Source organism: Salvelinus namaycush, chromosome 10, assembly GCF_016432855.1.
Source record: "Salvelinus namaycush isolate Seneca chromosome 10, SaNama_1.0, whole genome shotgun sequence".
NCBI lineage: Eukaryota > Metazoa > Chordata > Actinopteri > Salmoniformes > Salmonidae > Salvelinus > Salvelinus namaycush.
Window position 1 is genome coordinate 10,930,284 of NC_052316.1, and position 61,507 is coordinate 10,991,790.

General features: G+C 42.4%; 5 protein-coding genes and 1 non-coding gene across 6 annotated transcripts in view; 3 read left to right on the plus strand and 3 right to left on the minus strand.

Moving 5' to 3' along the window:
• The window catches only part of LOC120055160 (excitatory amino acid transporter 5-like), a 19,457-nt gene extending 15,107 nt beyond the window's left edge, over window positions 1–4,350 (minus strand). The window contains exons 1-3 of the mRNA XM_039003082.1: window positions 4,093–4,350; window positions 1,674–1,753; window positions 563–778 (exon numbers count right to left, since the gene is read on the minus strand). Of these exons, the coding sequence (XP_038859010.1) occupies window positions 563–778; window positions 1,674–1,753; window positions 4,093–4,350 (554 nt within the window). The remainder of the gene's footprint in view (window positions 1–562; window positions 779–1,673; window positions 1,754–4,092) is intronic.
• Window positions 4,351–10,035: 5,685 nt separating this feature from the next.
• Window positions 10,036–13,930, minus strand: LOC120054669 (zinc transporter ZIP3-like). The gene is made up of 2 exons (XM_039002196.1): window positions 12,586–13,930; window positions 10,036–12,374 (listed from the first exon to the last, which is right to left on the minus strand). The coding sequence occupies exons 1-2, from the start codon at window positions 12,793–12,795 to the stop codon at window positions 11,631–11,633; spliced, it is 954 nt and encodes a 317-aa protein (XP_038858124.1). The 5' UTR covers window positions 12,796–13,930; the 3' UTR covers window positions 10,036–11,630.
• Window positions 13,931–14,239: 309 nt separating this feature from the next.
• On the minus strand, window positions 14,240–18,929 carry LOC120054668 (small glutamine-rich tetratricopeptide repeat-containing protein alpha-like). The gene is made up of 12 exons (XM_039002195.1): window positions 18,797–18,929; window positions 18,036–18,184; window positions 17,807–17,910; window positions 17,635–17,725; window positions 17,400–17,499; window positions 17,120–17,224; window positions 16,874–17,009; window positions 16,709–16,771; window positions 15,761–15,798; window positions 15,424–15,609; window positions 15,071–15,193; window positions 14,240–14,948 (listed from the first exon to the last, which is right to left on the minus strand). Exons 2-11 carry the CDS (start codon window positions 18,133–18,135, stop codon window positions 15,082–15,084), a joined length of 1,035 nt encoding a protein of 344 aa, XP_038858123.1. The 5' UTR covers window positions 18,136–18,184; window positions 18,797–18,929; the 3' UTR covers window positions 14,240–14,948; window positions 15,071–15,081.
• Window positions 18,517–41,338, plus strand: LOC120054667 (thimet oligopeptidase-like). Its single transcript, XM_039002194.1, has 14 exons — window positions 18,517–19,038; window positions 25,688–25,894; window positions 26,570–26,718; window positions 27,055–27,162; window positions 29,753–29,855; window positions 30,443–30,600; window positions 30,882–31,017; window positions 34,956–35,098; window positions 38,802–39,028; window positions 39,301–39,502; window positions 39,923–40,109; window positions 40,288–40,416; window positions 40,571–40,707; window positions 40,955–41,338. The coding sequence occupies exons 1-14, from the start codon at window positions 19,026–19,028 to the stop codon at window positions 41,114–41,116; spliced, it is 2,061 nt and encodes a 686-aa protein (XP_038858122.1). The 5' UTR covers window positions 18,517–19,025; the 3' UTR covers window positions 41,117–41,338.
• On the plus strand, window positions 30,135–30,270 carry LOC120055219. Its single transcript, XR_005477673.1, has one exon. It is a non-coding gene; the product is annotated as a small nucleolar RNA SNORA16B/SNORA16A family (small nucleolar RNA).
• A 3,102-nt stretch (window positions 41,339–44,440) lies between the features above and the next one.
• Window positions 44,441–59,336, plus strand: nwd1 (NACHT and WD repeat domain containing 1). Its single transcript, XM_039003083.1, has 16 exons — window positions 44,441–44,549; window positions 49,035–49,331; window positions 49,587–50,931; window positions 51,388–51,591; window positions 51,837–51,996; window positions 52,876–52,993; window positions 53,165–53,329; window positions 53,663–53,860; window positions 54,051–54,173; window positions 54,313–54,518; window positions 56,818–56,916; window positions 57,434–57,647; window positions 57,979–58,355; window positions 58,478–58,654; window positions 58,759–58,864; window positions 59,029–59,336. Exons 1-16 carry the CDS (start codon window positions 44,441–44,443, stop codon window positions 59,334–59,336), a joined length of 4,206 nt encoding a protein of 1,401 aa, XP_038859011.1.
• Window positions 59,337–61,507: the final 2,171 nt, after the last annotated feature.

The window sequence follows — 61,507 nt, forward strand, 5'->3', positions numbered from 1 at the left end:
TCCATTTGCACAACAGCATGTGAAATTTATTGTCAATCAGTGTTGCTTCCTAAGTGGACAGTTTGATTTCACAGAAGTGTGATTGACTTGGAGTTACATTGTGTTGTTTAAGTGTTCCCTTTATTTTTTTGAGCAGTGTATATAGGTGTGTGCCTTTCCAAATTATGTCCATTCAATTGAATTTACCCCAGGTGTACTCCCATCAAGTTGTAGAAACATCTCAAGGATGATCAATGGAAACAGGATGCAACTGAGCTCAATTTCGAGTCTCATAGCAAAAGTTCTGAATACTTTTCTATTTTTATAAATTAGCAAAAATGTCTTAAAACCTGTTTTCGCTTTGTCATTATGGGGTATGGTGTGTAGATTGATGAGAATTGTATTCTTATTTAATCAATTTTAGAATAAGGCTGTAACGTAACAAAATGTGTAAAAATGGAAGGAGTCTAAATACTTTCCAAATGCACTGTATCAGGACCATTCCACGAATGAGTCCCTTTGATATTTTAAGTAGAAATCACGCTTCAGTTTTGCTTCTGGTTTATCTTTATTGGTCACTCACCTAATGAGATCTAGCAAGGCATCAGCAGAAGTCATGACGGGCCCTCCTCCTAGCCTGTTGCTGTCCATCTCAGTGCCCACCCCGGGCTTGATGATGATCACCAGCAGGATACCCACCACCACCGCAATGAAGGTGGTCCACAGGTAGTAGGTCACAGTGAGAACACCCACACGACAACAGGCTTTGGACTCCATAGACGACAGGCCTGACATTAAACTGTAGAGAGAGAGAAAAAGAGAGAGGATTGGTTAGGATGAAATAATGAAAACATGCAATAAAAATGGCCCAATAATTGCTCAGGTGCCTAAATTGGTACTCAAATATGGTTCCATTCTAGTGAGTGATTAAAGGAAACTAAGGAGAATGTGGACCTAAGTGAGATCTAATGAACATTTCTATTGAAGTGGCAGAAGGACACCTTTTCAAGTGTTTGTCGTAAGCACTACTTCCTATACTACCTAACCAAACATAGCAGGTATAAAATAAATGCCTGAAACTAGATCCCTTACATACTGGTATTGACAAGAAGAAAAAAAACTGCGGGGGGAGGTTCTCTTCTGCACTGTTCAACCAATCCAGTAAATGTGGAGGGGGAGTTAAGATGGAGCGTCGCCTTGGGTGTCGCCTTGTTTCCATTTCCCCTGAAAACCGGAATATCTGGTTTTTGGGGAATTGGCAGAGGCTATATACTATCTGACAGTTGTAATATAACTGGAACCTGTCATATTATGTCGACCATATGGAATCTACTGAAATCTGGTTTCTAAAGTCTTGTTTTGTTGTACTGTTTTAAGCCCCATTCAACTTGAATGAAGAGTGATATCATTACCTGTCTATAGGGGGTAGCTACTATCATTGGGTGTGGTGTGATAACAACATAAAAAGTCATCCTGCAGTCAGCATTCTCTCCAATTCATTTAACACCTAGTCCAGTTATGCACTTTTCTCAAAAGTCACTTTTGAGGCTGTTTTTTTTGTTGTGGTTTGTGAAGTATATTCAATCAACAATAGAGGAATTCACAGTGAAGATCAAATTATAATTTTATTACTCTATTGCTGGTTGAATATGGAACCACATTACTGGAAAGAAGTTGACATTAAAGATGTTTACCTGGATGTGATGAGGGGGAGGATCAGCATTTTGAGCACTCTCATGAGAAGTTCTCCAGGGAATGAAAAATAAATCTTAGCCTGGAGGGGAAATCAGAAGAAACATTAATCTTAATTAAGTAGGGATGAAGCACTCACTCCAAAGCAGTGGCAGCTGGTGACTTAACACATTTGAGGAGGATGATTGTTGAAAAAAAGGGCACCTTCAAACATATTCCAAAACTTTGTCTCTTTCCACAGGAGACCCTTTACAATAGTTGGACAGATATTTTTGTTTCAAGTATTAATTTCTTCTAGAAAAAAGTGCCCATCAGCACACACTTGGGTGAATGTCAAAAGCCTTTTGCTTGATTCCTCATGTCCTCTCTCCTAGATTCCTTCTCAAACCACCAAAAGGAGGTCAGGAGAACATGATAGAAGATCAAAGGTTCCTTCTTCTCCAATGCTCCTTCTCCTTCAATGTTTTGAGAAGGGAAATTGAGGAAAAGGCTTTTCAGATTCACCCCTTGTGAAAAGGTGAAAGGTTGTTATTGGTTTTCAAAATAGTAAAGAAATAGCTGTGATTAATATTGGTTGATTCAATCTGGTTCATAGGTCTGGACTATTACCTTTTGCATTACAAGATATCACAACACTGCTTTACATCAGTCATTGGTGTTGATAAAAATTATAAATCAACGTGGTTTAAAATGTTTGGATGTCACTGATGGGTCTCAGAGCCATCTATGACTTTAAGTGACTCAGATATACTGAACAAAAATATAAACGCAACATGCAACAATTTCAAAGTTTTTTCCTGAGTTGCAGTTCACATAAGGAAATCAGTCAATATAAATAAATTGATTAATCTATGCATTTCACATGACAGGGCAGGGGCACAGCCATGCGTGAGCCTGGTTGGGGGGGGGGGGTGCATAGGCCCACCCACTTAACAGCCAGGCTCAGCCAATCAGAATCGGTTTTCCCCCACAAAAGAGCTTTATTACAGATAGAAATACTCCCCCCCCCTCTGACGATCCCGCAGGTGAAGAAGCTGGATGTGGAGGTCCTGAGCTGGCGTGGTTACACGTGGTCTTCGGTTTTAAGGCCGGTTGGACATACTGCCAAATTCTTTAAAATGGCGTTCTCTGGCAACAGCTCTGGTGGACATTCTTGCAGTCAGCATGCCAATTGCACGCTCCCTCAAAACTTGAGACGTCTGTGGCATTGTGTTGTGTGACAGAACTGCACATTTTAGTGGCCTTTTATCACCCCCAGCACAAGGTGCATCTGTGTAATGATCATGCGGTTTAATCAGCTTCTTGATATACCACACCTGTCAGGTGGATGGATTATCTTGACAAGGGATAAGATGCTCACTAACAGGGATGTACAGTAAACACATTTGTCCACAAAATGTGAGAGAAATAAGCTTTTTGTGCATATGGAACATTTCTGGGATACTTTATTCAGCACATGGGACCAGTACTTTACATGTTGTGTTTATATTTTTGTTGAGTGTAGCTCTTGGTAGTAACACGCACAGTAATTTCCTCAGGTTAAACCTCCACTCACTTACAATCATCAGCTTTGGGTCATGCGTCACCTCACACACCTGTGATTATCGAGTATACTTTAGGCCATGTTTGCTTTGGCAAGCCAAGTCTCAGTCTGAGATCAAATAATCCCCTCTTCTCCTGACAGGACTGAGCTTGGATTGACCTCAACTATCTACTGTTCTGAACATCGCATTCCTTTTGTCTTCATGTAAAAGTGGACAGGAAGGGCGTGATAATGTGGGCATACGATACCTATCCTTCTTTACCTTATGAGCACCATAGATGGCCTATAACTCTCTAGGTGTCTACTGTTGCTCTCCAACAATATGCTGCATTTATTTTTCTGAAGCCAGTAATTGGTTCACCATCAATGGTCTAGATTAGAATTTATTCTGCCACAAAATGCGTTGAAACTGCTACATTTGCATCAGCGGAGAACTTTCCTCTCAGGAACTGAAACACATTGCTGAGTAGAGGTCATTAACTCCTTCCCTAACAACCTCTTTTTCAATCAAGGGGATGAATGCATGCTACCAGGGCTGCTCTTCTAGCTGTGCACTGGCTCTCTGTTGCTATAACAATTAACGCACACCACTTTTCAGGTTCCAGTCCCATCATTTGCTGATGGTGTCGTGCACTAGAAGCTTCTCTCAATGGTCCATTACGTCTGCCGGTTGATGTTCTCCAATGCAAACAGGAGCTCTATCGTGCGTTTAAGTGGAACACTTTCACGGATCCACCTCATCCGAAAAGAGTGAGAGATGGTCAAACACAGAAATGTATGCAAAGCCATGGGAGACATATGGACCTGGCAGGCTGGCACTTCAAATAATCAAGCAGCATTTGCACATGCATCCGACGTTGTGATAAAGAACCACGTACCTGGGTAGAGAGATGGCTCCCTCTCAACATGAACCCCAGGAGACAGCCGGCCAACACGGCAAAAACCGAGAGCGTCAGCAAGCCGTTGAGCTTCAGGTACCCCCTCAGCCACTGTTTCAAGTCAACGACGAAAGTCCCATGTAAAAATGTCTTGACACGATCGTACATGGGTTTCCCCCCAGAGTCTCCTCTTGGGGAATACGAACTATTGTTGTACCGTGTTTCCTTGCCATCTGTGGGCAGTAGTAGCTCCTCCATAGTGCCAAGTCCTTCACTGGGAAGACAGTCAACTTCTTCTGGAGGGGGCAATTAATTTAGCTTACATGGGGATTAAGCCATCGTGGCATGTGCAGAGTGAATGCCAGCCAGTCAAAGCCCACAGTTAGGGAGAATGTGGGACTAAGAGGCTTACAAGCGTGTAATAACATCTAACAAGTATTTGTTATTAGGTAGCAGGCTGCCATGCTTTTGAACTTCATTGTTTATATCTTGTCATCTCAATCAATCATCACATTTATTTATAAAGCCCCTTTTACATCAGCAGTTGTCACAAAGTGCTATTACAGTAACACAGCCTGGACCTCAAAGAGCAAGCAGAGGTGGAAGCAGAAGCACAGTGGAAAAACTAGGCTAAGAACCGAGGATTCATACTCTTCTAGCTGTTCTGGGTAGTCTTCCGGGTCAACTGCTACAACCTTGCTTTTCGCAAAACCTTTAACTTTCTTGGACGAGTTATAGGCTACTGAGGGAAAAGATTTGACATCCCATGAATCATGGATTTCATGTAGTAATAGTGTAAAAGGATTCAAGGATGACATGAAGCCTGTCCCAACTTATCCAGAACATTACCTGGTGGAAAGCAGCATAGAGCTGAGATTGGTCCATGGTTCTCACAACCCTTTCACCACCATCTGGCCTCTTTATTTTGCTGTTTGAACAGTCTCTCTAATGAACCTGCTATTCTTAGAATGCAGAAGGCTCCCATGTCGCGCTAACTTCACAGCTTAATGAGATTTCCCATTGTTTGCAAATGGCTCCTGATTGTCGTCATGGCTAGATTTACTTCAATACAATGTCCTCTATTGTCATTGGTCAAATGTAATACTACTAGCCACCTAGCAATTTTAGGAAGTTGGCTTTAGCTAGCCCAGATAGGTTCCCAACCTCATAACTAACTACCAAGTGTTATGGGATTTTTATGAATAAATGACTAAAATATGTATAAATTTGATTAGAATTATAACTAAACAGAATACTACTTTGTTACTGTATGAATGAATCTTATTATAATCATAATGCTGAATGTAATGTGTTCCTTGTTAGAAAGAATGGGTTTATCTTCAGACAGGCTTGAATGATGTGTCTACCCAGGGAGGGGAAAGACCTTGGGTTGGTGGCAGATTATTTAACAGGTGGCAGACAGTGATGAGAAAGCTAACTGTACTGCCATTGTATCCGAGAGGAGGATGGACATTAAAACCTATGACATCATCTTTATTATATAACCTGATGTAAATTGTAATATGATCAGTACTCTCGAGAATAAACGCTATTGATTGATTGATTTTGAGACTGGTCTCTGTCCATTTAATGCTGATAAGTATCTTACAAATTCTTATGTACCTTCGCCTCTCCCGAGCCCGTTGGGGAGTTGCAGCGATGAGACAAGATTGAAAATTGGGGAGAAAAGGGGGTAAAATACAACAAAAAAGTATGAACAGAAGCATTAGTCAGGAGGATACAGACAGCTCAAGAGCTTAGATATGCAGAAAAATACATTGGCTTAATGGCTCTAGATTGCAGGAAAAAGCTGTTTCCGGGGTTAGGATGCTAAAATGCAAAATCCTACAATTTACAGCCATCTTCACATACTTTGTGCCCCCTCAGATATTTGGGGTGCATGACGCCCCTGCTACAGGTTCCAGTCCTGCCAGCTTCACCCCAAATTTGCTCCAATTCGAAGTTGTCATTGTAGTAGCCTCTTATCACATACACTGCCAAACTGAACAATTCTGTACCAGGGCCATATTTTATCCAAATTGTCATTAAAATCAAATGTATCAACTGAGATGAAATGGATCCCAATGGAACTGGCCCCATCTCGAACTTTTAAGGATCAGTAGAATAATATTTTTTTAAGGTCAATCTCATAAGGTTTGATTGTAATTTTGTTCTAGTTAACAAAACAAATGCATGGCTGCAATCCAGTCAAATCCTATTAGAAGCTGGATGCATTTGAGTATTGAGCACAATTGTCAGAGGTGAGGGAGAGAAAGGAACGGAAATTACTGTGAGGAACATATATTTGGTGGGTCAATAGGGGAGAAGGTCAACCAACAGGTAAGTGATGGAAAATGCAACTGAAAACAGGTTTGAGAGGCCTGGAAGGTGGCTGTGCCCCTGAATGTTGTCTGTGGATTTACAGTTACAGTCGCTAGTGAACGTCTACACAGCCCTAGCAGTCTTCACATTCTGCTGCCTTAAATTTTAAATCTGTAACGATGTTCGTCTGAAGAAGAAGGAGTAGACCAAAGCGCAGCGTGGTACGTGTTCATGATGTTTATTATCACCTGAACACTGAAACAAAAACAAAAGTGGAACAAAACACAACAGTTCATTCAGGTACTCACACAAAACAACTACCCACAACACACAGGTGGGAAAAGGGTACCTAAGTATGGTTCTCAATCAGAGACAATGATAGACAGCTGCCTCTGATTGAGAACCACACCTGGCCAGACACATAGAAATAGACAACATAGAACAAAAACATAGAATGCCCACCCCAACTCACACCCTGACCAACCAAAATAGAGACATAAAAAGGATCTCTAAGGTCAGGGCGTGACAAAATCTAAAAAGAGATTACATTCAATTTTTTCCCCTTACCGATCTACACAACCGGCTTAGCTCCTTTTATGTTTATTTTGAACCTGACAAACTCCTCAGTCCCTTCCGGTGACAAGCATTCCAATAACATGATGTTGCCATCACAATACTTGAAAAAACAGAGGATCAACAACATTGCATAAACTCCACATTACTGGCCTGTATGACAAAGTGAAAAGAAGGAAGCCTGTTTTATGAAATCCACTCCAAATCAACCATTCTGTTTGCAACAAGGCTGCTAAGTAATACTGCAAGACAACACAGCAAAGAAATTTACTTTTTTGCCTAAATTAAAAACTATAGGTTTGGGTCAAATCCAATACAGAGTGAAACCCTCTGTATTTTAAGTATTGCGGTGGCATCATCATGTTGTGGGTATGCTTGTCACCGGCAAGGACTGGGGAGTTTGTCAAGATCAAAATAAATATGAAAGGAGCAAAGCCAAAAACAATGGATATAATAATGTTGCCCTAAGAGTTTTTTCAAAACGATTCACAACTGAAATGCCTTCCAAAGGTGTTTCCACCAAGTAATAACTCTGGGGCATGAAGACATACTCAATCAAGACAGCTTCATTTTTTTGTGTATGAAAATGTTCTATAATTTTCTTTCACTTTAAAAATATGGAGTAGGTTGTGTCGATTAGGGAAAAAATGTCATCCTTTTTAGGTTTAATTTTAAGTCAGAAAATGTGTAGACTACACAAGGCACTGTGTCTTTATTATCTACAAACGCGACATAATAATTAACGTATTATAACATTCTATTAACATATAACATCCTAATGTTAATACATTTCATATTCTGTTGGCATTGCCCTATACTGACAGAATCAAGCAATATTAAGTTTAAAAAGGGATGCTTTATCCAATTTAGCTATACATTTACCTAATCTCATGGACACCTAGAATGTAGTCTACATGGGCTCTATCTTCAGCTGAGTGCAACTAAGTGACAGTATTTATTGTCAAATGCAAGCATTTTGGCATACTTTGGTCCAGCACAGGACAGCAGTAATATTTCCTGTTGCCGATCTATACAGCCACATTTGCATTAAGTTATGAGGAGTGGAGAAAACAATATCTCATGGATAGAATGTATGGACCTGGAGAATCAGTGACTGGTGATGATTTGCAGTATTAATATGGTGAGGTGAATTTGTCATTTGGTTGAATTCCCCCGTAAAGGTCAACAAACAGCATCATGAACTTTACCCTGTACCAGGACATTTTAGCAAAAAAATAACAGGTTGCTGAAAATTGGCCGCAAGGTTATATTCCAGCAAGACAATAACCCCAAGCACACATCAAAACCCACAAAGAAATGGTTAATTGGCCATCTCAGTCTCCGGACTTGAAATCTATTGAAAATGGGCGGCAGGTAGCCTAGCGGTTAAGAGTGTTGGGCCAGTAACTGAAAGGTTGCTGGTTCGAATCCCCAAGCAGAATAAGGGGAAAAGCTGCCAATGTGCACTTGAGCAAGGCACTTAGTTAGCCGTAATTGCTCCTGTAAGTCGCTCTGGATAAAAGAGTCTGCTAAATGACAAATGTAAATACTGTGGTTTGAATTGAAGAGAGCAGTCCATAAGCACAGACTAAGGACCTGGAAGGATTCTGTATGGAGGAATCGTCTAAGATCCCTCCCAATGTGTTCTCCAACCCATAAAACATTTTTGAAAAATGCTCAGTGCGGTTATTCTCGCAAGGTGAGGTATTGAAAACAGGGGTGTCAATAATTCTGAAAACAGGGGTGTCAATAATTCTGACCCCTGCCTTTGAGAAATCTCTTTCTCTGATCAATTGTATTAGTGTAAGACAATCTAATTTCCCCATTTTTTTGAGCTTACAATACAGCTCAGTATTTGAATAATGTATTTTATAGTCATTTTTGCTCATCGTTATCAAGGGTGTCAATAATTTCAGACCCCACTGTATCTGTTACAGTATTAGATTTGAATCACTGTTTACTGTTCCCATGGTTTACTTAGGAACCATTTACCTAGGGGAATACTCAGAACCTTCGGTAAGACCCAAGATTAACTTTTGACATGCTGAACAGGGCGTTGTCTCAAACCCAGACCGTGGACCCTGTAGACATATTTAACGGAGGGCTCAAACTATCTTTGTAAATTATCCTACTGTAGAACTGCCAATTCTAGTTATCACAGAGCTGTTCTTGCCTAGTTCTGTAATATGTCATGTTTCATGTGGCCCCCAAGGAAAAGTAGCTGCTGCTTTCGCAACAGCTAATGGGAAACCTAATAAAATACCAAATACACAGGCTACGTCCTGACCTCTCCTTACTTGGGAGAGAGTTAGGTTGCACTACAGGTTAGACGCAATGGTTTGCCAGTTGCTAGTTCACCAACTGGAATGGAGGAAATCACATCTAAATATACATTGAGTTCACAAAACAGTAAGAACACGTGCTCTTTCCATTACATAGACTGACCATATGAATCCAGGTCAAATCTTATGATCCATTATTTATGTCACTTGTTAAATCGACTCCAATCAATGTAGATGAAAGGGAGGAGACAGGTTAACGAAGGATTTTAAAACCAAGAGACATGGTTTGTATATGTGTGCCATTCAAAGGGCGAATGGGCAAAATAAAATATTTAAGTGCCTTTGAACGGGGTATGGTAGTAGGTGCCAGGCACACTGGTTTGTGTCAAGAACTGCACCGCTGCTGGGTTTTTCACACTCAACAGTTTCTTGTGTGTATAGAGAATGGTGCACCACCGTAGGACATCAAGCAAACTTGACACAACTGTGGAACACAATGACCAGCATCCCTATGGAAAGCTTTCAACACCTTGTAGATTCTATGCCCTGACGAATTGAGGCTCTGAAGGCAAAGGGGGGAGGGGGAGGTGTTCTTTATGTTTTGTACACTAAGTGTATATGGGCATTTCCTTTCGAAAACAGAGCTAAAATTCAGAAATCACACCTAAGCCATCCAAGGTCAAAATAGTTTGTGGTACTGTTCATCTGATTGCAACATGTTTCTAAAACATGAACCAAATATGATAAAGGCAAAGATGTCTGGCCATCGTGTGAGTAAGGTTTTCTTTAATGCTCAATTCAATCAAATTAAAATGGAAAACCTCACCGCCAAAACATGTAATATACAGTATATATAAAAATAGTTTAAGAGAAACATTTGTCACAACATTGCAAACAGTTTTCATATAAATAAAGTATTTAACCATCACCTACCCCATGTTGTAATAGAAATCATAACTTATTTGCATTTCACTGTTCATTATATAAAGGAAAGCTGGTTGCCACTGAATATAAAACATCATTGCATTAAAACTATTTTCGCAATAATGAAAGTTTCCTTTTGTTTTAAGACCCTAAAAGCACAAATTGATATGGACACATTCAATATATAACTGCCCTACTATACATTTGAACAACTGATCTTATGTAGATTTTAGGGAGCACAATAAGGGTTGAACATTACAAATGTACCTTTTACAGTAGGCTTCCTCCAGTAAGTGTCTTCTGCAAAAAAACATGTTACGTACTACACATTCACATTAGGAGAAAAACATTTTTCACAAATAAAAAACATATTTAGGTGAAAATGGAATTCCTCTAAGCTGTGTAAAATGATCTGTCAAAGCTAACTGTGGCAAAGACGAATAAATAACAAAAATAGACAGACTCCACTGCTGATATCATTTCTATACCCCATAATTCATAAAGAGAGACATGGGTCTCAATATGACTCCATGTTAACATAAACCTAAAAACAAAAAAAAATAGCATCTTGATAAGGAAACCATGGATATAATCTCAATGTGACAAATATCAGGACCATACACCAGGCTACACAAAAGGTTTCCAGTGAATTGACTCTTATTTGATTAAGGAGTTAGGGTAATAATTGTTAAAACGCTAAAGTATCCAACTAAAATTACACAATTAGGAAGGTATTCTGACTTGAATTCAACGAACGATTTAACGCAAAAGTCTTGCACACATTTTCTCTCAACTCCGTATTGGGCTATTCATTCTAGGAAACACTTACCCCAACAGACAAAAACAAAATGAAATGTTTTCATATGAAAATTGTACATTGAAATATGCACATATTTTAACACATAGCTTACTGATTATGGAAACAGCAGGTACATAGACCAGACAGGGGACCATATGAACCACTTCATACTAACCACCATTATATCCTTCAACCACAAACATCAATATGTTAATATCAGTAACATATCATTGCAAGTAGCACATTTCCTTCAATAAAAGGTTTCCTTTATGTTACAAGTCGTTCACTTCACTGCCAAAATGAGTCTTTACTATAAATGCTCTAAATTATTTTTCTGGATCTCTCGACATCATTTTAATCCGGTCTCTGGAAACATATACTATCAAAGTGACTAGCTTAACCATTACTAATCAATGTCAGGAGCATGTATTCCCTATGGCAGAAACTAACACAGTAACATAGCCTGACTTGGTAAGCAAACATGTTCCAGTGCAAAGAAAAAAACTATGATACTTGATTTACTGTTCCCCTTTACCAAATAAAACATTTACTTTGGTAGTGCTGATGTGCACACAATACAAATTGTGGTCAGTGTGATAATCAGACAACTCATTGCATTAAAATGCTTATTCCTTCCATCACCATTTGATGAACATTAGGCCTGCTAGAACACCATAGCCCAGTATGAGAAAGAGCACCTTAAGCAGTCTGTCATGTTTATCCTCCAGCTCCCGAGACAGGATCTCAAAGAAGGTGACAAAGAGGAAAGTACCAGCAGCCAGGCCTTGGAGCACCACCGATGCAATACTGCCTGCCAGGTTCTGGGCACTATTGATGCACATGCCCAGTCCGATGCCAATGGGGATCATGAGGCTGACCGTCACACCCAGTTTGATGGCATCCCTCATGGGCAAAGCAGCTTTGGCAACACTCACCCCCAGAGCCACAGCAGCCAGGGTCTCGTGGATGCCCACCCCCAGGAAGAGGCTTCCAAGCTTGGCCCCGTCCTCCTGGAGGCCCAGCGCCAGTCCCTCAAACACAGAATGGGCAGAGAGAGCCAGGACCAGGCTGGCCAGCCGTAGAGGCCCAGCTCTGGCCAGCTCGGTGGGGCTGAGGTGTCCATGGTGATGCCCATGGTGGTGGTGGCGGCCCACAGGGGAGCCCCGGGTGGGGGAGATGAATGGAGCTTCGTACTCAGAGTCGCTACCAGCCTCTGAGCCCCTTGCGTTGAACGTTTCCAGGTCAATGAAAGATGGCTTCTCCTTCTTGAAGGTGAGCACTGCCTGCTCCACAAAGACTGTGAGGAAGAAGCCCAGCATCATCATGGTCTCTGCCAGTGGGTAGTCTGTGGTGATATTCACCAGTTTAAGGACCTCATCCACCTAAGGCAGAGACACAGTAAATGAACATCAGCATAAACATTTTGCTTCTATTCTCTCAAAAAGTTGAGGCTTTCACGTATTGTCAGAATACATTTTGGGGGTTTCTCAACACACCTTCGGTCTTCCAAACAACTTCTGAGAGGACATGATTATGGGAGCAATCAACCTTTTCCTCTTCAAAATCTAATATTTTCAAGACATAGCTACTTACCTTGTCTCGTACGGCAGGCAAAAGAGCATTGAAGCAAGTGGCCAGAAATACACCCCCTCCAAAAGAATTGCAGAGTGCAAGAGCCTTCCTGTACCTTTGTGCTTTTTCATAGTCCACCTGAATCATGAGTCGCACTGGGACAAGAATCCCAGCCAACATGAGGGCAAACACTCCCAGAAGGCAAAGGACCTTGGCCACTACAAGCTCCATGATGTCCAGATATGGTATTGCTCAGTAATATTAGTGGCACATAACCCTCAAAGCCTCTTCTCCTATTTTCTGTCAGAAAGAGAGATTTGTCTTGTCATGCTGGTCCTGGTCGGAGAGGCTGTGACATCAACTACAAATGATAAAATAAACAGTTAAATATGTGCAAACAAACTAACTAGGTCAACTGTGAGATATATCTGTAGTGACAGTCCGTTACAAACTAGAACAGAAAGCTAAGCTATGACCACCTTGACTGGTTTGAATTGATTTACATCTCATCACAGTTGCGATAACTAGCTAGATGTGCAATCTTGAATGATGCAAAGCACAATCTTTAATATTGCACAACAAGTATAGATATGTACATATCCGACGGCATGTAACGTGACCATGATACAATCAACATGTGAGATTGTTGCTAATTTATCTAGCTAACATTGCACTCATGGCAACACAACGTTAACTTAGTCAATTATCTGAGCAACCCGTTGATAAAACACAGCTTTCTAAGTGGATGCTACAGTAGGTATAATTCATAATTTGGATCACATTGCAATCTTTGTCAGCAGTTAAATTGTACACGAGTAAATAATAATACAATGAATATAGCTAGTTTCTATCGAGCTTTTGATGAGAAATATGAAATACCTCTGTAGTACACCTTTCCTTCACAGCTTCATTCCTTGTTCTGGTGACACTTCGTGTTCACACGACGTAAACGTTTGATTGGTGGAGAGCATATCATTATGTGATGACGTTTCGTTGAAAGCTTTTGTAAACATAGTTCTCTGCTGTAAATTAATGCTAAGCTCCTGAAAATACTTTTTTTTGCTAAATATATCAATGGAAAACAGAAAGCCGCACCCTGCTGCTCAGGAGGCAAAACATTTTTTTTTTAGTTTCAAAATGTCCAAATTGAATATTGTATATAACTGTAAATGTTGATCACATTCCTGGTGTATGATCATATATTTTGATACATTGAATGTTAATATTGTGAACCTATAAATTTTTTCCCTCCGGATTCAGGAAGTGATGTTACTGAGTACTGCCTCTATATATAGGACCCTCCACCCCCATCTGGGATATGAAGACCTAAGGGTCAACATGTTGTTATAAATATCAACTGGAAGCATGAGCAGTGTTTCCCTTTCTGTTTTCCATGAGTTTGCCTACAACTCCAGCACTTGTGGAAATTACCTGGACGTGCATATGTTCTTCAGCTATCCTAAATGTATCAATCTCACCATGCAATGCAGTTTTTTATTTTTATGTTTCAGTGCACATAGGATACTTGGCATCAATTCAATCTTCAGTCAATTCAAAGAAAGAATTGAACTTCAATTGATGAATTCAATTCCCTTTAGAAAATATATTCATGAATTGAATTTCAACTCACTTCCTGAGTTGAAATAAACAATAGGTTTACAATCAAGTAAACATGTTAGGCTAAGTTACCAGTACGATTTAATCAAAGATTGGGAACAAAAACAGACAGCCACCCATGTTGTTAGAAAAAACACATTTCTCATGACAAAATAAGAACAAAGTGGACTGTAGGTGTTATCGTGCAACTCAAGAAAAATGCTGAAACAACTCCTCCTGGATTACACTAGACAAGTCAACAACCATAAAAGGTCCTATTTGAAATGGTCCATTTAATTCCCATAATGTTGACAGTACTCTACATGCCATCTCTGCCTACCAGTATAACTCTGTACAAATAGATGCTTCTCAAATTAAGGTGGTTGCTGAACTATATCACACAATAATCTGTTGTTGTGTACCTGAAATGACAACGTTCAAGTGATGCAACTGCATTTAGTCCACTGGGGGTGTAGTGATTCAGTTCACTGGCAAGGATTAGTAACATTAAAACAGTTAAACCAAGTGCTATACTGGTATGACATTGCAGATTGGAGTACAACAGATCCACTCAATCTATATACTTCAGACTAGATATCTGTTGACAGTGGGTTTATCAAATTTGATCAAAGTTTCACTGACTGGTTTCCTTGGAGGGGAGGGAGGGGCTGCACATGCAATAATTACTCAGTGAAGAAAAGCTTTTTGTCCCCGGAGTTGCGAGAATAATACAAATTACAAAAAAAAGGACACAGGCCGTCTTCACTTTTCCACACACAAATCTTTCTCTGTAAAAAACAAAGAGCAGACCGTTTTAGGATTAGCTACATGAGCAGTTTGTACAAAAGAAAAACAACTCTACGATACATGGACCAACCCATCAAATGTCATTTTAAAATGTTAATCTTACCCGTCTCAGGGTCAAGGTTGCTCATCGTTGCTAGCGCTAGACGGCCGGCTGCGAATTTGACTCCTCAGCTGTTCAATTAGCTCTGGGTTCTGTTGTTGCATCTGCTGCGCAAATTGTTGGCCCCTAAATGGACATGGTTACAGCGAGGTGATGGAATGGCAGTTACCAAGTACAAGTCACAAAAAGGTCATACATTAATGGATTTTATTAATACTCATACATGTCAAATGCTTTCATGTCTATCACTGATGTCATTGGTATAACATACAATAATATAGCCTAATGTAATAACAAATAATACAATACACAAGTCATATTTGGCACAGACTGAGTAGCGCTAGTAGTCGACTTACGCTTGGATGAGACCAGAGATGTCTCCCGGACCCGCTCCCCCTACTCCAACTCCTGCAGCCGGTCCGGCTCCCAACCCTAACCCTGGTACAGGCCCTGGTCCTGCACCTAAGCCAGGCCCTGGCCCTACTCCAGACGCTGCTGGAGGTCCCATTGGCCCGTAAGCCCCTGACATCATCCCCGACATCCTGTACAACACAGACAAGAAAGGTGGTATATTCTACATGCATTAAACTCAAAGCTAGTTCACAAGTATGGAATCTCAGAGTGCATTTACAAAGTCCTCGTGCTACATCTAAAAAGAGAGTGTATTTTATAGAAAATAATTGGATAACTTACAGTTGCTGTACTTGTGGGTTGTTCATCAAACCAGATGCCTAGGATAAAGCAGCCGTAACAATTAATATAAATACGAGTTCTACTCTTTGGTAAACCTTTTCTACATATGCTGGTGTATATGACATCTCGTAAATATGAGCATACGACTGGGAAAAATCCACTTGAATGCCCCTCCAACTTGTAATTACTAAAACTTTTGTTAGTTTGGCTTCTTGCAGAGTACCAAAAACACCTGCAGAGATTCTTTAAGCTTTCCGCAAAAATGTTGAAGAGAAGAAATGCATAAGGTGACAGTACATATATATTTTTTTACCATAAACGACGAAGGTCACCAATTTAATTGATCCCAGGTACGTGCTCCCTGGCCGCAAACATGGTACAATTTTCCTTAAAGTATAATTTTGTGTAGCTCACAATTTAAAAAAATGTAACCTTTACTTAACTAGGCAAGTCAGTTAATTACAACTTATTAATTATCGTGATAGTTATCGAATGAAAATATATAGATATCGTGATAATTTATTTGCCATGTCGCCCAGCCCTCCTATTGAGAAACGTCTATCATCCCTAAACTCAGACTCCTCCCACATGCTGAACTCTGACATCACCAATTAAGGAAATAGACTTGATAACAGCCTTTTCAGCAGTTAATTCCAACAACAAATGATATTTAACACAATTTATTTGGGTTTTCAACATTTGTTTACTAGTATGATAGCTGTAATTTTTGTTTATGATTGACGTAGCTTGTTTGCCACTAGCCAAATCGGCATTCTCTACAAGTTCAAAGCACTTGAATGCACACAACTTGTTGCTTACAGTTTACAAGTAGTATTTCAGAGTTCCCCATTTGTCATGCACACAGCATTATAGTAGTATACTGGATCAGCCTGGTTGTTCCTAGTATCTTTCATTTGAAAGGACCAGTTTTAGTTAATTGGAACTCACCATGTTCATGAAACCAGGGTTACTGAGCAAACCAGCCAGATCAACTCCTCCCACTCCCCCTGTCTGAAGGAGATAATTTAAGAACAACATGATCAACAATGATTCATTCCACATGCGTACAGATGATATGCATTTTCCATAGTGGCTGAGATGTTATCAACTTACTGGGCTTGGAGTCTCCATTTTCTGCTCTGCTATTTTCAGGTTGGATTTGTAGGTGTCGTTCTCTGGGTCCAACTCCAGGGCTTTTTTGTAATAACTTACAGCTTCTGTGTGTTTGTTTAAACTGGCTAGAGCCAAACTGGAAGCATGGGACGTTGAAGTCAATGTAAGTCAACCATCAGTCAATAACAAATCAGCAACACACTGGCCCATGTCCACTGTAATATTGAACACTAGTGTCTAACATACCCCATTCTTCCATACGCTTTGCTGTAGTTTGGGTCAATCCCAATGGCAAGTTCACAGTCCTGCACTGCTCCAGCGTAGTTGCCTAGTTTGCTGTATGCAGCAGCCCTAGCAAAAGCAAACCATACAATTAGCAGTACCTTACAAAAACAAATGTTAATTAATTTTAATTGCTTGACAAACTCCATACATGCTTGAAAATCGATAATGTACACTTGGATATACCTAATGTGTAAATAATTGTCACATTATCCTCCAAGTTCAGGAGTTTGTTGGTCAATACCTGTTGCAGTAGTAAACTCCATTCTGGGGGTTCATGGCAATAGCCTTTGAGTAGAATTCCACAGCTGCCCCATAGTTCTCAACCCTCATTTGATCATTACCTACCGTGAAAAACACATAATTATTTGCCAGAAGAATGTATAGGCCTATCAACAGCTCTTAACCATAGACCCATTTGAAGAGAGCTGATATTGAAGACTGAGTAATGTACAAACTATTTACAGGGAAGGTCCTACCATCAGTTTTGAGTCGCTCAGCCTCTGCCTCTTCCTCCTCAGTGGGGGAATCTGTGGCTGTGTTTATATTCACGTGGAGGGTGTTTGGATGCTGCAACAGACAGTCAACACATTTGAGACAAACTATTGACCACATATTCACCTTCATATAAAGCGGATGTCTTAAATTTACCTTCAGTGTCGCAGAGGCAAAAATCTCTGGTAACGTTTGAGTGACAGCTAGGGTCTGGTCGTCGGTCGAGACATTGAAGGCGGTCTCCAGGCATTGGACTGCAACTGGGAAAGCATCAGATGTTGAGAAATGGCAATGACTGGACACAGTTGAGTCCCTGACCATCTTCCAACATGGGCTAAGAGCCCATCTCCTTTTACTGAATCTTGGCTTCCCAACTCAAACTTACCTTCTAAACTTTCCTGAGCATCTGATGATAGACTCCCAGAGCCCAGTTGATCATGAAGAAAGTGAATGATGGAGAAGGCAAGACGCTTTGTGTCAGTCATTTTGGATTGAGGTCCAAACCTCTTAGTAGAATGTGTATTGTGAGGGACCCTGAAGAAGAAAAGAAGAGAATATGATTATGTTGTCGGTACATCTCCATTGTAAACGGATTGGGATAGATTGTAGGTAGTTATAACAGTAACATTTACACATACCGGTATTATAACAAATAAACCTATATGTTACCATGTCATCTGATTAGATAGCGTCATAATCCTAGGCTAATAACTAGCTAGCTTGTTAGCTAGTAAGTTTGATAACTTGACAAGACGTCGCCAGCTAGCTAGAATGTTCTAGCAAGTTGCTTACGGTCGGCTGCTGTTAGCTAATAAGGCTAACAGAGCTAACAGTTGGCCTACTATGTGAAAACACTCTGACCGTGTATTCGTTAACGTTAGGTGTCTAGTTTTGCTTAAGTGCATGAGAACTGATTAAACTTAGCTACGTGGATATCTTAGCTTGGGCTATCTAGCTGCTTGTAGCTAAATAACGTTAGTTATCTAGCTTACTTAGCACATTAGCTTTACTGACATGACGCCAATAACAAATATGCTTTGAGCACTTTACCTCGATTTACTCGACTTTCGTTGACATTGACGTGTGGTTTAAAAAACGATACGTTATGGCACACAAAAGATGTTATTTAGCAAAAATGATCCTTACCAGTTGCCTTTGCTTCAGGTGCTTCTTGCAGTAGCTGGTGGTGCCAGAGATATTATAAATGTATCTCTGCTGATGGGTCTGGTGATGATAGCAAAAAAGGTGTTGACTTTCGTCGCAAGTGTTAGACGTCATAACTGCGTAGCTGAAGCATGCCCGCACTACAGTCGCTTTATCGGCAAACACAGACTGCAAAGCGCTCTGAAAACGTTACTACTTGGTTTTCTGAAAGATGGCACCGACAGGTGAGTACGAAATGCATCCATGTTAGTCTTTCCTAACACTTCATTGCCAAATGAATACAAACTCAAAGTTATGCATATTAATACGTCTGTGCTTGGCTTTCTAACGCGTTCTGGTTTTCTGAATGCTACCTAGCTAGTAACGTTAGCTACCTGCCTTTTAGCAACGTTAGCTAGTATTAAACGTTACACACTAGTTTTACTAGGAATTAGCTTACAAAATAACGGAATAGTCCGCCAGAAGGCAGACGTCAAATACAAGTAAAGTTCAACTTTGCCGATTGTTCATAGGGTTGGTTCTTATGCGGGGCCGGGGGGATTGACATAAACGTCTAATAAAACATAAATCAGACTTTCCAAACGTGGGTCTGTTGTAGACACACTTCCTTTCCCGCTCACTGTCAAAATAAAAGTCCTGAACGTGCGCTATACCTGCACAAAAAAGCAAGCACTTGTGCTGTGGGGGACTTTTATTTTGACATGGGATAAGCAGAGAGGAACTGACCTCCCGAGGAACTGCGTGAGTCTTCAAACGACTCACGTTTGAAAATTATGTTTAATTATATGTGCCATTAGAAGGCAGGGCAAACCCTTTTTGGTGATTTCTGGTATATCATCAAAATAGTTGCCGTTTTGGAGTTGCCGTTACCATTGGAAATTAATGTTGAAAGTTCAATTTTATATGACTAAAACAAGAAAGAAACAAAATTATTCCGTTGCTGCTTCCTGTTGACAAGACATTTTGATAAATAGCCCAATGTCAAAACACAGTTAACGGCGTCCTAACCAATATGCAGAAACAGTTCGTGATTATAATGAAAACATAGCAAATGTTATGCTTATCTACTCATACATGTGCAACAATAGTATTGTAATGAAACAGCAGGGAGCAGGTCTCGAACCCTCGACCTCCTAGCCCGAGGTCCGGCGCGCTATCGACTGTGCCGCAAAAGCATGCAGAGTCGATTTCCGGGCTTATAAACCCAGGGTCGTTACACTACTCCCTCCTTTCAAAGAGCGCGTCCTGGCGCTAGCTTGCGACTTTACGTCTTACAGGAACGCGCTCACCGGCCAAGCACACGCACTGTCGTGGATGCGAGGTCCGATCACTTCTGACACCAAGCAGGGAGCAGGTCTCGAACCCTCGACCTCCTAGCCCGAGGTCCGGCGCGCTATCGACTGTGCCGCAAAAGCATGCTCGAGCGGCAGAGTCGATTTCCGCGCTTATAAACCCAGGGTCGTTACACTATTACTTGTCAAGACCCTTATAATCGGCACAAGCACTAAAAACTCGTTTTGACAAGTGGCAATGAATCACTTACAGTGCCTTCAGAAAGTATTCAGACCCCTTGACTTATTCCACATTTTGTTACCTTAGCCTTGATCTAAAATTGATTTAAATCGTTTTTTTTTTTTTTTACCTCAATCTACACACAATACACCATTTGGGGAGTTTCTCACATCCTTCTCTGCAGATCCTCTCAAGCTCCGTCAGGTTGAACGGGAAGCATATTTGCACAGCTATTTTCAGGTCTCTCCAGAGATGTTTGATCGGGTTCAAGTCAGACTCTGGCTGGGCCACTCAAGGACATTCAAAAACTTGTCCCGAAGCCACTCCTACATTGTCTTGGCTGTGTGCTTATGGTCGTTGTCCTGTTGGAAGATGAACCTTCGCCCCAGTCTGAGGTCCTGAGCAGGTTTTCATCAAGAATCTCTCTGTACTTTGCTCTGTTCATCTTTCCCTCAATCCTGACTGGTCTCCCAGTCCCTGCCGCTGAAAAACATCTCCACAGCATGATGCTGCCACCACCATGCTTCACCGTAGGGATGGTGCCAGGTTTCCTCCAGACATGACGCTTGGCATTCAGGCCAAAAGGTTCAATCTTGGTTTCATCAGACCAGAGAATCTTGTTTCTCATGGTCTGATTGTCTTCAGGTGCCTTTTGGCAAATTCCAAGCGGGTTGTCATGTGCCTTTTTACTGAGGAGTGGCTTCCGTCTGGCCACTCTACCATAAAGGCCTGATTGGTGGAGTGCTGCAGAGATGGTTGTCCTTCTGGAAGGTTCTCCCATCTCCACCGAATAACTCTGGAGCTCTGTCAGAGTGACTATCGGGTTCTTGGTCACCTCTCTGACCAAGGCCTTTCTCCCCCGATTGTTCAGTTTGCCCGGGCGGCCAGCTCTAAGAATAACTTTTTCTGTTAGTAAACTTAAACCAATCATGACGTGGCATAGTATATCAACAGTGACAATGGTTGGCTGCTATTTGAAGCTGCAATATGTAACTTTTTGGGCGACCCTGCCAAATTCACATGGAAATGTATGTTTAGATCTGTCATTCTCATTTAAAGCAAGTCTAAGAAGAGGTAGATCTGTTTCTATGTGCACTATTCCTACCTTAAGTTTTGTTTTTGCTTCTTTTACTTAAGGTTTTGTTCACCAGCTTCAAACAGCTGAAAATACGATATTTTTGGTTATTGAAAATATATTTTACAGTGGTTTAGATGGTACATTCATTCTCTACACTAGCTTGTTTTATCACAATCTGAAATCAGGCGAACTATTAGAATTTGAACAACCAGGAAATGGCAGAGAGATTTCTGCATAGTGCATCTTTAAGTGATAGTTTGACTGTCAAATCCATTTATTGTTGTGGCCAGCAACTTTTATAGACTGCCTCAAATTTTCCTGTGCCATTTCATTAACTCTACGTTTTAAGTCCTGCACATCTCAGCCACTTGTGACAAAATCAGTGGTACAAAACTTTGGGTTAAGGATGTAACCTTGGTTCTCTGAGTAGAGTAACGGGTCGCCTGACGACCTATGGGAACTCCTTCCGCTTCACGCGATGTGTTTGAGATGCTTAATATCAAAGATGTTTACAGTCACGCCACACCCTTACTGTACCCACGGGACCTGTTACTATAAAAGGAGTGGTGTGACACACTGTCCATTACTTCAGTCGTGGAGGAACGACATGAAAGCTTGGTGACCTGTTACTCTACTCAGAGAACCAAGGTTACATCCATAACCCAACGTTCTCTTCTGTTTTCGTAACGGGTCGCCAAACGACCTATGGGAGAGGCTGTACCAAAGAGGTTGTTCGAACAACAGAGTGAGAACTCACCATTTAACTTAGTCCAGATGAGTCCCTGGGACGTCCTTGAATCCACCACAGGATGCAACAGAATATAATTAGCCAACAGGTAACACAGAATTTCAACTGACAGCTACTCTGTACAGTCGTGGCCAAAAGTTTTGAGAATGACACAAATATTAATTTTCACAAAGTCTGCTGCCTCAGTTTGTATGATGGCAATTTGCATATACTCCAGAATGTTATGAAGAGTGATCAGATGAATTGCAATTAATTACAAAGTCCCTCTTTGCCATGCAAATGAACTGAATCCCCCCAAAACATTTCCACTGCATTTCAGCCCTGCCACAAAAGGACCAGCTGACATCATGTCAGTGATTCTCTCGTTAACACAGGTGTGAGTGTTGACGAGGACAAGGCTGGAGATCACTCTGTCATGCTGATTGAGTTCGAATAACAGACTGCAAGCTTCAAAAGGAGGGTGGTGCTTGAAATCAATGTCTTCCTCTGTCAACCATGGTTACCTGCAAGGAAACATGCCATCATCATTGCTTTGCACAAAAAGGGCTTCACAGTCAAGGATATTGCTGCCAGTAAGATTGCACCTAAATCAACCATTTATCGGATCATCAAGAACTTCAAGGAGAGCGGTTCAATTGTTGTGAAGAAGGCTTCAGGACGCCCAAGAAAGTCCAGCAAGTGCCAGGACCGTCTCCTACAGTTGATTCAGCTGCGGGATCGGGGCACCACCAGTACAGAGCTTGCTCAGGAATGGCTGCAGGCAGGTGTGAGTGCATCTGCACGCACAGTGAGGCGAAGACTTTTGGAGGATGGCCTGATGTCAAGAAAGGCAGCAAAGAAGCCACTTCTCTCCAGGAAAAACATCAGGGACAGACTGATATTCTGCAAAAGGTACAGGGATTGGACTGCTGAGGACTGGGGTAAAGTCCTTTTCTCTGATGAATCCTCTTTCCAATTGTTTGGGGCATCCGGAAAAAATCTTGTCCGGAGAAGACAAGATGAGCGCTACCATCAGTCCTGTGTCATGCCAACAGTAAAGCATCCTGAGACCGTTCATGTGTGGGATTGCTTCTCAGCCAAGGGAGTGGGCTCACTCACAATTTTGCCTAAGAACACAGCCATGAATAAAGAATGGTACCAACACATCCCCTGAGAGCAACTTCTCCCAACCATCCAGGAACAGTTTGGTGACGAACAATGCCTTTTCCAGCATGATGGAGCACCTTGCCATAAGGCAAAAGTGATAACAAGTGGCTCGGGGAACAAAACATCGATATTTTGGGTCCATGGCCAGGAAACTCCCCAGACCTTAATCCCATTAAGAACTTGTGGTCAATCCTCAAGAGGCGGGTGGACAAACAAAAACCCACAAATTCTGACAAACTCCAAGCATTGATTATGCAAGAATGGGCTGCCATCAGTCAGGATGTGAACCAGAAGTTAATTGACAGCATGCCAGGGATTGCAGAGGTCCTGAAAAAGAAGGGTCAACACTGCAAATATTGACTCTTTGCATCAACTTCATGTAATTCTCAATAAAAGCCTTTGACACTGAAGCAGCAAACTTTGTGAAAATTAATATTTGTGTCATTCTCAACTTTTGGCCACGACTGTACATCTGATAGTACACCTGCCACAGTATCTTCAAATCACTTGAACAATACTGAAACTATACTTAGTTCATGCCATGAATCATCCCCTGCATAGTGAAACAAAACATTTCCTCAATAGAGGTTGACCGATTATGATTTTTCAACGCCGATACCGTTATTGGAAGGCAAAAAAGGCTGACGCCGATTTAAAATAATAATAATTTAAAAAACTTATTTGTAATAATGACAATTACAACAATACTGAATGAACACTTATTTTAACTTAATATAATACATCAATAAAATCAATTTTTAGCCTCAAATAAATAATAAAACATGTTCAATTTGGTTTAAATAATGCAAAAACAAAGTTTTGGAGAAGAAAGTCAAAGTGCAATATGTGCCATGTAAGAAAGCTAACGTTTAAGTTCCTTGCTCAGAACATGAGAACATATGAAAGCTGGTGGTTCCTTTTAACATGAGTCTTCAATATTCCCAGGCAAGAAGTTTTAGGTTGTAGTTATTATAGGACTTTTTCTCTCTCTACCATTTGTATTTCATTAACTTTTGGCTATTGGATGTTCTTATAGGCACTTTAGTATTGCCAGTGTAACAGTATAGCTTCCGTCCCTCTCCTCGCTCCTACCTGGGCTCGAACCAGGAACACATCGACAACAGCCACCCTCGAAGCAGCGTTACCCATGCAGAGCAAGGGGAACAACTACTCCAAGTCTCAGCGCGAGTGGCGTTTGAAACGCTATTAGCGCGCACCCCGCTAACTAGCTAGCCATTTCACACCGGTTACACCAGCCTAATCTTGGGAGTTGATAGGCTTGAAGTCATAAACAGCGCAATGCTTGAAGCATTGCGAAGAGCTGCTGGCAAACGCATGGAATTGCTGTTTGAATGAATGCTTACGAGCCTGCTGGTGCCTACCATCGCTCAGTCAGACTACTCTATCAAATCATAGACTTAATTATAACATAATAACACACAGAAATACGAGCCTTAGGTCATTAATATGGTCGAATCCGGAAACTCTCATCTCGAAAACAAAACGTTTATTCTTTCGGTGAAATACGGAACCGGGTGGCATCCATAAGTCTAAATATTCCTGTTATATTGCACAACCTTCAATGTTATGTCATAATTACGTAAAATTCTGGCAAATTAGGCGGCCCAAACTGTTGCATATACACTGACTCTGCGCGCAATGAACGCAAGAGAAGTGACACAATTTCACCTGGTTAATATTGCCTGCTAACCTGGATTTCTTTTAGCTAATATGCAGGTTTAAAAATATTTACTTTTGTGTATTGATTTTAAGAAAGGCATTGATGTTTATGGTTAGGTACACATTGGAGCAACGATACGCACCGCATCGATTATATGCAACGCAGGACACGCTAGATAAACTAGTAATATCATCAACCATGTGTAGTTAACTAGTGATTATGATTGATTGATTGTTTTTTATAAGATAAGTTTAATGCCAGCTAGCAACTTATCTTGGCTTCTACTGCATTCGCGTAACAGGCAGGCTCCTCGTGGAGTGCAATGTAATCAGGTGGTTAGAGCGTTGGACTAGTTAACTGTAAGGTTGCAAGATGGAATCCCCCGAGCTGACAAGGTAAAAATCTGTCGTTCTGCCCCTGAACAAGGCAGTTACCCCACCGTTCCTAGGCCGTCATTGAAAATAAGAATGTGTTCTTAACTGACTTGCCTAGTTAAATAAAGATTAAATAAAGGCGTAAAAAAATAATCTAAGCGGCCAAATCGGAGTCCAAAAATACCGATTTCCGATTGTTATGAAAACTTGAAATCGGCCCGAATTAATCGGCCATTCCGATTAATCGGTCGACCTCTTTTCCTCATACACTAGAAGTAGGCCTTTTCCAAGACGAACCATCCAACTCATGACCAACCTTTCTTTCACCCAACAGAAGAGTTGGCATCTGGTGATGGTGCGCCAGTCTGTGCTGACAACCGCCTGCGCTGGGACCTGACCCCCGAGCAAATCAATCAGCTCTCAGATGAGGTTATTGCTAAGACCAAAAAGGTATATGACTGTGTCGGGGCCCTGGACCTGGCCAGTGTTTCCTATGAGAACACCCTGAAGGCTCTCGCTGATGTGGAGGTGGAGTACACAGGTGGGTGTGACTCCAAAATAGCATCATTTCTTCAACCCCTTTCCTGTATGACCACAGTGGATTGAAATGCATAGGTTATGATGTCTAGCGGTTCAGTCCATAGCAACCACAACTAGCATCTACTCCACTGGCCTTGAAAGCGATTGGGAAAATGTCTGAGTTGGCACGAAAGAGGTATGCAATGGTATAGACAAATCAGCACTTTTTACATAAAAACTAGCTGACAAGCCTATGCTCCCTACAATAGGCAGTGGACACTGGACTGTACATGTTAAATCAGTCAGGTGTAGCCTTTTATAGACTCAAGGCAGCAAATGATCTAATCCAAAAGAGCTTGTTTTTATCATCGCTTTACTGCTTTTCATAATTTTAGGCATAATAATTATTATACATAATTATTTTTGTTACGACTGTTTCAACACTATGCACAATCTCCAAAACATATGTTTCAAGCTGACAATGGTCAGGTGTGAAAATCAGTTTAGACTGGTTTTATAAACTGTGGGTGCGTGCTACACATTGGTAATGGATTGAGTCCCCCCCATATTTCAGTATGAAAGCACTTTGAGCACTGAAAAAGCACGATATATGATAGTCATGATACATAGCATCACTTACAATGAAAATGACACTCATAATACCTGCTCACTTTTACATTTTGACCTGTTTTTCCAGTTGAGCGCAACATGCTGGACTTCCCCCAGCATGTGTCCTCCTCCAAGGACGTGCGCACGGCGAGCACCGACGCCGACAAGAAGCTGTCGGAGTTTGATGTGGAGATGAGCATGAGGGAGGACGTCTACCAGAGGATCGTGGCACTGGAGGTGAGGAGGGCCATAGGAGATCAATACGGAAGGTCCCAATAGCCCATAGATAAAAGATGTCTGTAGTTGCTTCCTCCTCATCTCCTTATTCCTCATCTACACTGATCTGAAAATGCACGCAGTGGATGTGCTTTCATCTTCCCACTTTATTATAGCAGTACTAATAAAGGAGAGGAAAAGGTGATCCACTTTGAGCTGTACATAGGAAGATCTCTATAGCCTGTATGTTTTTACATGCTATTGCCTCATGTTGTCTTCAGAATTATCCTTTGGCTACGTAAAGGTTGCATGGAGTATCATTCTCATTGGTTGAGTTCTGCTTTTAACCTCTCACAGCGGAAGGTTGACGATGACACGCTTACTCAGGAATCCAAGAGGTACATGGAGAGGCTGATCAAGCTGGGTCAAAGGAATGGCCTCCACCTGCCCAAAGAAACACAGGATGTAAGAGACTTTACCGTTTTCAAAGGAAGTGACCTTGATGGATATCACGGCCACGCTCAATTCCAAGTGGATCATTTCATTTCAAATGGTATCTCTGAGAAATTAACCCAAATTGGCCTTTTCAATTCATAGGATTCATATAATATTCATTAAATATAATACCCAACATCCAATTTGGACAACACCACTTTTAAGGTCATTCCAAGGGTCAGTTAGCTGTTTGATTTAGAATTTTAAGACTCCTTGAAGTATCCACAAAAATATTTAAAATAATTATTTATGTGTTTAACTCATTTTTGGCCCTAAACAGTCTCCATATATACTTCCATAATTTTTTTGCAACTGGTACCGGCTGACCTTCAGATAAGACTTGTGCGGCCTAGAGTGTTCGGACCCTACAGACAGAAGTAGGCAGATTGGCTGTACTGACTTGTGGAGGTCATAGAGCAAAACAGAGAACACCATTGTGTTTGTGAGAGTCATCTTTCCATAGAGGGGTCATAATAGTTTGCAGGCCAAACCGTTCAGACTCTACAGACGATTTTGTGACGACCGATTTTCGGGATGTCTCATGGTCTGACAAACACTGCTCTAGCTCTGTCACCTTTCACTACAGATGCGGAAGTGCGATATAGGCGGATGCTGTGGATTGAGATGCATCCGATGCAGAACAACCTGATATCTCTTAAACTGACAGACTTTTATGGGTATTTTTGTATTATGCTATTTAGATTACCTTGGGGCGTGGACATCGACCTTAAGGGGTTAACAGTGACACGAGGAATCCAAATAAATGGTCAAAAGCCACCCGCGGAACACCCCCCCCCCCCCCCCCCAACAAGGTGTATGGTAAGAGTAGGGGTGTTAACCCCGGTGTCCTGGCTAATTTCCCAATCTGACCCTCAACCATCACGGTCACCTAATAATCCCCAGTTTACAATTGGCTCATTCATCCCCCTCCTCTCCCCTGTAACTATTCCCCAGGTCGTTGCTGCAAATGAGAATGTGTTCTCAGTCAACTTACCTGGTAAAATAACGGATAAATAAATAAATAAAATAAATGGTAGTACACAGGTAGTATGAAACTGCGGCTTGGAGTATTGTTTATTCATACTATAATGTATTCTCAGGGAAGTTGGTGATGTTTTTTTCCCCCTGTTCAGAGAAATTAGCCATTTTGAAGTCTTGCATTTTTCCCACATAAATGAATGTGAAAGTACCACTTTTGACCATGGATGCAGCTGTTCCTGCTGTTACTGCCACACCCTTTTATCCATTTAGCTGATTTCTTGTGTTTATTAAATGGGCCCGTTTTGCAAATTTGGGTAGAAAACCAATAGCTTTTGCCAATGATGAAAATAAAAGGTGTGGTCATCCATACAATTCAAGCCAGTCCTCAATGAAAGCAATTCAAACACACACAAACTGTCCTTCTCTTAGGCTTAACCTGTGTCCAGGAAACGGCCAATGTATGTTTAGTTTATTCCCTTCCAAAAATGTCTGGATTCACCATTCCTGGTGAACAAGCAAACTAACAGCAGTTCTAATGGTTTCAATGTTATGGTCTCTAATTGTAAAAGTCCTAAATACACACTGTATATTGTTTTGTAATGGTATTGATTTGGGTTTAATGGTAAATGTCACTAATCAAACAACATAGAAATGTTTTCTAACCATTTTTATTGAAAAACAAGACTGCTATGTAATGGTTTATAATTGTATTATTTTATTAGGGATGTCACAACATTTTAGTAACTAGCCCATTTCTCCATCACATTTTTGGACTTAGGAAAAGTCTTCATATGAGAATTGCACCATAGGGATAACCCTCTCAGAGAGCTGCCATTTGTTGGATTATTTGAGAGGTGTTGGGTTGCTAAGAGACAAACTGAATTGCTTTCATTGAGGACTGCCTTGGTTTGTGAGGATGACCACACTATTTATTTTCATCATGAGCAAAAACTATTGATTGTCTACCCAAAGATGCACAAGCATTTTTGTGATCCATTTAAGAAACACAAGAGACCAGCAACATGGATAAAAGTGTGGCAGTAACAGCAGGAACAGCGGCATCTAGCGGGAAATATCTGGTATTTTCACTATTTTATGGGGGGGTGCAAGTGACTTCAATGGCTCATTTTTCTGAACAGCGGGGGAAAATTCACTGAATACATTACGTAGAATGAATAAAGAATACTCTAAGCCGCAGCTTCATACTACTTGTCAAACATACAGAATTAATACTGTATACTTGCCTTTGGGGTGGTCCCTGGGTTTTGGATTACGTCTTAATCATTAAGAGGTTTCATATACTATATTTATTGAATAGTCTATGAATCCTATAAATTTAAATGGCCAATTTTGGGTGCAGTCGATTTAGCTTGATTTCTCACAGTTCAAATAATCTGAAAACAAAATAATGGAATGCTAATCTTATCTGTTCCTAACAAATGATTTCAGAACAATCTGAGATGGTGGGTGTCAATCTTCTTTCTTGTTCTTTTTGAGGTGGAATGACTCGTGTCATACTCTGATCTACAGTGGGTTCATTGTTGTCAACTTATTGACTTTACCTATCTAATCCAAACAGGAAGTCAAGAGGATCAAGAAGAAGCTGAGCAACCTGTGCATTGACTTCAACAAGCACCTGAACGAAGACACCACTAGTCTGGCTTTCACCAGAGAGGAGCTAGGTGAGACCATGGTCACGCGGGCTAACGGTTCTGTTCTGAGACCCCATTTCTGTTGTTGGACTTTTGCTCATAGAAATAATGTGTACTATCCACTAATAGTAACTAAATATTACTTAATAGTATTGGTATCAATTCCAATTTGTTAAAATATCTTCATTTAAAAAATAATGGCCCTCTGAATTGGAATTTCATTATGCTATCTACTGAATTGAGTCAAAGTGAACTGAAGTAACCAAAGTGAAATTCATCCCAACCTGGCTCTTTACAAACTATAAGCTCCCAGGCACCTATCGAACCCGTCCCTGTTCTCTTGTGGCAGTCACGATCAAAAGGATGCAAAAAAACTAACTTCCTACCACAGTTGCTGTGTTGTTCGACCTTAACTGATTCCGCAACATTAAGGGGAAGGACACTTAATGGAAACTGTTGTAGAATTTCAATGTTTCATTCTTAGCTATATGAAAGATCTATGAAAGAAACTTTCAGGTTTCTAATTTGATTGCTTAAAAAAATAAGAATAAAAAATCACTAACATTGTAAGTAAATCCATAGGTAGGACTTCTGACATGTCTGACAATGCACTTTAGGCGGTCTCCCTGAGGACTTCCTGAGCTCGCTGGAGAAGGATGGGGACAAACTGAAAATCACCCTCAAGTACCCCCACTACTTCCCCACCATGAAGAAGTGCTTCATCCCCGAGACCCGCAAGAAGCTGGAGGAGGCCTTCAACTCTCGGTGCAAAGAGGTGAGCCGTTGTCTGTTTTGTGTGAGACCGAGATACTATCCTGTACTGGGAGAGCGTTGACCAGAGAAAATCGCTGAGTCCCTGAGAAACTCGAAGAAAGTCTAACTGCTGCCCGAAATGAACGTTTACGTTTATGTCTGCCAAAATTGATAATAGACAACAAAGACAGTTTTTTTTTCTTCTCTGAGCACCAAGGACCAAGCATAACCTGTAAAGTTACTTTTAAATGGTCCCCTGGAATGAATTTCAGCTCTCACCCTCTGTCTTTTCCCCTGGTGTAGAAGAACTCTGTCATCCTGAAGGAGCTAGTGCAGTTGAGAGCCCAAAAGAGCTCCCTGCTGGGCTTCACTACCCACGCTGACTTTGTCCTGGAGATGAACATGGCCAAGTCTGGCAAGAAGGTGGCTGGCTTCCTAGGTGGGTGTTACTAATCAAGATGGGGTACAACTATCTGAAAGGTTGTTCCATTTCCAACTGACCAGTGTATATTTAACTATTCTTAGCTGCAGAGGCTGCTGTCAGTTGTATCAGAAACAATATAGTGCTTCAGCTGCTTCACTATACTGCCCTCACCCCCCTGGCCGTAACCACCCTGTTCCATTTTAGTAAAAGTATTGTTGTCATATTGTATTTTATTAAGGGCATTGCTCACATTCAACGATGCATTAACAAACACAACTGCTACAACACAAAATGGTTCACATTGCAAATATGGAATGACAGCAGTTCACGCACACATTTTTTTCCTGGTTTTCAGTGTAAACCATGTATAAAGTATGTAGAAAAGATAATGGACCTATTATTTCTTTTTTTTTAAATAAGATCATCTTTGAGAACTAACAATCAGCAAAATGGTGCATTCAGGGGTATTTTTGACCTTGTGTTTAGCCAAGCTGACAGCAGCTGGCTAGCATAGCTTGGGGATATGCTAGCCAGCTGCAGCTATCTAGCTGATTTCTCTGTCAAATCAGTTATTGCGTTGATAGCAAGAGCCAGTGCCCGGAATGTGTTTCATAAGGCACTAGTTCTACAACACCTTGCAACAAAAGTAGCTTGCAACTTAGTTTCATCGCGTCATGTAAAGACGTGTTACCATGGAAATAGTATCAACTGCGAGTTGAATGACCGGTCCGGAGTCAGCTCAGCTGTCCTACAACACAATATTCTATAACTGGCTAGTTTTGTCTCGCCTCTATTTTCCTTATGTCCACTGTTAGATCTTTCCCGGGGGACAATTCCCAGAATGACTAATATCCCTAGGCTACATGTGTGGACACGTGGAAACATCACCCAGCTTGAGTGTAGATACATTTATAAAAATAAAAAAATGTTTGTGTTAAAGACACAACTTTTTATCCTGTGAATATCATATTGATGTAACTTATAAAGACAGTATGCCTACACATACACTACATGGCCAAAGTATGTGGACACCTGCTCGTCGAACATCTCATTCCAAAATCATGGGCATTAATATGGAGTTGTTCCCCCTCCTTTGCTGCTATAACAGCCACCACTCTTCTGGGATGGCTTTCCACTAGATGTAACATTGCTGCGGTGCCTCGCTTCCATTCAGCCATAAGAGCATTAGTGAGGTCGGGCACTGATGTTGGGCAATTAGACCTGGCTCGCAGTCGGCGTTCCAATTCATCCCAATGGGGTTGAGGTCAGGGCTATGTGCAGGCAAGTCAAGTTCTTTCGGACCGATCTCGAACAACCATTTTTGTATAGAGCTCACTTTGTGCACATGGGCATTGGCTTTAAGCTTTACACCACTTCAGCCGGCAATTGGCATTGCGCATGTTGATCTTAGGCTTGTGTGCCTTCAGCGGCTGCTCGGCCATGGAAACCCATTTCATGAAGCTTCCGATGAACAGTTAGTGTTGACGTTGTTTGGAACTCTGTAGTGAGTGTTGCAATCGAGGAGAGACTATTTTTACACGCTTCAGCACTCTGTGGTCCCGTTCTTTTAGTTTGTGTGGTCCACCACTTAGCAGCTGAGCCGTTGTTGCTCCTAGACATTTCCACTTCACAATAACAGCACTTACAGTTGACCTTGGGCAGCTCTAGCAGGGCAGAAATTTGATGAATGGACTTGTTGGAAAGGTGGCATCCTATGACACTGCTATGTTGCAAGTCACTCAGCTCTTCAGTAAGGCCATTCTTCTGCCAATGTTTGTCTATGGAGATCGCATGGTTGTGTGCTCAATTTTACACACCTGGCAGCAACAGGTGTAGCTGAAATAGACGAATCGTCTAATTTGAAGGGGTGTCCACATACTTTTGTGTATTTATATATAGTGTACCTAGCAAATACAAATACATTGTGTGTGGAGTATAACTCTACACTCATGTTATGGGTATGCTTGTAATCATTAAGGACTGGGGAGTTTTTCAGGATAAAAAATAAACGCAATGGAGCTAAGTACAGGCAACATCCTAGAGGAAAACCTGGTTGTCTGCTTTCCATCAGACACTTGGAGATTAATTCACCTTTTCAGCAGGACAATAACCTAAAACACAAGGCCATATCTACACTGGAGTTGCTTACCAAGAAGACAGTGAATGTTCCGGAGTGGCCAAGTTACAGTTTTGACTTAAATCTACTTGCAAAATCTATGGCAAGACCTGAGAATGGTTGGCTAGCAATGATCAAAAACCAATTTGACAGAGCTTAAAAAAAGAATGGGCAAATGTTGCACAATCCAGGTGTCTAAAGCTCTTACCTAGAAAGACTCATAGCTGTAATCTCTACCAAAGGTGCTTCTACAAAAGTATTGACTCAGGATTGTGAATGATTTATGTAATTTTTTTGCTTTGTCATTATGGGGTATGGTGTGTAGATTGATGAGGGGGGGAAAAAATTTAAGCAGATTTTTGTATTTCATTTTCAATACATTTTCAAAAAAAATCTAAACATGTTTTCACTTTGTCATTATGGGGTGTTGTGTGTAGATGGGTGAGAAAATAATTTGGGCTGTAGCGCAACAAAATGTGAAATAAGACAAGGGGTATAAATACTTTCTGAAGGCACTATCAATATCTTTGTCCGAGTATAAATTAATTGGCTAGTTAGTGAGCCAGTTCGAGTCAACATTATTGAAAGCAAGCTGGCTACATCATATGATTAGCTAGAAAGCTATTATCCAATGCCTGCCCTGCATTGACCCCAAATGGAAATTAAGTTAGCTATTGTTAGCAAGGTAGCTAGCTAACGTGACATGCTACATCATATTACATGTTAGCTTGGTGTATTTAGCAAGCTACAGTATCCTTTCATCTGTGGTATCATAGCTAGCCTTGAAAAAAACATGTATTTCACCTTTATTTAACCAGGTAGGCCAGTTGAGAACAAGTTCTCATTTACAACTGCGACCTGGCCAAGATAAAGCAAAGCAGTGCGACACAAACAACAACAACAGAGTTACACATGGAATAAACAAACGTAGTCAATAACACAATAGAAAAGTCTATATACAGTGTGTGCAAATGGCGTGAGGAGGAAAGGCAATAAATAGGCCATAGTAGCGAAGTAATTACAATTTAGCAGATTAACACTGGCTCGCTAGCATTATGTTGTATAGCCAAAGGTAGCTACTAGCTAGGTAGTACCCGGTATCTTGTACTTAGCTAGCATACTCTACAACAGATATAATCCATTCCTGGCCATCTGGCAATATTGTTGAAATGCATTGAAAGTTTGCACCAACTTTATGGAAGCCCATTTTCACTCCTATTTGTTGAGCGAAATGTGCGTGCGTTGCACCCATATAAAGACTTGACAAAATTGTCCACTAACTCCACATGGCAGCTGGGGGCTGACCACAACGCATTGTCTCTGGGCAATTGGGCATCATTGGCAAAAGTGGGCATGTAAGTAATTCATACCCAACCCTCAAGTAAGTTGTGACGAACGCACTTACAAAACTCTGTTTTGGACGAGACTTTATGACCAGTTATCCTACTTACAGTTTGTAGTCAATTTTGACACTAGAATAAATGTTTGACTCATATCAATGCAGAGACATAAAAATGGTGTCCACATGTTCATCTGACTCTGGGGAAATAGATAAATGCCTCATTGCCAAAATCTCGAAGTATTCCTTTAAAACAGCAACATTTTGTCTCTGCGGCCAAGAGGGCCTCTAAAATGTTCAGTCGGCGACTGCCATTGACCACACAAAGTCCATTTTGATCCAGACAAAAAACCTTACACACACACACACAAGGTTTCCACCCCTCACGTCTCTGCTCCAATGTGTGTGTCTCTCTGTGTTTGGGAGGGATTAGGATAAAGCAGAAGACACATTTCCTTTGGGTACATTTGACAATAAGGTAATGTTCCTTTTCTCCAGAGGAGCTGGCCCGTAAGCTGAAGCCCTTGGGGGAGGAGGAGCGCCAGGTCATGCTCGCGCTGAAGAAGGAGGAGTGCCAGAAGAGGGGCCTGCCCTTCAAGGGCGAGTTATACGCCTGGGACACACGTTACTTCATGACCCAGGTAGGCCAAACGACAAATGTCTGCAGCTCTGTTTTTCTGGGGACAGTCATTTTTTTTAACACCCATAAATACATTGGCATGGGGGGGGGATTGCAGAATGCAAAGGTTATTCTGCTGTTGTATTACATAATTGCTATACCAGTATGTGCAAAGCCTATATTTATTAACAACAAAAAACAGTTTTATGTGAGAAGCAGTCTGAAGCCCAAAAAAGAAAGGAAGTTCACAAGCACCACAATGCCTACTCCACCCATGCACTACCAAGGTTTTCCATCACACAGCTTTGACACCTACTACATGAACTATATGTATGTTGGTCTGTTGTACTTCAAACAATGTGTAGGCAGGTTACTTAGGGTTGAAAACCTTCTCAAACAGCCTAATTTATACTCATAGAGGGGCTCCCACAATAATGTGGTTTGTACCGCATGCAAGATCATGTATTGCGTTCTTCCCAACCCACACTAAGACATTATCCCATTCCACTACCCTTTTCAAGCTGCTTTAAAAAAAATTATATTTAAGTAAGCTTTGCTTTTATACTTAAAAAGACCATTAGGCTTGATCACGTGAGCTTTTTTGTCTTGTCGTAATGTATGTGGTGCTTGCCTGTATTTTGTTTTAAAGCTTTATTTTAGCAATATAAAATGTTTTCGGAAAGTATTCAGACCCCTTGACTTTTTTCAAAAAAATGTTCTTATTCTAAAAAGGATTACATTTGTTTTTTCCCTCATCAATCTACACACAATAACCCCATAATAACAAAGCCAAAACAAGTTTTTAGACATTTTTGCAGATTTATAAAAAATGTAAAACTGATTTAATGTTTATATGTATTCAGACACTTTATTCAGTACTTTGTATAAGCCCCTTTGGCAGCGATTACAGCCTCGAGTCTTCTTGGGTATGACGCTGCAAGCTTGGCACACCAGTATTTGGTGTGTTTCTCCCATTCTTCTCTGCATATCCTCTCAATCTCTGTCAGGTTGGATGGGGAGCATCGCTGCACAGCTGTTTTCAGATGTTTGATCGGGTTCAAGTCCGGGCTCTGGGTGGGCCACTCAAGGTCATTCAGAGTAGTCTTGGCTGTGTGCTTAGGGTCATTGTCCTGTTGGAAGGTGAACCTTCGCCCCAGTCTGAGGTCCTGAGCAGTCTGGAGCAGGATTTCATCAAGGATTGAATTGAATTTATTTTGGGTAACAGACATGTACAACAAAATGTACAATGTGGACGCAGAGGATATCACTTGAAAGTATTAATTAAAACACTTGTTTCCAAAGTGGTCCTCAATGGTTAAAAACAATAACACATATAATAAAGGATCTCTCTGTACTTTGCTCCGTTCATGTTTCCCTCGATCCTGACTAGTCTCCCAGTCCCTGATGCTGAAAAACATCCCCACAGCATGATGCTGCCACCACCATGCTTCACTGTAGGGATGGTGCCAGATTTCCTCAAGATGTGATTCTTGGCATTCGATCTTGGTTTCATCAGACCAGAGAATCTTGTTTCTCATGGTCTGAGAGTCCTTTAGTTGCCTTTTGGCAAACTCCAAGCGGGCTGTCATGTGCCTTTTACTGAGGAGTGGCTTCTGACTATCCACTCTACCATAAAGGCCTGACTAGTGAAGTGCTGCAGAGATGGTTGTCCTTCTGGAAGGTTCTCCCATCTCCACAGAGGAACTGGAGCTCTGTCAGAGTGACCATCGTCTTCGTGGCCACCTCCCTGACCAAGGCCCTTCTCCCATGATTGCTCAGTTTTGCCGGACGGCCAGCTCTAGGAAGAGTCTTGGTGGTTCCAAACTTCTTCCATTTAAGAATGATTGAGGCCACTGTGTTTTTGGGGACCTTCAATGCTGTAGAATATTTTGGGTACCTTTCCCCTGATTTGTGCCTCGACACAATCCTGTCTCAGAGCTCTCTGGACAATTCCTTCGACCTCATGGCTTGGTTTTTGTTCTGACATTCACTGTCAGCAGTGGGACCTTATATAGACTGGTGTGTGTGCCTTTCTAAATTATGTCCAATCAATTGACTTCACCACAGGTGGACTCTAATCAAGTTGTAGAAACATCTCAAGGATAATCAAGGGAAACTGGATGCACCTGAGCTCAATTTTGAGTCTCTTAGCAAAGGGTCTGAATACTTATGTAAATAAGGTATTTATGTTTTTTATGTTTTAATACATTTCTAAAAACAATTTTTTTGCTTTGTCCTTATGGGGTATGGTGTGTAGGTTGATGAGGGGCAAAACACTATTTAATCAGTTTTGAATAAGGCTGTAACGTAACAAAATGTGGAAAAAGTCAAGGGGTCTGAATACTTTCGGAATGCACTGTATGTCATTGAGGGGGGGGGGGGGGGGGGGGAAACGATAATTTTTTTGTCCGTAGGTGCTTAACATAACAACAGGTTGTGTTGGACAGAGTCATTCATATAGATATAGAGGTCTTTAGAGCCTTTCTGCCTTCCTGATTTCTGTGACCATTATCTAATCTGTGCGATGTTGACATAAGCTCAGAACCACTTGTTTTGCAAATATGGTCCTGTTTTATCATTTGCTGTTCTGATCAATGGCCAGGTCATTACCTCTTGTCAAATTTAATATGCAGCTTAATATTATGTTTATTTTTTTGTAGTAAGATGGTCACGCTACAATTAAACAAATTTACAATATGCCTATATCTAAATAAAAAAACAGCCATGATACTTACAGTGCCTTCAGAAAGTATTCATACCCATACACCATTTTGTTGTGTTGCAGCCTGAATTCAAAATGGATGACATTTATTTTAGCAGATTTTTTGGAAATGAAATACAGAAATATCTAATTTACATAAGCATTCACACCCCTGAGTCAATACATGTTAGAATCACCTTTTGGCAGCGATTTACAGCTTTGAGTCCTCCTGGGTAAGTCGCTTTGCACACCTGGATTGTACAATATTTGCACATTCTTTTAGAAATTCTTCAAGCGCTGTCGCTTTGGTTGGTGATCATTGTTAGACAGCCATTTTGAAGTCTTACCATAGATTTACAAGTCAATTTAAGTCAAAACTGTAACTAGACCACTCGGGACCATTCAATGTCGTCTTGGTTAGCATCTCGGCAGTGTATATTTGGCCTTGTATTTTAGGTTATTGTGCTGCTGAAAGGTGAATTTGTCTCCCAGTGTCTGTTGGACATGCTTCAAAAAGGTGTCACATCGTTGGTTCTTATTGGGCACGTGAGAGTGATAAATTGTACGTTGTACAAGCTGTTGCATATCTCAACTTATTCCGTCCAAATAAAACCAAGTCTGATGGTCATTTTATGGATGCTGTAGTCTTGTTTTAATCCGACGTCTAGAATTTGAGCTATGTGAAATTTGAGCTTTGTGAAAAATCCGGTTTGTGTTTCTCAGTAACGGCTGAACGGATCATGTCAAGAGTGTGTTGTGTACTTTCAAGTTTATTTGCAAAGTTTCATCGACATTGGTGTCATATTAGCTTAGATATGATGGTAGGAAGATTGAAATTTAACATTGAGCATCAATCAATCCCTACTCAAAATATATAAGATACTTTAAAAAAAAATCATAGTTCTGTATTTTTCACTGCGGTGTTAGAGATGACCCTGTGGGCTGTGTGGTCTATATTTGCCCCTGAAGGGATAATGTTTTGAAGTGATGAATTGAATCTGTCCTTTGCTCTTCCCCCCTGTAGGTGGAGGAGACCCAATACGCGGTGGACCAGAACCAACTGAAGGAGTACTTCCCCATGGAGGTTGTGACCCGGGGCCTGCTGGACATCTACCAGGAATTGCTGAACCTCACCTTTGACCTGGTGGAGGGGGGCGCCCCCGTGTGGCACGACGACGTCACCCTCTACTCCGTCAAGAACCGCACCATGGGCACGGTGGTGGGCCAGTTCTACCTGGACCTCTTCCCACGGTGAGTCGGAGGAAAACGGAAGAGATTGAAAGGGCAGAGGATTTTAAAGATGGCCGCATACAATTAGTTATGTATGATGATTGTTTTGATTTAACCATCTTTTTTTATGAGGATTTTATAGTTTTTGGGGGAAAGTCTTTATTTCATTGCTCTGAATTTGTCTCCAGCAATTGAAACAGAGAAGAGCCCACCTTTTCTCCTCCACATTATGGGGGAGACAATACAATAAAGATGTTTAGCCAGTCATGGTGATTGTGTGTAACCCTTTCCAGAGAGGGCAAGTACGGCCACGCGGCCTGCTTTGGCCTGCAGCCCGGCTGTCTGCTGTCGGACGGGACCCGACAGATGGCGGTGGCGGCCATGGTGGCCAACTTCAGCAAGCCCACGGCCGACGCCCCCTCCCTGCTGCAGCACGACGAGGTGGAAACCTACTTCCACGAGTTTGGCCACGTCATGCACCAGCTCTGCGCTCAGGTGTGTATGTATATGTGTGTGTGGTGTCATTGCTACTATAGAGTATACATTGTTGTTTAATTCCTAAGCACTGAAATTAATGTTTGACTGAGTAAAGGCATTTTTAGTGTGATGGTTAATATTTCCTGCTCTCAATACGTCATTGGCTATTTAATACCTGTAAAATCAACCTAAAACACGTTTGTAAGCAGTGACTTTTTGCCAGGTTTAATACCTGAGAGGGCAGTGTACTCCTTCCTCAATTCCTCATTCAGTATAAAATCTATATTTGATATGGTATAGAAAATGTCATCAAACTTATATGAACACCAAAAAATATATCTCTCCCCTTTACTGTCCAGTTTGATGTCTAACAGTAGTTATACCACAGGATGCGGGGATTAACAGATGCATGTCTCTCTCCTCCTCTGCTGCTCCCAGGCGGACTTTGCCATGTTCAGCGGGACACACGTGGAGCGGGACTTTGTGGAGGCGCCGTCCCAGATGCTGGAGAACTGGGTGTGGGAGAAGGAGCCCCTGCAGCGCATGTCCAAACACTACAAGACGGGTGCCCCAATCCCTGACGACCTGCTGGACAAACTCATGAAGTCCCGCTTGGCCAACACGGGTGGGTCACCATGAAAGAACATCCTGGCTCTTTCATAGAACACCCAGCTTAATAACACCTTTTACACCAGTGCTGGTGTTTAGGTTATTGGGCAGTGGTCACCAACACGACTCCTGAAGAGCTACTGGGTTTAAATGCTTCAGTGTGTTAATGTGTTAACCCTCTCCCTCCCATGCAGGTCTGTTTAACCTGCGTCAGATCGTCCTGGCCAAAGTGGACCAGGCCTTACACACCAAGAATGGGCTGGACCCGGCCGAGGAGTACGCCCGGCTGAGCCAGGAGATCCTGGGCGTGCCTGCTTCCGCAGGTCAGAGACAACCTCAACCAATGTGCCATAGCACTATCACAGCTATAGTTTGGTAGCCTGTTCCCAGATCTGTTTGTGCAGTCTTGCCAACTCCTTTAGTCATTGTCCGTTTTTTAAAAACAAATCCTTTTTTTCTTCGCCATTGTGCCCATAGGAACCAACATGCCAGCCACATTTGGCCACCTGGCAGGTGGTTACGATGCCCAGTACTACGGTTACCTCTGGAGCGAGGTCTACTCCATGGACATGTTCTACGCCCGCTTCAAGCAGGAGGGCATCATGAACCCCAAGGTTGGCACAGTTGAGCTAGTTATTTACAATGCTGTTTTTACACTTGACCATCCGCTCTTATCGAGTAGTTGGTATCAGGCGTCATTGGTTATTGATGGTAGTGAGCAGTGACCGCCTGAACTGGAGTCATGTAGTCTGACTGGCCTTTTTGAACTCCAAATGATTTCACCATGGCGGAAATGTCATTGTTGTCAGCTTCAATGGTCATCTGCTTGATGCTGATGAAGTACATTTCCATCTCTTCTAGGTGGGGCTGGGCTACAGAAACTGTATCCTAAAGCCCGGAGGCTCGGAGGACGCTGAAATTATGCTCAAGAACTTCCTAGGGAGGGAGCCAAAGCAAGACGCTTTCCTCCTGAGCAAAGGATTAACGGTAGAGCTGGAGGCAGACACTCCATGTGCCTGTTGACCAATCACAACCAGCTCAGTGTAAACGCCCCCCCCAACCAATCATACACTTAGGACACGGGCACAAGGGACATACATGTTTTAGAAAAAACAATGAAAACAAGAATTGATGCATGCAATTTCACCCTTTTGTGCTGTGTTTTTTTTAGTTTGGAGATGTTTTAAACTATTGTATGCAAGTAAGTTTGAACAAAATACATTAACAAAGAATTGACTTGACCCATTTGTTGCCTTCTGTCAGTTTTCTCAAAATAAGTAGCTCTTAAGGGGTTTCAAACTTATTTTGTTAATTATATACTAAGACGTTCACAGGCCGCATTAAAACAGCTCGCTGGCCGCATTTGTCTCTTAGGCCGCATGTTTGAGGCCCTGATATAGAGGCATGCAGCCAGTATCTCATATAGATTCAGTATCCTTTCTGGTGAAACAAGGCATAATACTGTGTCTCATTAGTATTACATAATACTAACTCCCCTGAGAATGAGTCTGTAGCCTTGAAGTACACTCGCTGCCATAAAGCTGTTACAACGGCAGTCCTCATGGTTCTATAGCAGTAGTACATTCCAAATTACAGTGGGGAGAACAAGTATTTGATACACTGCCGATTCTGCAGGTTTTCCTACTTACAAAGCATGTAGAGGTCTGTAATTTGTATCATAGGTACACTTCAACTGTGAGAGACGGAATCTAAAACAAAAATCCAGAAAATCACATTGTATGATTTTTAAGTAATTAATTTGCATTTTATTGCATGACATAAGTATTTGATCACCTACCAACCAGTAAGAATTCCGGCTCTCACAGACCTGTTAGTTTTTCTTTAATAAGCCCTCCTGTTCTCCACTCATTACCTGTATTAACTGCACCTGTTTGAGCTCGTTACCTGTATAAAAGACACCTGTCCACACGCAATCAAACAGACTCCAACCTCTCCACAATGGCCAAGACCAGAGAGCTGTGTAAGGACATCAGGGGTAAATTGTAGACCTGCACAAGGCTGGGATGGGCTACAGGACAATAGGCAAGCAGCTTGGTGAGAAGGCAACAACTGTTGGCACAATTATTAGAAAATGGAAGAAGTTCAAGATGACGGTCAATCACTCTCGGTCTGGGGCTCCATGCAAGATCTCACTTCGTGGGGCATCAATGATCATGAAGAAGGTGAGGGATCAGCCCAGAACTACACGGCAGGACCTGGTCAATGACCTGAAGAGAGCTGGGACCACAGTCTCAAAGAAAACCATTAGTAACACACTACGCCGTCATGGATTAAAATCCTGCAGCGCACGCAAGGTCCCCCTGCTCAAGCCAGCGCATGTCCAGGCCCGTCTGAAGTTTGCCAATGACCATCTGGATGATCCAGATGAGGAATGGGAGAAGGTCATGTGGTCTGATGAGACAAAAATAGAGCTTTTGGGTCTAAACTCCACTCGCCGTGTTTGGAGGAAGAAGGATGAGTACAACCCCAAGAACACCATCCCAACCTTGACGCATGAAGGAGGAAACATCATTCTTTGGGGATGCTTTTCTGCAAAGGGGACAGGACGACTGCACCGTATTGAGGGGAGGATGGATGGGGCCATGTATCGCGAGATCTTGGCCAACAACCTCCTTCCCTCAGTAAGAGCATTGAAGATGGGTCGTGGCTGTATTCCGTATTGCCCAGCGACAGCCCCGAAACCTGAAGGATCTGGAGAAGGTCTGTATGGAGGAGTGGGCCAAAATCCCTGCTGCAGTGTGTGCAAACCTGGTCAAGAACTACAGGAAACGTATGATCTCTGTAATTGCAAACAAAGGTTTCTGTACCAAATATTAAGTTCTGCTTTTCTGATGTATCAAATACTTATGTCATGCAATAAAATGCAAATTAATTACTTAAAAATCATACAATGTGATTTTCTGGATTTTTGTTTTAGATTCCGTCTCTCACAGTTGAAGTGTACCTATGATACAAATTACAGACCTCTACATGCTTTGTAAGTAGGAAAACCTGCAGAATCGGCAGTGTATCAAATACTTGTTCTCCCCACTGTAAGTATAACCTCGTATTACAAAGATTTTGTTAGGTGTTTTGTTAGGTGTTTTATCTTGCACTACCAGGAATATTGTCACAGATGTTGTTGCCAGTCCTAGCCAGAGGCAAACTCAGGCTTGACTCACTTTATAAGCTCTGTAGTTAAATACCCTGATGATCAAATGAACTCCAGGGATATTCCTGTCGTGTTCTGAGGATTCCGCTTGGCAAAATGGAGCCAGTGTCAAAACAGCTTAAGGGTAGTACAGTACTGGGGAACAAACATGATGTATGGTCAGGGTAATGAGCTGGAATGCCTAGTCATTCTGAAAATTAAGTACATTAATACAATATCTCTAACTTGTTTGAGAGGCAAGCAACTATAACCAGGTTATACTTCTGTATAAAGCTTTTCTGAAATATCTTATTTCTATAAAGTATAAATAATGGGATATTACAGAGAAGCTTCATAAAGCATTAAATAAATGTTATGCATAAGTATAATCCAAAGCTACCCTTGTTGCAGAATATTCTTAAGTGTCCCACGATAAAATAAAAGCTCAGTTTTGGAGGTATATGATAATTGATTTGTTTAGTGGCATCAAGCCCATCAGCTCCTAAAAGTGCTTGGTGAATGCTACAGTCTGATAAGTTGAAACCAATGACTGTATATATTAAAACACTCTATTAGTCTCGCCCCTTCTCCCCCATGTCATTAAAGGTGAGCCTCAGCTGCAAGGCAACAGCCAACTCCCTCTTCTCCTTTCCTTACCCTAAGGGACCTCCAGTCCAAGGAAGGCACCATTTGTAAACAAAGGCCCTGCTCCAATACTTTGAAAGGGCATCCTACCTTCCTCCCCTCAATGCAATCACTCATCAGACTGGGTGGGGGAGAGCTATTTAGAAAAACCTTGGCTTTTACCTACCCACTAGTGTTACACCAGTGATTACCTCAAGGAAAAGAGGAACGAAGGGTGCAATTTGAAAGTATTTGAACAGGGCCAAAGGTTGTCTTGGAGAGCTTGATCTCCAAGGATATGACAAATAGGATTCAACGGGAGAGGGGAAAAAACGTTCAGCTGTGTATCTCCATCTAATTTCATTTTGCAACATGAGGCACAAGGAACAAGGGGCAATTGGATTGGATTCTTAAATAATTATCTAAAAACTAACAAGTACATGCTTACAGTCAGAATAGATAAGTCTGCTCACATGCTTCTCTGATTACTTTTGGAAGCTGAGCAATTATTGTGGGTCATTGTGAGATGAGAGGGAGGTTTTAACCTGGGACAGTGCTAGGTGAGGAGGACCATGGCATCGCCAAGAGGAGCACTCATGGAGGTGCTCAGAGGCCAGTCAACTGAAGGACTGAAGCTCAGGTCCAACGTGGTCCGAGTCTTTGTCAGCTCCACATTTACAGGTGGGTGTATTTTCATGACGGCATGGGCTCAGTATTTTCATAATGGTATGGGTTCAGTATTTTCATTGTAATACGGGCTCAGCCTCACTTTATAACACAAGGCATATACAGTTGCGGCCAAATATATTGGCACCCTTGCACATAAATAATTTCCTATTTCTTCTAAAATAAGTTGAAATTGAAGAAAACCTTTGGTCCCCACACCTTATTGGATTTTCAACATTGCATAACCAATTTTATTTTTGTAAACTTAAAATAGAAAAAGAAGACAAATGGCATTGACAAAATGATTGGCACCCCGGAGCTAGTATTTGGTTGCACAGCCTTTGGCCAAGATAACTTCAGACAAACTTCTTGTAGCCATCAATGAGCTTGTGGCACCTTTCCACGGATTTTTCCATATTTGAGGGGTACCCTCCACCAGCTGCCATTTTCAGCTCTTGCTAGATCTGGCCACACCAGAACAGTCCAGCATCTCTTATTGAACCCTTTTTGATGTGTGCTTCCTGGAGATGGTTCATTATGAAACACGGGACTGCTCTGGAGTGGCCATCGAAGAGTCCGGATCAGATTATTATAATATATTTTTTTAACCTTTTATTTATACAGGTTTTTCCTCATTGAGATAACATCTCTTTTTCAAGAGAGACCTGGTCCAATAGCAACAGGGGGAACAAAGCTTCAGACAAAACAACTTACATACACTAACACAACATGAAACAAAACTATACACACACAGTACAACAATTACATATTACGTTAAAAAACAAATGTCTCGACTAAAAAACAGTTGTCCTAAAGACAATTACACTCTTCTATGATATTTACATCGATCAAGTGTTTAATCTTCACCAACAACACTAGATCATCAAATTTTTAAATGTTCAGGAGAGAGTTCCAGGACCTGAGTAACTAAAACTATTTCTACCAAAACCTGTTCTAATTCCTGGTCCTGTTAAAAGCAAATGACAATGGGACCGTAATTTATATTTATTTACCGACCTGATCAAAAAAGAACAGAGAAAATTGTATTTTACTCAATATGGCCTTATAAATCAGTGTATACCAGTGTTTAAGCCTACGCAAGGCCAATGACGACGAGCCATCAGTACTGTAGAGATCACAATGATTTGTAAGACGTTTTTGATTTGTAATGAACCTGAGGGCCGCATGATATACCGAATCAAGTGCTCTCAGGGTAGTGGTTGAGGCCTGCATATATATATATACAGTGGGGCAAAAAGTATTTAGTCAGCCACCAATTGTGCAAGTTCTCCCACTTAAAAAGATGAGAGAGGCCTGTAATTTTCATCATAGGTACACTCCAACTATGGAGAATTTGCAAATAAATTCATAAAAAATCCTACAATGTGATTTTCGGGATTTATTTTTCTCATTTTGTCTGTCATAGTTGAAGTGTACCTATGATGAAAATTACAGGCCTCTCTCATCTTTTTAAGTGGGAGAACTTGCACAATTGGTGGCTGACTAAATACTTTTTTGCCCCACTGTATATATATATATAACATCACTAAAATCTCAAACCGCCAGTAATGTACATAGTAGCAGCTCCTTCCTGGCCTCCAGAGAAAAACAACCCTTATGCCGGTAATAAAAATCTATTCTTAGCTTGAGCTTCCTTATCAAGTTCTCCACATGAACAGTGAAGCTCAGATTGTCATCAACCTACACACCCAAATATTTGTACACTTTGACTTGCTCTATAGTATGTCCAGCCAATGTAGCAATGACATGATTAGTAACATGCATTTTGTTTTACCTGAATTCAGAACCAGCTTTAAATCATACAGATTCTGTTGTATGATGTTAAATGCTCTTTGGGCATTTTCAAAAGCTAAAGATAAACTACTACCACTTGAATAAAGAACAGTATCATCTACATATAAATGAACATCTGCTGTTTCAATATAATCCCCAATGTTGTTGATATACAAAATGAACAACAGTGGGACAAAAATAGAACCTTGCAGAACACCTGAGCGCAACTCTATGGACTCAGATTCACAACCATCCGCCATTACACATTGTGTACGATTTGATAGGGAATTTATAAACCAATCTAGACCATGACCAGTAATTCCAAAACATTTTAACCTTTGCACTAACACAGCAGGGTCCACGGTGTCAAATGCCTTCGACAAATTAATAAAGACACGCAATGTAACTTCTTGTCAAGAACACAGTGGATGTCATTAAAAACATTTAATGTTGCTGAAACAGTGCTGTGGCCAGACCTAAGCTTGATTGCATTCCATTTAAGATGTTGTTTTCTTGGAAGTAGGCCTTCAGCTGCCTACTAAGGACTCCAGTACCTTTGACAGTACAGACAATGTTGATATGGGTCGATAGTTGTCAAGTAGCGAGGGATCTCCACCTTTCAGGAGAGGCAGTACAAAAGCAGATTTCCATAACTTGGGGATTTCCTTAACATCAAATGTGAGGTTAAAAATACATGTTAAGGGGGAGCAATGATGTCTACAGCTAGGTGTAGGAAACTGGGATCATCAGGGCCAGGGGATTTTTTCTTCTATCAATATCTTTCAGGGCTTTACGCACTTCTGAAACAGAGAAGGATGAAAAGAGAACCTGGCAACGGAGAGCACAGGGGTGTCAGGTAATTTCATAAGAGGCTCAATTATACCTTTTGACCTTCTCAAATAAACTGCCTGCATCTAGAAAATGCTGATGTAAGGCTGTCAGAGTGGAGGTTCTCTCAATTACAATCTGTGTGTCTACCAACAATTGTTTGGGAAGCTGTGTATCTTTTTTGCACTCCAAACCTTTCACTACTTGCCAAAATTTGGATGGATTATTTAAATTATCTGAAGTAGATTTCAGGTAGTGGTCTGCTTTCAATTTACGGATCATAGCCACACCCATATTTCGAAGACTTGAGCTGAGCTGAAAACAGCAGTTGAAGGGTATCCCTCAAACATTGAAGAATTAAAGCACATTGCTGCTGAAAGTGGGCAAATATGCCAGTAGACAGGTGCAGCAAGTTCATTGGTAGCTCCAAACAGCATTTGGTTGGTAGTTATCTAGGCCAAAGGCTGTGCAACCAAATACAAGCTCCGGAGTGCCAATAACTTTCTCCATGCATTTATTTTCTAAATTAAAACTTAAGTTTACAAAAATACAATTGGTTCTGCAATGTTGAAAATCCAATAACAAGATGTGGAGACCGCTTTTTTCAATGGCAACTTATTTTCAAAGAAATAGGGAATAATTTAAGAAAAGTGCAAGGGTGCCAATATATTTGGCCGCAACTGAATTTATCAGAGATGTGATTATTCCTTATTTAGCAGATGCTACATCATCGCTACAACGGCCCAGCCATTGTATCTGTTTTGAAATAATCATATCCCTAATTTGTAGGGGCGCAACTTTGGTTTTAGAAGTTGGGAGGGACATAACAACCTACCCGACCGCTCAGAGGTGTCCGCATGGTCCTGAAGCACACCGTTGCCTCGTTTTGTATCACATTCCAAGTAAACTGGGGGGGACAAAAATGACATTTCAGAATGTGGGGTCCTGTCCCCAGTGAAAGTTGCGCCCCTGCTAATTTGTCATCTTTCAGTGAATAGCCTTGTGTTTAGTTTTGGGTAACACTGCAAACCTAGTGTGTTTTCTGACCTGATGTGACCGTTGGCAGATATGAGCAGTGAAAGGAATGCCTTATTGGACAAAACCTATCCTGAACTTCAAGCTTTTTGTCAGAGTCAGGGCTTAGTGTTTGAGGTGAGTAGCAGTACATTACGGGCCGCCATCAGACACATGTCAATTAATTCTAATTTCATATGAATTCAGAGATCATTATTCGGTGAAGTGTGATGTTAGTGTTGTTGGAGGAACTTTTGTATTTAGTTCTTTATCCCTGAAGGTTGTGGATATGAGATGGGGTCTCCAGGATGCAATTGCTGTGGACCACATGACCACAGAACTGTGTCTTCAGGAAATCGAGGCTTGCAAGAAAGTATCCGTAGGACCAAGTTTCATTGTAAGTGTTGTTCAATACTGTTCCTCTAGCACAGGGGTCCAACTCCGATCCTGGAGAGCTACAGGCTTTTCTTCTAACCCATGACATGAAATAACTGTTGCCCAGACTGAAGACTGATCATTTGAAACCAGTATCCCAACATTTGTTCTACGTTGGTTCAATGTAATTCCATTGAAATGATGCGCAAACAATGTTGATCCAACCAGTGTACCCAGTGGGATGTAAGTGCTGTCTGCTGTGCTGGATCAAAAACCTGCACACCTACTAGCTCGCCAGGACAGGAGTTGGAGAACCCTGCACAAATGTTAATTGGCTCTTCTTTTCCTTGAATTCAATGGTTCTTGAAATATATAATTCCAGCAGGGTGTTATGTGTTTTGATTTCATTTGATTCGATATGTCTCCTTGTTCTCAAGGCTCTGCTGGGGAACCGGTATGGCCACCGCCCTATCCCCCGTGTCCTCCCAGGAAAACAATTTGAGGTGCTGCTGTCCAAGCTACCACAGGACCAAGTGGGGCTTCTCCACCAATGGTTCAGGAAAGACAACAATGCTGTTCCGCCCGTCTACGTTCTTCAGCCAATCACAACTCTGTTGCCCCACTACAATGACCTTCAGCCTGAGAGAAGGCCGCTGCAGGATGACAGTGTCATTTCCTGGCGCTACACAGAGGCTCGATTATTGCAGCTCCTACGCACTGCGGCCGTGCAGGCTGAAGAAGACGGGGATATAACTGTAGAACAAAAACACCAGTTCTTCAAATCTGGTCAGAGCTTGCCAATGTCTTGGACCAGTCATGTTAGAATAGGAGCGAGCTAAAAACCTGTTATGTTCTGCCTTGTGATGTGTAGACAAGTGTTGCTAGATTCAGTCTTGGTGGCTTTCTAGTTACATTTCCACTTAAACTACTATTTATTCGCAATGACTTGGTAGCTTATTTGCTCATTAGTTGTATCTTATTGTAGAAAATCCACATTTTGTAGAACCAATCAACCCATTTTCTGGTGTTCTCCCTCCATAGTGGCGGAGCATGAGATAGAGGAGGGTCTGCGAATGCCAGATGGGGACGAGAGCGAGCCCTCCGCCATCCTCTTCGTGCGGGAGCTACCTCACTTGCGTAAGAAGGACGGCCTGAAGCGGCTGGCCCAGTACATGGATGTGACGGCTGATGGCCTGCTGGATACCGAGGCTCAGGACCTCCTCTCAGGCCTCAAGTCGCGTCTCTTCACTGCCTCGCCGGGCATCCTCAACCTGCACAGTGTGGAGTTGTGCAAGGGAGCCATCGAGCCCAGCTGCAAGGAGCATGCCCAGTACCTGGAGAGCCTCTGCGAGCAGCTCGTGTCCCAGACGAAGGCCCGCATTGCCAGGAGGGTTGGTGCTGGTTCGTCAGTGGAGGCTGGTGCAGTGATGACGAATGGGGCAAGAGGAGGAGATGCAAGTCAGAGGAAGGGGGAAGAGGACAGAGGCTGGCTGCTCCAGGAGCTTAGTCACCACATGGCTTTGAGTGCCGGGAAGTGTTCGAGCGTGTTTCGCGGCAGGGAGGGGCTCCTTGGGAAGATCTGCCTGGCCATGTGGGAACACACCAACACCCGCCACGCGCCCCTGGTGGTGCATGGGCCACCGGGTGTGGGCAAGACAACGCTGCTCTGCAAGCTGGCACAGGAGATGCGTGGCCTCCTGGACCCCAGGGCTGTGGTGGTGCTCAGGTTGCTGGGGACGTCGGCAGAGAGCTCCGACCTGGGCCGTGTCCTCCAGAGTGTCTGTTTCCAGATCTGCTCTGTGTTCAGTTTGTCGCCTCCCACCCCAATAACAGCACACACGCGTGAGGACCTGGTGAGGTTTTTCCATGGCCTTCTAGCTGAGGTGTCGGAGCGAGGAGACACACTTCTTCTCATACTAGACTCCCTGGACCAATTGTCCTCGGCCACCCAGGGCCAGAAACTCCACTGGCTACCCAAAGACATCCCCCCCAATGTCCATTTGGTGGTGTCCACCGCAGACACAGGCTCTCCAGTTTTGGCTAACCTTCGGAGAACAGTCGAGGTGCCGGGAAATTTCTTTGAAGTAGAACCCCTATCATGTGACCAGGGTAGAGAGATCATGGATGCCTACATGAGGGAAGCGCAACGAAGCCTGACTCCAGAACAGTGTGAAGTGGTACTGTGTAGCTTTCAGCTGAGTGGAAATCCTCTGCATCTGAAGCTACTGCTGGACATGGCCAGGCGATGGGCGTCCTATACCCCCGTGACTGACCTTGCCCTGAGCAGTAGTGCACAGGAAGTGATGTCACAGCTACTCCAGGCCCTTGAGGAGAGGCATGGGAAGCAACTGGTTGGCGCAGCTTTGGGATATATCGTCTCTGCTAGGTGAGGTGTTCGTGTACACACACAGATGCACAGTCCACAGGAGGCTTGTGAGGGGAGGACGGCTCATAATAGCTGGAATGGAGTGAATGGAATGGTATCAAACACATATGTTTGATGTGTTTGATTCCATTTATTTCCATTCCAGCCATTATTATGAGCATGTCCTCCACAATTAATGTGCCACAAGCCACCTGTGACGCACATACACATGCCCATACACACCTGGTGCATTAACCGACAATACAACATTGATATTTCAATCAATAGACCACTGGAATATCAAGTCAGAGTCATACTTTAACCTGCAGACAATCCATATGACAAATTCCCAGATCAAAAGCTGCCGTATTTCCCCCCCTTATCACAGGCTCATACATTGGGGTTAGAAATTAAAATCCATCCTTCTATTTATAATGATTTATTTTCCAAATGATTATTACTCATTCTGTTCTCCAGGGGTAGTCTATCAGAGGCAGAGCTGCGTGATATCTTGTCCCTTGATAACAATGTCCTGGCTGAAGTCTACCAGTACTGGCTTCCCCCCAACCACTCCCTCATCCGCCTCCCCCCTCTACTGTGGGTGCGCCTCAGGCACGACTTGGGAGAACTCCTCGTGGAGGGACAGGCCAATGGCGTCACGGTGCTCGACTTCCACCACAAGTAAAGATCCTCTCTATATATCTCAGCCAAACAGGTTTAGGGGCTGGTGTTCCAAACCCAGATTAAGCCAATTTCTTTTTGCTAAAAATCTATTTTAATCATGTAGATTTTCCATTGAGCATGCTTCCAGTTCAGTAGTAGGCCTAATCCATGTCCGGGAAACCGGACAATACTTCTTGTATTGATCTGCTTATGGCAGAACTTCCAATCCTGTACTTTGTCTGTGCAATTTAATATGGTAATAGGCTGTTGACTGAAACTGTGCGAGAGAGGTACCAGAGGTCAGAGCAGCAGGCTGACAGACACAGGGTCCTTGCTGAGTACTTCTTGGGTAGATGGAGCCAAGGCCTATTCAAAGCTGTCCTCCTACCTCCACTGACGACCACATTGGACGCTGACCGCAAGGTAACAGAATGATGGGATTTCAGTTCAGTTCCTATGATGACATAGAATGGCACCTCAAAGAACCCTTAGATGTGTTTTCAATAATAATTGGTGTACTCCTCTAGTCATTAGTGTAAAATACAAGGGTCAACTCAGATAGTCCTTGAAACCATTTTGTTAGCTATTTAGCAGCCTTATTGCTTGGGGGATAGAAGCTGTTCAGGAGCCTGTTGGTGTCAGACTTGATGCACCGGTACCGCTTGCCGTGCGGAAGCAGAGAGAACAGTCTATGGCTTGAGTGGCTGGAATCATTAACAATTTTCCTGGCATTCCTTTTACACTGCCTGATATAGAGGTCCAGGATGGCAGGGAGCTCAGCCCCAGTGATGTACTGGGCTGTCCGCACCACCCTCTGTAGCGCCATGCGGAAAAGGCCGTAGCACCTCAACAGAGTGCCGGCCATGATTTGCAAACCAAGTGCAAACTGATTTTACAGGTAGAATCGCGTGAAAATGTCTGCAGTCAGACCTCCACCAGGGTGGTCAACTAAAACAGACTTCCCCGAACAAACGGCAGATGAATGGTAGATCAACATTCGGGGCGGTGTGTGTGTGTGGTCCATTTGAGCTGGATAAAAGTCTCTGACCCTCAGGGCCTTTTTAGAGGGAGCACAATACAAAAAAAATATCACAGTAAATAAGAACTGAAACTAAGGAAGAAAAATTGATAGAGATGCACAAGAGGACATGTTTTCCACTTAATCAAATGGACGGCGCTTTTGATACTACCTTGAAGCTAACCGGATGTGTTTCCATAGTGAAAATGTTTCCGCGGGTTAGTTGTGTCGTGTTGAATCATTAACGTACACCTGTCTACTCTCTCCCCTGGCATGTTGCCAAGGTGCCCCCTCAGCCCCTGTGGTTCGCTGAAGGAGTGGCAAATGTCAAAAAGCTGCAGGAGCTGCCCTACCACCTCCTCCACGCAGGCCTCTGGGAGGAGCTGCGCCAGGAGGTCATTGGTAAGGCCACATGCCCCAAGTGCAAAAGTCAATGGTGGGAAGAGCCAATACTGGCAGACAGACTTGGCTGATTTGAATTCTCTTATTGTTGATGTCAGGAAGTTGTCTTACTGTGTATGATGATGTCATATTACGAAGTCTACCTTTAAGCTGCGACTCTTTGCCCCACAGGCAGTAGTGAGTGGCTGTACTGTAAGACTCTGACCTGTGGCGTGGCCAGTGTCATTGAGGACCTGACCCTCTGCACCGAGCTCATGGACTGCCCCGAGACTCAACTGATCCGAGACACTTTCATTCTCCTCAAGCCCACCCTGGACTTTCTAGATGGACAGATGGGTCAGATGAGTCAGGGGGGGGTTTTATCGTAGTCGAGTGTTACATGGTCAATTAATGCATGTTCTGTTTGGTTTAAATCTGTCCGGTTTCAGATAAAGTAGCTGGATCCCTATTTCACATATTTATGAGCGATGCAACAAAAAAATAATTCATAGATCAAAAGAGAATGAGTGCTAACTGTAGGGTAGGTTATTGATGATTCTAGTCCCTCTGGCTTGGAACCAAAAACATTGACATTATACTTGGTTGGGTGATACTGTATCAGGAGAGCCTTCTCTTCACACTGTCTCACCAACCATCTCACTCCGTTCTAATACTGTTTCCTCTCCAAAGACCCCTCCCTCTTCTACACAGAGGTCTTGGCCAGGCTCCACTCCTTCGCTGAGATGTACCCTTCACTGATAGGACGACTCTGCTGCCAGTGTCACGACTGGCTCTCGTGCTGTCCCGACCCCATCCTTGTCCCCAAGTGCGCCTTCCTCCAGCCTCCAGGGGGAGCGCTAAAGACAACGCTCGCTGGTTTCCAGAAAGGTTTGTACACGTAGTGTAGGATTCGCCTGTTCATTGCAATTGAGCCCGGTAGTAGGATGAAGTAGCCACCAGATGCTGATCTAAGGTCAGTCTGTATTTCATATCTCCAATGGTTAAAGTTAGGATATGGCATGGGTAAGCTGATCTTACATCTGTGCTTAAGGACAGCTTCTTGTCTGTCTGTCTGAAGGGATCACAGCTCTGGATATTTGCCCAGAGAGAGGGATCCTGCTGGCAGGCTCAGAGGACGGGAAGGTGATTGCCTGGGACCTCAATGATCTAGAGGTCATCCAAACCTTAGTGGGACACACAGGTGAGGGTGAGGGTGTGTGTGTGCGTGTATTTCTAAGGAAAGGTATTTGAGTTTGTAATTAATCACTGTCAAGCGTATCCACATTCTGCTTATTCTTGCAAAATCTTTCTCTGTGTGTCTACTTATTTATGCTCCTCAGCTAAGGTGCTATCCGTGAGAGTGATTGACAGCGGCGCTCACTGTCTCTCATTGGCTGCTGATGGGAGTCTGAGGAAGTGGAGCCTGCTGAGTGGCAGGCAGCTGTACTGTACCCAGGAGGCGGTGTCCATTAACTCCTTACCTTCCACCACACACATCCATGTGTCTGAGGAGAGGGCGCTTGTCTTCACCCACTCTGGAGGCCAAGTATGACATACATGTGAAGGGGTTAATTGTCTCCTATCAAATACATTTTCTTTGAGGAATTTTCCTTCAAATGCATCTTTTCAATCATTCTGTTTCCAACCTTTTTTATATTTACAGTATGTACTCCCCAAAAATATTATCATCTGCCCTTTAACCGAAGTAACGCTTCTGCTTTACCTGCAGGTGAAAGTATGGCATCTTAACACAACAGAACTACTCTTCCAAGTCAAAGATACCGGTGTCTCCATTATTCTTGGATTTTTGAACGGAATGGTCGTCTCCCTCTCAGACGGAGGACTTGTCACATTTTCCCACCCCTCCGCCGAGGACAAGACAGCGCAGATACATTTGGAAAAATCTTCACATAGGTTGACCCTGACGGCAACCCTTACACTGCAAAAACATGGCCGACTACTTATAGCATCAAAGGAGGGCTTCCTATATCAGGTACAAATTGTCGAAACATGTCCTGTAGGAGGATGATTCAATTTCCTATAGAAAGACTGTATTTCTGATTTTAATGGCATAATTGGTTTCTCATCGCATTCTGTTCGACCATCTGTCATTTGTAGGTTTCCAGCACTGAACAGGACAGACAGTCACAGTGGACTCTGAGACAGACAGTCACAGAGCTTCCAGTCTGTGCAACCTTCCTCTCCGCCTCAGATGACGAAAGGATACTTTTGGCAGGTAGCAGTACTACAGTACAGGAGGACCTTAGTGTCAATGCCATTCATGGGGTTCCTCCTATGTAGCCTACCTCTGTGTCTCTATGGTTCAGTGGGTTGGAGTAGAGTTTCATTCCCATATGGGCCACATACAGTGCATTCGGTAAGTATTCAGACCCCTTTACTTTTTCCACATTTTGATACAATACAGCCTTATTCTAAAATGGATTTAAATCGTTTTTTTCCCTCATCGATCTACACACAATACACCATAATGACAAAACAAAAACAGTTTTTTTGAAATGTTTGCAAGTGTGTGGCTGTGTGCTTAGGGTCGTTGTCCTGTTGGAAGGTGAACCTTCACCCCAGTCTGAGATCCTAAACACTCTGGTGCTGGTTTTCATCAAGGATCTCTCTGTACTTTGCTCCATTCATCTTTCCCTTGATCCTGACAAGTCTCCCGGTCCCGTCTGCTGAAAAACATCCCCACAGCATGATGCTTCCACCACCATGCTTCACTGTAGGGATGGTGGCAGGTTTCCTCCAGAAATGACACTGGGCATTCAGGCCGAAAAGTTCAATCTTGGTTTCATCACACCAGAGAATCTTGTTTCTCATGGTCAGTGTCCTTTAGGTGCTTTTTGGCAAACGTGCCTTTTACTGAGGAGTGGCTTCCGTCTGGCCACTTTACCATAAAGATTGGTAGAGTGCTGCAGAGATGGTTGTCCTTCTGGAAGGTTCTGCCATCTCCACAGAGGAACTCAGGAGCTCTTTCAGAGTGACGGGTTCTTGGTCATCTCACTGACCAAGGCCCTTCTCCCCCGATTGCTCAGTTTGGCCGGGCGGCCAGCTCTAGGAAGAGTCTTGGTGGTTCCAAGCTTCTTCCATTTAAGAATGTTGGATGCCATTTTGTTCTTGGGGACCATCAATGCTGCAGAAATATTTGTGTACCCTTCCCAAGATCTGCGCCTTGACACAATCCTGTCTCGAAGCTCTACGGACAATTCCTTCGACCTCATGGCTTGGTTTCTGCTCTGACATGCACTGTCAGCGGTGGGACTTTATATAGATAGGTGTGTGCCTTTCCAAGTCATGTCAAATCAATTGAATTTACCACAGGTGGACTCCAATGAAGTTGTAGAAACGTCTCAAAGATGAAACAGGATGCACCTGAGCTCAATTTTGAGTCTCATAGCAAAGGGTCTGAATACTTATGTAAATAAGGTATTTCTTTTTTTTTTAAATATAAATTAGCAAAAATGTCTAACCTGTTTTCGCTTTGTCATTATGGGGTATTGTGTGTAGATTGATGAGAAAAAAAACATAAGGAATCCATTTTAGAATAAGGTTGTAACGTAACAAAATGTGGAAAAAGTCAAGGGGTCTGAATACTTTCCGAATGCACTGTATAGCCTGGTCCTAGATCAGTTCATGCTGTCTTGCTGACTTTTTGACTATGGGAATTAGCAAGACAGCACAAACAGATCTGGGACCAGGCTAGGCCACATATACTGAATGTGTTTAACTGTAAAAGTGTCTGGCAAATGACTATTATATACAGTAATATTCATATCATTACAGGCTGTGAGAGGACACTGGTCCTTTTCCATAGAGAGTCCGACTGTGTCCAGAGCTTCCTGGATCTGCACCATGAGGACACGGTGTTGTGTGCCTGTGTGTCGAGCGACAGCAGAGTGGTCGTCTCGGGCTCTGAGGACCAGACAATACGGGTCAGTACTGGTTTATTGGTACACATGAAAATGATGCACTTGTATACAACTTGTTTCTAGACTGTAATGTACTTATTCATATAGATGGCAAGTCACATACTGGGCTTATTCAAAGAAGTCACTTGTTCCCAATGACGAACTTTGACCCAAATATCTTGATCCCAGATCTGTTTGTGCGTTTTTGCCAACTTCTATGGTCATTGGTATAGCTGCAACGTTGATGAAACATCCCTAGATAATGTGGCCTTGTGAAATCCTACGCTTCTAAATTGTGCCCCAAATATACACTGAGTGTATTGAGTTGCATCGCCAACGCTTCCCACAGTTGTGTCAAGTTGGCTGGATGTCCTTTGGGTGGTGGATCATTCTTGATACACACGGGAAACTGTTGAGCGTGAAAAACACAGCAGCGTTGCAGATCTTGACACAAACCGGTGCGCCTGGCACCTACTAGTTGGCAAGACGGCACAAACAGATCTGGGACCAGGTTAACATTGATCCGCTCTGCTTTTTACAGGTGTGGTCTATAACCACGGGAAACCTCCTTGACTCTTTCCTTGGCATGGATGCCCCTGTCACCACTCTGGCTCTGTATGAGGGCACTGTCGTCTCCGCCTCCTCCTCAGCCTACTACCTGAAGCTGTGGCATCTGCCCTCACCCAACGACCCTCAGCAGAGACCCAAAGGCTGTATTCCAGCCGGATGCCCTCAGGTTGCCCTCACTAAAGATGGTGACACGGTGTACTATGTTAGAAACATAGGCCAGAAAGAAGTGATTACATGGAATTGTCACACAGGTAAAAATACATATGTGCACCTTATGTTTGGGTGAAAAGTATGAACTACGTGAAAATTGTCAAGCAAAAGTTCATAGGGATATATTTATCATAGAGAAAGAATAAGAAATAATGTTACAAATGGGAGTGTATAATGTGAACCTAGAGGGGCTAACGGACATGTCTCATTGTATGTTTTCAATATCCACGTGCAACACGGAGAATAATTGCTTGCATTTGACAATGGGGGTTCTGTTAAAGAGAATCTCTCTCCTGTTTGTCTCAGGCTCTTCCACTGACACCATGGCCGTCTCTGCTGAGGTGTGCTGCCTAGAGCTGGCCCAGCACAATAAACTCCTCTTCTGTGGCCTCACGACTGGCACGGTCCTCATCTACCCCCTAGCCTTCCCCAAAGAGACCCTGTGCATCCCACCTCCTGAGACCCTGCCCACGGTGCGCTGCATGGCCATCGGCGGCCAGGAGAAGCACATGGCCGTGGCCTACGAGGACTCAGTGTGTCTGTTCGAGATCACGGCCAGGGACAGTTTCCCCAGCGTGGAGGGGCCCGCCGCGAGGTTTGCCCTCTCCCTGCTCCACTCGCCCGTCTCCTCCATGGCCCTGCTCCCAGACTGTAGGCTGCTGTATGGGACGGCCTGCGGGGAGGTCTGTAGCATGATTGGCCTACGTTACCCATAATGCTCTGTAGGCCTACAAGATATTTGGTTTTAACTTAGTAAAGATGTTGCTGAAGCTAACATTGTGTTCTGTCTCCTTATTAATATAAGGTCACCATGTACGACTTCAAGTCCACCTCAACCGCCACCCTGGATGGCCACCGCAGCAGGGTCAACTGCGTGACGACCAGCAACTGGGGGACGCACGCCCTGGTGGGCTCAGAGGACGCCGTGCAGAGGCTGTGGGGGCTGACCCCCCTGGTGCTGGATCACACCATGGAGTACAAGGTCAGAGGTTAAAGGTCAACGGTCTAGTCAGGGAGAATCTATTTTTCAGACACACCTCAGATTGACTCATTGACATAAATGTGTTTGTACCTTTTGAAATACAGGGGTTCTTGTTTGAAGGGGTTCTCTGTGCAGCGTTCTCTGAGAGTGACAAGCACGTCTTCACTGGATCACAGGATAGAACTATTAAAGTCTGGGATGTTGCTAGTGGTATGTGCTCACTACATTTCTCTATTTGAGTTTTTTTGAGAATTTTACATTGTTTACTGCTATTAGGAATAAATGTTGCTCGCTACTATTTCAAACCATATCTCAAACCCATATTGGTATACACAAATGAACACTAAATATTGTGTATCCTTTTTTTGTCCCAGGGAGTCTGTTATTTGTCCAGTATGTCTACGCTCCTGTCACCAAAATGTTGACCTACAGGAATGGCTTCGTGGCAATTTCCCAGCTGGGCTACGTCATCAAGGAAGGATTCCGCTGTCCGGATGACGTCTGTCCGGAATACAACCCACTCCGGAACATCAACGCACACTACAGGGTCACGTCCCGGCAGAAGAGTGCAGACAGCCCTCACAGCGTCATCACAAAGATCCCTGAGTACAATCCTGCTCAGTTTAACTTCATGGCCCTGATGCTCAAGAGCAAACCCTCTCACTCATGCCAACTGTTGTAAGGAAACTGACATAACATAACAGACATAGTGTCAATTGTAGAGATCTAGCGTCATATAAGGTGTGCTGCTACTGTATACAGTAAGTTGAGTTCAGTTTCCCACACTGAATTATATGAAAATAGGGGCTATGTATGTCAGCTCAATTCACTTGCTTTAAATCAGCTATGCACATTACTTATTATAAATCATTCTGTGAAATGTAGGGATTTGTATTAGCATATGTTCATCACATGGCACGTAGAGATGACATATATACAAACTGTTACAAAATGCCGTGATTATGTGTTAAAGCATCAATATATAGAACATTTAAGGGCTAGTTGCTGTACAAAGCACACATATACACTGAGTGTACAAAACATTAGGAACACCTGCTCCTTCAATGACAGACTGACCAGGTTAATCCAGGTGAAAGCTATGATTCCTTATTGATGTCACTTGCTAAATCCACTTCTCATGGAAATTACCACCAGGGACTCAGTCAAACATTAAATTACTCATTCTTTATTATCAGCAAGCTGGAGAGGTTCCAACCAACTTAATGCACCATAGTACACGTTGGTCGGGAGATCTGCCGGGGCAGTCCCCTTAGTTCTCTTATAGTTATATTTGCATGATTTAGCTTATTCATAATTAATTCATCATTAACGTTTGGTTCATGCATGTGACCGACCAATACCTCACAAGGCTTCTTCTCGCCAAGCTAAGACCTTGAAACTGAGATACCCCTTTCGGTTCTCAAAGCATGTTCTGATTGCTTATACTGATTTTGAGGATTCTTCCCAGGCACGATCAATCAGTCAAATTGGTTCTTAGAAAAGCACAAACCATAAAATGTTCCTTCACACACTTAAATCAGTGTGGATGAAGGGGAGGAGAGAGGTTATATAAGGATTTTTAAGCCTTGAGACATGGATTGTGTATGTGTGCCATTGAGGGTGAATGGGCAAGACAGAAGATTGTCTTGCCTTTGAACGGGGTATGGTAGTAGGTGCCAAGCTCACTGGTGTGAGGGTGTCAAGAACTGCAAAATTACTGTTTTTTTCATGCTCAACAGTTTCCTGTGTGTATCGAGAATGGTCCACCACCCAAAGGACATCCAGCCAACTTGACACAACTGTGGGAAGCATTGGCGTCAACATGGGCCAGCATCCCTGTGAAATGCTTTTGACACCTTGTAGAGTCCATTCCCCGACAAATTGAGGCTGTTCTGAGGGCAAAAGGGGGTGTCTCTCAATATTAGGAAGGTGTTCCTAATGTTTTGTATACTCTGTGTAGAAAGGTTCATATATTGTAGAATGCTAAAATAAAATAATCTGACATTTCCTGTTGCTGGAAATCATATATTTAATAATTCATGTCTTTGCCTTCCGGCTTGCAATGAAAAACCCAGCGACAATTAAAATCTGAGTTTCAATAACATACAAAAATCAAGGTGTACCACACAGTGCTCTCTTGAACAACCTTTTGACATTAAAGTACAGAGATTCACAGTGTGTACAGACTACTTCTGTTCAAAGTTGTTGGTAAACAACTCCAATGGACCAAGAGGAGGGCCCTCTCATTTGTTATTGAAGTCCCAGGAACAGGGTACCAAACATTGCTCTCTAGTCTTTCTCTATTGAAGGAAGGCTCTCTTCCACCATCTTGTTTTCCCCTCTGTTGGGCCTTCTTCATGCGAGACACCTGGCAAGATGCCAAAGTGATCATACACGGCTTGCAAGAAAAAGACACAAAAACTTGGTACATGATGAGAAATAAGGTTGGGCAATCTACAAACATGCCTACAATCACTCATATTTTCAAGTCCTTTTGAAAGCACCGTCTTTCTGTTTATTTAGAAAGCATTGCCTTTCTTTTTTTGTATAGACAATTTACCAAAAAAAATCATCTTTAACATAACCAACATATTACACAAAAAACACACATGCAAAACACAAATACATATTTAAATGATATGCTTTTTCATGGTCATGATTATTTTAAGTGTCCTTAAAGAAACACAAGACTCGTTCCCATGTCTTTTTGGAGTCTGTATTATTTTTCTCCAGCCTCTTTGCGAACACGATTTCATGCAACGTTTTAATCAACATGTTCATCCACTCCGTGAACACTAGCTCATTAGAGCTTTTCCAATGTAAAGCATTGCCTTCCTTTTCTCTGTGACTTGT

What these genes read in the sequence shown, in the direction of transcription:
- LOC120054669 (XM_039002196.1), bottom strand. Translation starts at nt 12,795, where the DNA reads ATGGAGCTTGTAGTGGCCAAGGTCCTTTGCCTTCTGGGAGTGTTTGCC. An exon ending in TGCCTGCCGTACGAGACAAG is followed by an intron (nt 12,375 to 12,585) that starts GTAAGTAGCTAT and finishes TCTCTGCCTTAG; the next exon opens with GTGGATGAGGTCCTTAAACT.
- LOC120054668 (XM_039002195.1), bottom strand. Translation starts at nt 18,135, where the DNA reads ATGACTGACACAAAGCGTCTTGCCTTCTCCATCATTCACTTTCTTCAT. An exon ending in ACCCTGGTTTCATGAACATG is followed by an intron (nt 15,799 to 16,708) that starts GTGAGTTCCAAT and finishes GCTTTATCCTAG; the next exon opens with GCATCTGGTTTGATGAACAA. An exon ending in AACCCACAAGTACAGCAACT is followed by an intron (nt 15,610 to 15,760) that starts GTAAGTTATCCA and finishes TGTGTTGTACAG; the next exon opens with GATGTCGGGGATGATGTCAG.
- LOC120054667 (XM_039002194.1), top strand. An exon ending in TGTGGAGGTGGAGTACACAG is followed by an intron (nt 25,895 to 26,569) that starts GTGGGTGTGACT and finishes CTGTTTTTCCAG; the next exon opens with TTGAGCGCAACATGCTGGAC. An exon ending in TTTCACCAGAGAGGAGCTAG is followed by an intron (nt 29,856 to 30,442) that starts GTGAGACCATGG and finishes AATGCACTTTAG; the next exon opens with GCGGTCTCCCTGAGGACTTC.
- nwd1 (XM_039003083.1), top strand. Translation starts at nt 44,441, where the DNA reads ATGGCATCGCCAAGAGGAGCACTCATGGAGGTGCTCAGAGGCCAGTCA. An exon ending in ACACCAGTTCTTCAAATCTG is followed by an intron (nt 49,332 to 49,586) that starts GTCAGAGCTTGC and finishes CTCCCTCCATAG; the next exon opens with TGGCGGAGCATGAGATAGAG. An exon ending in ATCACACCATGGAGTACAAG is followed by an intron (nt 58,655 to 58,758) that starts GTCAGAGGTTAA and finishes TTTGAAATACAG; the next exon opens with GGGTTCTTGTTTGAAGGGGT.